Source organism: Salmo trutta, chromosome 30 (genome assembly GCF_901001165.1).
Source record: "Salmo trutta chromosome 30, fSalTru1.1, whole genome shotgun sequence".
Classification (NCBI taxonomy): domain Eukaryota; kingdom Metazoa; phylum Chordata; class Actinopteri; order Salmoniformes; family Salmonidae; genus Salmo; species Salmo trutta.
In genome coordinates, this window is record NC_042986.1 from 40,291,814 (window position 1) to 40,363,902 (window position 72,089).

A 72,089-nucleotide genomic window follows, 5' to 3' on the forward strand; every position below is an offset into this window, starting at 1 on the left:
TATCTGTGACTTTAAGAGGCTCCTGCTTTATTTCATTTCAGCTTTGTGACAACAGCAAAACAATCTGTTACCTACAGTTGAAGATTGAAGTTTACATACACTTACGTTGGAGTCGTAAAAACTTGTTTTTCAACCGCTCCACAAATGTCTTGTTAACAACCTATAGTTTTGGCAAGTCGGTAAGGGCATCTACTTTATGCATGACACAAGTCATTTTTCCAACAATTGTTTACAGACAGATTATTTCACTTATAATTAATTCACTGTATCACAATTCCAGTGGGTCAGAAGTTTACATACACTAAGTTGACTGTACCTATAAACAGCTTGGAAAATTCCAGAAATAAATGTCATAGCTTTAGAAGCTTCTGATAGGCTAATTGACATCATTTGAGTCAATTGGAGGTGTACTTGTGGATGTATTTCAAGGCCTACCTTCAAACTCAGTGTCTCTTTGCATGGCATCATGGGAAAATCAAAAGAAATAAGCCAAGACATCAGAAAAAAAATTGTAGACCTCCACAAGTCTGGTTCATCCTTGGGAGCAATTTCCAAATGACTGAAGGTACCACGTCCATCTGTACAACAATAGTAAGCAAGTATAAACACCATGGGACCACGCAGCCGTCATACCGCTCATGAAGGAGACGCGTTCTGTCTCCTAGAGATGAACGTACTTTGGTGCGAAAAGTGCAAATCAATCCCAGAACAACAGCAACCTTGTGAAGATGCAGGAGGAAACAGGTACAAAAGTATCTATATCCACAGTAAAACGAGTCCTATATTGACATAACTTGATAGGCAGCTCAGCAAGGAAGAAGCCACTGCTCCAAAACTGCCATAAAAAAGCCAGACTACAGTTTACAACTGCACATGGGGACAAAGATCGTACTTTTTGGAGAAATGCCCTCTGGTCTGATGAAACAAAAATACAACTGTTTGGCCATAATGACCATCGTTATGTTTGGAGGAAAAAGGAGGAGTCTTGCAAGCTGAAGAACACCATCCCAACTGTGAAGCACGGTGGTGGTAGCATCATATTGTGGGGTTGCTTTGCTGCAGGAGGGACTGGTGCACTTCACAAAATAGATGTCATCATAAGGAATGAAAATGATGTGGGTATATTGAAGCAACATCTCAAGACATCAGTCAGGGAGTTAAAGCTTGGTCACAAATGGGTCTTCCAAATGTCACGGGTGTCGTCGGTAATGGAGGACCAAAACACAGCAGGTATGTGTATGCTCATCTCAACGTTTTAATGAATACAAAAATGAACACCAAAATAACAAACAGAAATAACGATCGACCAAACAGTCTGGCAAAGCATAAGGCTTAAACACAGAACAATCTCCCACAATTAGACAAACAAACACACCCAACTAATATAGGACTTCCAATCAAAGGCAACACCAAACAGCTGCCTTCAATTGGAAGTCCACCCCAATTAACTCAACATAGAAACACACTCACTCGACTACACATAGAAATACATAAACATAGACCATCAACCAAAAACCCGGAAATACTAAATCAAACACCTTTTTAACAAACACACCACCCTGAACCACATAAAACAAATACCCTCTGCCACGTCCTGACCAAACTACAATACTAATTAACCCTTATACTGGCCAGGACGTGACAGTACCCCCCCCTTAAAGGTGCTAACCCCGGAAGCACCTTAAAAACAAAAAAACAAAAAAAACAACAACCCCAAACAACAAAACAAAAATTCCCCTCTACTAAAGGGAGGGAAGGGAGGGTGGCTGCCGTCAACGACGGCACTGTGCTACACCCCCCCTCCCCAACCCACCTATATCTGGAGGTGGCTCCGGTTCTGGCCGTTCCAGGCTGTCGGGCCACTCTGGCATCGCCGGGGGGCAGTCGGGCCAGTCTGGCAGCTCGGGGCAGTCTGGCCGCTCGGGGCAGTCTGGGCAGTCTGGCAGCTCGGGGCAGTCTGGCCGCTCTGGCAGCTCGGGGCAGTCTGGCAGCTCTGGCAGCTCGGGGCTGTCTGGCCGCTCTGGCAGCTCGGGGCAGTCTGGCAACTCTGGCAGCTCGGGGCAGTCTGGCCACTCTGGCAGCTCGGGGCAGTCTGGCCACTCTGGCAGCTCGGGGCAGTCTGGGCAGTCTGGCCAGTCTGGCAGCTCGGGACAGTCTGGCCACTCCGGCAGTTCAGGGCAGTCTGGCCACTCCGGCAGTTCAGGGCAGTCTGGCCACTCCGGCAGTTTAGGGCAGTCTGGCCACTCCGGCAGTTCAGGGCAGTCTGGCCACTCCGGCAGTTCAGGGTAGTCTGGCCACTCCGGCAGTTCAGGGCAGTCTGACCACTCCGGCAGTTCAGGGCAGTCTGGCCACTCCGGCAGTTCAGGGCAGTCTGGCCACTCCGGCAGTTCAGGGCAGTCTGGCCACTCCGGCAGTTCAGGGCAGTCTGGCCTCTCTGGCGCTCTCCACCCCATACGCTCCTCCATATAACCACGGGTAGCTGGTTTCCGGCTCTTCCTAGGCCTAGCCAAACTACCCGTGTGCCCCCCCCAAAAAAATTATTGGGGGTGCCTCTCGTGCTTCTCCCTCAGCGCTTCCAAGGCCTCGTACCTCCGCCTCTCTGCCTTGGCTGCCTCAATTTCCTCCCGTGGGCGACGGTACGCCCCAGCCTGGTGCCAAGGTCCAGCCCCGTCCAGAACTTCCTCCCAGGTCCATCTCTCCCGCCAGTCCAACTCGAACTCCCCTTTCCCCTGCTGCTTCTTCCTTAGTTGGTGGGAGATTCTGTCACGGGTGTCGTCGGTAATGGAGGACCAAAACGCAGCAGGTATGTGTATGCTCATCTCGACGTTTTAATGAATACAAAAATGAACACCAAAATAACAAACAGAAATAACGATCGACAAAACAGTCTGGCAAAGCATAAGGCTTAAACACAGAACAATCTCCCACAATTAGACAAACAAACACACCCAACTAATATAGGACTTCCAATCAAAGGCAACACCAAACAGCTGCCTTCAATTGGAAGTCCACCCCAATTAACTCAACATAGAAACACACTCACTCGACTACACATAGAAATACATAAACATAGACCATCAACCAAAAACCCGGAAATACTAAATCAAACACCTTTTTAACAAACACACCACCCTGAACCACATAAAACAAATACCCTCTGCCACGTCCTGACCAAACTACAATACTAATTAACCCTTATACTGGCCAGGACGTGACACCAAATGGACAATGACCCCAAGCATACTTCCAAAGTTGTGGAAAAATGGCTTAAGGACAACAAAGTCAAGGTATTGGAGTGGCCATCACAAAGCCATGACCTCTATCCCATAGAACATTTGTGGGCAGAACTGAAAAAGTGTGTGCGAGCAAGGAGGGCTACAAACCTGATTCATTTACACCAGCTCTGTCAGGAGGAATGGGCCAAATTCACCCAATTTATTGTGGGAAGCTTGTGGAAGGCTACCTGAAATGTTTGACCCAAGTTAAACAATTTAAAGGCAATGCTACCAAATACTAATTGAGTGTATGTAAACTTCTGACCCACTGTGAATGTGATGGGAAAAAAAGCTAAAATAAATCATTCTCTCTACTATTATTCTGACATTTCACATTCTTAAAATAAAGTGGTGATCCTAACTGACCTAAGACAGGGAATCTTACTAGGATTAAATGTCAGGAATTGTGAAAAACTGATTTTAAATGTATTTGGCTAAGGTGTATGGTAAACTTTCGACTTCAACTGTACCTTGTTGTGTTGAACAACATGCACCATCACAAATAGCAGCACCTCGACTGTTATTTTCTGACAGAAACATACCAGATGCTTTAAAATAGGTATATAAACATCTGCTGACGTAAGAAAGAGAGGATGACTCAAACCAGCGTCAGGCATCTTGATGGGGAGAAGAAAAAAACTTCACCATAGTGAACTCTAAATAGAGGGAGTTGTCCTACCAATATTAACCACGTGGAAAGAACCTTAACAGTCGTTTTCAGAAAGAATATAGACAATATCAGTGTTGGATTGATGAAGTAATACATTAAATTGACGTTAATGTGTGTAAAAGTGACCGTTATTGTCCGTTAAACTTGCCAATGAGAACCATTGGTGTCTGTCTCTGTCTGCGTCAGACTTTACGCGCATCGCCGCATGTCAATTTCCACCAAGGAACTCGCGGTGATTTTGCATCTCTGCGCGCAGAGAGATGCTGGGTTCGGAGGTTGTGCCTGAATGAAGATTTGCCTTACTAAATGTGTGAATTTTGAATTGTTTTTAGAACAAATACTTTTGCTGTTCTACTTTGAATAAGGTAAGGAGGGAATTTACTATTCTTAATCCTTTCTTTCCATCTAGCAACATATTAGGCTACTCGATTGCATCATGAAATATCTAGGCTAATAATAACATAATCGTTAAAGTCAATGGAAAATAAGTGTCATGTCTCACCTTTTCAAATCTGCATGATTGTTTCATAGGCTATTTCATACTGTAGCTTTGTCTATAGAACGCGTTCGTCTTTTTGTCCGTGCGATTTGAGGCTGAGCGCTCATTGTCGCGGTCACTCTAGGTTGCGGTGCTGTCCACAATATTTAGTTCGATTATAAAGCCTTATAATAAGCTTCCCCGTCGTTCATTTCAGGTATACCATTTATTGAGTGATCAGGTCACCTATAGAGGAAATAGGCTACCGTGCTCTGTCTTTGGATGCATGGACATCTTATTCGGGGGTATTCTTGCCTTGACCTTGGCGACGATTCATGAAATGTGTCCTCCAGCTGTGCACTGTTTGAAGCAATAATGTGTTTTTTTCACAAGGAGCCACACACGACACAGTGTACCTGTGGACATTAGGCCAATTGGCTATGACATGATGGTGTCTCTCAGTTGAGTTGGGCCTGGATGACGCACCCCTAAAGTGGGAAGATGCTAAATATCAAGATGCTATGGGATTTCAACTTATTTTTTAAAAAAGTCCCAAATCCTCTAAAAACCACATAGAATAGAATAGTTTCTATAGAATATAAGAATTTGTTGTCTTCAGAAAAGGCAATTATTTCCCCCAGTATACAACAATATACTATAGTTTTGAGTTTGACATGGGATGTACTGAAACTGTCTAAGAACAAGTGATTAGACTCAATATGGGTGGACCATGGCCTAGATATATTTCATTCATTCCTAGCCTCGATCCCGGTCGTGAATATGGTGTGATGTCTGGCAGCTTAAAGCTAGTTCACTTCTATTTTGTCACAGTAAATCTATGTGATTGGCAGCAGTCCTTCAAGAGATAACAGTGACAGTCTGTGAGATAGTGAGAGGAGGAGAGGTTGGGTATCACAGATGCTGCAGGGATGGAATATACATTTAACAGGAAGAACCATTGCCTAGCAACCCCATTTGGATAAAGTGGAGCATATCCTCTAGAAATGACTGTTATGATTTAATCAACAACTCTTCCCTAGAGAGATGGTGTTTAACTGGTGGTCTGATTGCAGGTTTCAGCTATCTACTACATCCAAATACCCTTCTTGACTTCATTTTGTGTTGTTTACACAGGGTTTGTTACGTAGCGTCACTACTCTCCACATGTATAAAGGATCCATCCAGTTATTTGGCCTACAGAAATGGCATGATTCATAGTTGATGAGCAGACACGACAACAGTCTGGTTGATAAAGTCAAGGCTAAAGTGACAGACAGTCAGACAGGTCTGAGGGCCCCAGGATACTGTAGCTCATCTCTCTCGCTCTCTCTCTCTCGCTCTTTCCCCTGTCTCCCTCTCTCTCTGTCCCTCTTTCTTTCTCTCATCTCTACACCCCCCCTCTCGCTCTCGCTCTCTCTCTCTCTCTCTCTCTCGCTCTCTTGCTCTCTCCCCTGTCTCTCTCTCTCTTTGTCCCTCTCTTTCCTTCTTTCTCTCTCTCTCTCTCTCTCTCTCTCTCTCTCTGACTTCCTACAGTGAGAAGTGAATCACTCAGTAGATTTTCATCTGATAAACTATCCCAACATCTACTAAACATAGTATGTAAGAACAGAGGTTTCCAACTTGATCATGATTTGCATACGCACCATAAATAGGAGGCCACTATAGGCCAGAAATAAATAATCTCTCGGCTATGTCACAAATACCACCCTATTCCCTATGTAGTGCACTACTTTTGATAGGGCTCTGGTCATTTAGGGCCAGTCATTTGCGTGAAGAGAAGGCGGAGAAAAAGGGTCCGGAGGTCGGGCTGCTTTCTGAGAATTCGTAGGCGATCGAATAAACCCCCACTGCCTTCCATTCTGCTAGCAAACGTGCAATCTTTTGAAAAAATGTAAATCGATGACCTACGCGGAAGATTATACTACCAACGGGACATTCAAAACTGTAATATCTTATGCTTCACAGAGTCGTGGCTGAACGACGACATTATCAACATACCGCTGGCTGGTTATACGCTGTATCGGCAGGACAGAGCAGCGGCGTCTGGTAAGACAAGGGGCGGCGGACTATGTATTTTTGTAAATAACAGCTGGTGCACGATATCGAAGTAAGTCTCAAGATTTTGCTCGCCTGAGGTAGAGTATCTCATGATAAGCTGTAGACCACACTATCAACCTAGAGAGTTTTCATCTGTATTTTTCCTTTGCTGTCTACATACACCACAGACTGATGCTAGCACTAAGATCGCACTCAATGAGCTATATTCCGGCAAAAGCAAACAGGAAAACGCTCACCCAGAGGCGGCGCTCCTAGTCGCCGGGGACTTTAATGCAGGGAAACTTAAATCGGTCTTACCAAATTTCTATCACCATGTTAATTTAATGTGCAACCAGATGGAAAAAAAAATTTGGACCACTTTTACTCCACACACAGAGATGCATACAAAGCTCCCACTCACCTTCCATTTGGCAAATCCTGGTTACAAGCAAAAATTAAAGCAGGAAGCACCAGTGACTCGATCAATAAAAAAGTGGTCAGATGAAGCAGATGCTAAGCTACAAGACTGTTTTGCTAGCTCAGACTGGAATATGTTCCGAGAAGCACACCCGAGAGCTACCCAGTGACACAAGCCTACCAGACGAGCTAAACTACGTCTATGCTCGCTTCGAGGCAAATAACACTGGAACATGCATGAGAGCACCAGCTGTTCCAGAAGACTGTGTGATCACGCTCTCCGCAGCCGATGTGAGTAAGACTTTTAAACAGGTCAGCATTCACAAGGCCGCAGGGCCAGACAGATTACCAGGACGTCTACTACGAGCATGCGCTGACCAACTGGCAAGTGTCTTCACTGACATTTTCAACCTCTCCCTCTCCCTGTCCAAGTCTGTAATACCAAAATGTTTTAAGCAGACCACCATAGTTCCTGTGCCCAAGAACACTAAGGTAACCTGCCTAAATGACTACCGACCCGTAGCACTCACGTCTGTAGCCATGAAGTTCTTTGAAAGGCTGATCATGGCTCACATCAACACCATTATCCCAGAAACCCTAGACCCACTCCAATTTACATACTGCCCTAACAGATCCACAGATGATGCAATCTCTATTGCACTCCACACTGCCCTTCCCACCCTGTACAAAAGGACCACCTATGTGATAATGCTATTCATTGACTACAGCTCAGCGTTCAACACCATAGTGCCCTCAAAGCTCATCAATAAGCTAAGGACCCTGGGACTAAACACCTCCCTCTGAAACTGGATCCTGGACTTCCTGACGGGCCGCTCCCCAGGTGGTAAGGGTAGGTAACAGCACATCCACCACGCTAATCCTCAACACAGGGACCTTTCTAGGGGTGTAGTCCCCTCCTGTACTCCCTGTTCACTCATGACTGCATGGCCAGACATGACTCCAACACCATCATTAAGTTTGCCGATGACACAACAGTGGTAGGCCTGATCACCGACAACGGCGAGACAGCCTATAGGGAGGAGGTCAGAGACCTGTCCGTGTGGTGCCAGGACAACAACCTCTCCCTCAATGTGATCAAGACAAAGGAGATGATTGTGGACTACAGGAAAAAGATGTCCGAGCATGCCCCCATTCTCATCAACGCGGCGGCTCTAGTGGAGCAGGTTGAGAGCTTCAAGTTCCTTTGTGTCCACATCACCAACAAACAAACATTGTCCAAGCTAGAGGTCGACCGATTATGATTTTTCAATCATATAAAACATTTTATACCTTTTTTTTTCATTTGTAATAATGACAATTACAACAATACTGAATGAACACATTTTAACTTAATATAATACATCAATAAAATCAATTTAGCCTCAAATAAATAATGAAACATGTTCAATTTGGTTTAAATACTGCAAAAACAATGTGTTGGAGAAGAAAGTAAAAGTGCAATATGTGCCATGTAAGAAAGCTAACATTTAAGTTCCTTGCTCAGAACATGAGAACAAATGAAAGCTGGTGGTTTCTTTTAACATGAGTCTTCAATATTCCCAGGTAAGAAGTTTTAGGTTGTAGTTATTATAGGAATTATAGGACTATTTCTCTCTATACGATTTGTATTTCATATACCTTTGACTATTGTATGTTCTTATAGGCACTTTAGTATTGCCAGTGTAACAGTATAGCTTCCGTCCCTCTCCTCGCTCCTACCTGGGCTCGAACCAGGAACACATCGACAACAGCCACCCTCGAAGCAGCGTTACCCATGTAGTGCAAGGGGAAAAACTACTCCAAGTCTCAGAGCGAGTGACGTTTGAAACACTATTAGCGCGCACCCGGCTAACTAGCTAGCCATTTCACATCGGTTACACCAGCCTAATCTTGGGAGTTGACAGGCTTGAATTCATAAACAGTGCAATGCATTGCAAAGGGCTGCCGGCAAACGCACGAAACTGCTGTTTGAATGAACACTTACGAGCCTGCTGCTGCCTACCATCGCTCAGTCAGACTGATCTATCTAATCATATACTTAATTATAACATAATAACACACAGAAATATGAGCCTTAGGTCATTAATATGGTCGAATCCGGAAACTATCATCTCGAAAACAAAATGTTTTTCCTGTCAGTGAAATACGGAACCGTTCCATATTTTATCTAACGGGTGGCATCCCTAGTCTAAATATTCCTGTTACACTGCACAACCTTCAATGTTATGTCATAATTACGTAAAATTCTGGCAAATTAGTTCGCAACGAGCCATGCGGCCCAAACTGTTGCATATACCCTGACTCTGTGTGCAATGAACGCAAAATGACACAATTTCACCTGGTTAATATTGCCTGCTAACCTGGATATCTTTTAGCTAAATATGCAGGTTTAAAAATATATATTTCTGTGTATTGATTTTAAGAAAGGCATTGATGTTTATGGTTAGGTACATTTGTGCAAAGATTGTGCTTTTTTCGCAAATGCGCTTTTGTTAAATCATCCCCCGTTTGGCTAAGTCGGCTGTCTTTGTTAGGAAGAAATAGTCTTCACAGTTCGCAACAAGCCAGGCAGCCCAAACTGCTGTATATACCCTGACTCTGTTTGCAAGAGAAGTGACACATTTTCCCTAGTTAAAATAAATTCATGTTAGCAGGCAATATTAACTAAATATGCAGGTTTAAAAATATATACTTGCGTATTGATTTTAAGAAAGGCATTGATGTTTATGGTTGGAGCAACGTGTACCTAAGCGATTATATGCAACGCAGGACAGGCTAGATAAACTAGTAATATCATCAACCATATGTAGTTAACTAGTGATTATGATTGATTGATTGTTTTTATAAGATAAGTTTCATGCTAGCTAGCAACTTACCTTGGCTTCTTACTGCATTTGCGTAACAGACAGGCTCCTCGTGGAGTGCAATGTAAAGCAGGTGGTTAGAGCGTTGGACTAGTTAACCATAAGGTTGCAAGATTGAATCCCCAAGCTGACAAGGTAAAATCTGTCGTTCTGCCCCTGAACAAGGCAGTTAACCCACCGTTCCTAGGCCGTCATTGAAAATAAGAATGTGTTCTTAACTGACTTGCCTAGTTAAATAAAGGTCTAAAAAAAAACGTCCAAATCGGCGTCCAAAAATACTGATTTCCGATAGTTATGAAAACTTGAAATCGGCCCTAATTAATCGGCCATTCCCATTAATCAGTCGACCTCTAGTCCAAGCACACCAAGACAGTCATGAAGAGGTCACGACAAAACCTATTCCCCCTCAGGAGACTGAAAAGATTTGTCATGGGTCCTCAGATCCTCTAAAGGTTCTACAGCTGCACCATTGAGAGCATCCTGACTGGTTGCATCACTGCCTGGTATGGCAATTGCTCGGCCTCCGAACGCAAGGCACTACAGAGGGTAGTGTGTACAGCCCAGTACATCACTGGGTCAAAGCTTCCTGCCATCCAGGACCTCTATACCAGGCGGTGTCAGAGGAAGGCCCTAAAATTTGTCAAAGACTCCGGCCACCCTATTCATAGACTGCTCTCTCAGCTACCGCACGGCAAGCGGTACCGGAGTGCCAATTCTAGGTCCAAGAGGCTTCTAAACAGCTTCTACCTCCAAGCCATAAGACTCCTGAACATCTAATCAAATGGCTACCCAGACTATTTGCATTGCCCCCCCCCCGCCCACACCTTTTACACAACTGCTACTCTCTGTTGTTATCATCTATGCATAGTCATTTTAATGACCTACATGTACATATTACCTCAATTACCTCGACTAACGGTGCCCCCGCACATTGACTCTGTACCGGTACTCCCCTGTATATAGTCTCACGATTGTTAATTTACTGTTGCTCTTTAATTACTTGTTACTTTTATTTCTTATTCTTATTTTATATCATTTTTTTTAACTGCATGGTTAGTTAAGGGCTCGTAAATATGCATTTCACCTGTTGTATTCGGCGCATGTGACTAATGAAAATGGATTTGAATTGATTTAAATAGGGAGCAGGGTACCATTTGGAATTCACAACACAGCTCCTGGAGTGTCTGGCACGTAGGCTGTAGTTTATTTACAAATGCAATACGCTCCAAAAATGTTCACTCCAACTACAATTTACTGTATACAGTGGTGGAAAATGTACCCAATTGTCGTACTTGAGTAAAAGTAAAGATACCTTAATAGAAAATGACTCAAGTAAAAGTGAAAGTCACCCAGTAAAATACTTAAGGTTTTAAATATACTTAAGTATTAAAAGTAATTCTCAAATTCCTTATATTAAGCAAACCAGACCTCACGATTTTTTTTTTTTAAATGTACGGCTAGCCAGGGGCACACTCCAATACTTATACATAATTTACAAACAAAGCATTTGTGTTTAGTGAGTCTGCCAGATCAGATGCAGTAGGGATGACCAAATAATTGGACAATTGGACAATTTTCCTGTACTGCTAAGCGTTCAAAATTTAACGTGTACTTTTGGGTGTCAGGGAAAATGTATTGAGTAGAAAGTTCATTATTTTCTTTAGGAATGTAGTGGAGTAAAAGTAAACGTTTTCTAAAATATAAATAGTAAAGTACAGAGACCCCAAAAAACGTCTTAAGTAGTACTTTAAAGTATTTTTACTTAAGTGCTTTACAGCACTGTCTGTATATACTGTAGGCTTCTACTGTAAGGCTGAGGCTGCAGTGATGACTCATTTTATTATGTGGTGAAGTGCTGCGGACTACAGAGATACGTGATGATGTATCTATAATCTGTGTCCCAAATGGCACCCTATTCCTTATGTAGTGCACTACTTTTATATGGGCCCTGGTCAAAAGTAGTGCACTATATAGAATAGGATTCCATTTGGGACAAAGCCTTTGATTTATCTCCAGTAGCTATGCGAAAGAAGTGGAAGAAATGGAAGAAATCATTGGTATTGACTACTACTGAGTGTAAGAGGTCATTGGTGTTGACTACTACTGAGTGTTAGAGGTCATTGGTGTTGACTACTACTGAGTGTTAGAGGTCATTGGTGTTGACTACTACTGAGTGGAAGAGGTCATTGGTGTTGAGTACTACTGAGTGGAAGAGGTCATTGGTGTTGACTACTACTGAGTGTAAGAGGTCATTGGTTTTGACTACTACTGAGTGTAAGAGGTCATTGGTGTTGACTACTACTGAGTGGAAGAGGTCATTGGTTTTGACTACTACTGAGTGGAAGAGGTCATTGGTGTTGAGTACTACTGAGTGGAAGAGGTCATTGGTGTTGACTACTACTGAGTGGAAGAGGTCATTGGTGTTGACTACTACTGAGTGGAAGAAATCATTGGTGTTGACTACTACTGAGTGGAAAAGGTCATTGGTGTTGAGTACTCTTTTCGGCTTGGCTAACTAGCTACCTAGCTAGTAGATGGCAAATTGTTTTTGTTCGAATGATGCATCTGGACACTGCCAGCTTTTTTTGTTTCACCTGGTTGCTAGTTCCTGATCTTTTGAAAATATCAATTGAAGTGTCAACTGAGAGGAATTGGAGATGCAGTAAAGGAATGCAGTGCTGAGGCAGAGGGAGGACGACTGGCTACTACTCTGAACTGTGTGTGGTGAGCTTTCTGGTGCCCAGAGCTGCTGAGGCAGAGGGATCCTCGTGAGGACAACTGGCTACTACTCTGAACTGTGTGTGGTGAGCTTCCTGGTGCCCAGAGCTGCTGAGGCAGAGGGATCCTCGTGAGGACGACTGGCTACTACTCTGAACTGTGTGTGGTGAGCTTTCTGGTGCCCAGAGCTGCTGAGGCAGAGGGATCCTCGTGAGGACGACTGGCTACTACTCTGAACTGTGTGTGGTTTTTGGTGCCCAGAGCTGCTGAGGTATCACCCAAATGGGTACTACACATTGTGAAGGAGAAGTGCAGTGGCTACACCACTCAAGCTGGTTCCCAGAGTAGCCCTGGACATGATCGTCACCAGACTCGTCATCAACCATCAACCAACCACCTTCCTCTGATCAAGCCGTGAGCTGTCCCTCTCCATCTTTGGAAGATGCATGCACTCAAAGACTTGGCCTCTATTGGTTGACTTAACTATAGCTAGGTATGCGATATTCTGGGAATTTTAGATAACGCTAATAACTGCTTGAAAAGCAAATTATTATCTGTTTTTTTTTACACAGATTTTCTCCTCTCCCCTGCTCCTGACTGTGTTTGCTGCCATATACTGTAAATATAATGAATATGAATGAATCATGAAGTGCTTTGAAAGGCTGTTCATGACACACATGAACTCCATCATCCCAGACACCCAGAACCCACTCCAGACACCATGGACCCTCTCCAGACACCCTGGACCCACTCCAGACACCCTGGACCCTCTCCAGACGCCATGGACCCTCTCCAGACACAGTGGACCCTCTCCAGACACCCCGGACCCTCTCCAGACACCCGGACCCACTCCAGACACCCCGGACCCACTCCAGACACCCCGGACCCACTCCAGACACCATGGACCCTCTCCAGACACCCTGGACCCACTCCAGACACCCTGGACCCTCTCCAGACGCCATGGACCCTCTCCAGACACAGTGGACCCTCTCCAGACACCCCGGACCCTCTCCAGACACCCGGACCCACTCCAGACACCCCGGACCCACTCCAGACACCCCGGACCCACTCCAGACACCCCGGACCCACTCCAGATACCCCGGACCCACTCCAGATACCCCGGACCCACTCCAGACACCCCGGACCCTCTCCAGACACCGTGGACCCTCTCCAGACACAATGGACCCTCTCCAGACACCATGGACCCTCTCCAGACACCCCAGAACCACTCCAGACACCCCGGACCCTCTCCAGGCACCCCGGACCCACTCCAGACACCCCGGACCCTCTCCAGACACCGTGGACCCTCTCCAGGCACAATGGACCCTCTCCAGACACCATGGACCCTCTCCAGACACCCCAGACCCACTCCAGACACCCCGGACCCACTCCAGACACCCCGGACCCACTCCAGACACCATGGACCCAGTTCATTGACTACAGCTCAGTGTTCATTGACTGAACCCCTCCCACTGCAACTGCATCCTGTAATTTCTGACAGGCCAACCCCAGGTGGTTAGAGTAGGCAACATCACCTCCGCCACGCTAACCCTCAACACGGGTGGCCCCACAGGGGTGTGTGCTTAACACCCTTCTGTACTCCCTGTTTACTCATGACTGTGTGGCCAGGCACGTCTCCAACTCAATCATCAAGTTTGCTGATGACACGACAGTGGTAGGCCTAAATCGTCAACGGTGATGAGCCATCCTACAGGGAGGAGGTCAGAGAACTGGAAGTGGGTGCCAGGACAACAACCTCTCCCTCAACTTCAGCAAGACCAAGGATCTGATCGTGGACTACAGGAAACAGTTGGGGTGCACACCCCCATCGACAGGTCAGCAGTGGAGAGGGTCAAGAGCTTCAAGTTCCTCGGTGTCCACATGGTTCCTCGGTTCTCACATGAACCTGTCACACCAGAACAGTCGTGAAGAATGCACGGCAATGCCTCTTCTCCCTCAGGAGACTGAAACGATTTGACATGGTCCCTCAGATCCTCAGGAACTTTTACAGATTCACCATTGAGGGCATCCTGACTGGTTGTATCAACATCTGGTATGGCAACTGCACCGCCCGCGACCGGATGGTCCTACAGAGGTGTGGATGGCCCAGCGCATCACTGGGAGCGAGCTCCCAGCCATACAGGACCTACATGCCAGGCGGTATCTGAGAAAGACCCGAAAAATTGCCAAAGCCTCCAGCCACCCGAGACATGGACTGTTCTCCATGCTCCCCATCCGGCAGGTGGTACCGGTGCATCAAGGCTCAGGCCAACAGACTCCTAAACAACTTCTATCCCCTGGCCATAAGACTGTTAAATGGCTAACAACTACTGCTCTCCCTCTCCCACAGACTATCCACACTGACTCTATGTCCATCCACAGGCCACTACCCACTCAGACACAACCTAAGCTGCTGCTAAAATGATTACTGATTAGCTGTATTACTCCATCATGCTGCTGTCCATTGATTATTGATTTCTATTACCATTAGTATTTATCTATTTATTCAGCTACTGGTCACTATTATTCCTCTTTGCATGTATATATTACCATTAGTATATTGAGGCTCCCGAGTGGCACAGCTGTCTAAGGCACTGCATCTCAGTGCAAGAGGCGTCACTACAGTCCCTGGTTTGAATCCAGGCTGAATAACATCTGGCCATGATTGGGAGTCCCATAGGGTGGTGCACAGTTGGCCCAGCGTCGTCCGGGTTTGGCCGGGGTAGGCCGATATTTTAAATGAGAATTTGTTCTTAACTGAATTGCCTAGTTAAATAAAGGATAAATAAAATACAAAATATTATGAGAAGTATTTATATATTCCTGCTATCAGACAATTTTCAGCCCTGTATATCCTACTACCAGTCGCTTTTTATGTATAAACCCACCTCAACCACTCCAGCACCCCTGCACATTGAATAAGGTACTGGTACTGACCTGTATATACAACCACTCCAGTACCCCTGCATGTTGAATAAGGTCCTGGTACTGACCTGTATATACAACCACTCCAGTACCCCTGCATGTTGAATAAGGTACTGGTACTGACCTGTATATACAACCACTCCAGTACCCCTGCATGTTGAATAAGGTACTGGTACTGACCTGTATATACAACCACTCCAGTACCCCTGCATGTTGAATAAGGTACTGGTACTGACCTGTATATACAACCACTCCAGTACCCCTGCATGTTGAATAAGGTACTGACCTGTATATACAACCACTCCAGTACACCTGCATGTTGAATAAGGTACTGGTACTGACCTGTATATACAACCACTCCAGTACCCCTGCATGTTGAATAAGGTACTGACCTGTATATACAACCACTCCAGTACCCCTGCATGTTGAATAAGGTACTGACCTGTATATACAACCACTCCAGTACACCTGCATGTTGAATAAGGTACTGGTACTGACCTGTATATACAACCACTCCAGTACCCCTGCATGTTGAATAAGGTACTGAGACTGACCTGTATATATAACCACTCTAGTACCCCTGCATGTTGAATAAGGTACTGACCTGTATATACAACCACTCCAGTACCCCTGCATGTTGAATAAGGTACTGACCTGTATATACAACCACTCCAGTACCCCTGCATGTTGAATAAGGTACTGGTACTGACCTGTATATATAACCACTCCAGTACCCCTGCATGTTGAATAAGGTACTGGTACTGACCTGTATATACAACCACTCCAGTACCCCTGCATGTTGAATAAGGTACTGGTACTGACCTGTATATACAACCACTCCAGTACCCCTGCATGTTGAATAAGGTACTGAGACTGACCTGTATATACAACCACTCCAGTACCCCTGCATGTTGAATAAGGTACTGAGACTGACCTGTATATACTTTTATTCTCGTGTTTCTTTAACTCATCGTAGTTCTTGTGTGGTTTTTATTCTTACTTTAATAATTTTTCTACATTCTATTACTATCTATATTGGTATCAGTGTATTGTTGGGAAACAGCTCTGAATGTAACAATTTCACTGTACTGTTTTACACCTGTTGTATCCTGTGTACGTGGCGAATAAACATTGTAACTTGAATAGAATGGGCGTCCCCATTCAAGTCAATGATGGCATAATGGATGGACTTATGGACATTGCTAAAATATGTGCTACAATCTGTTGATTCAACTCAACTGACATCGCAAAAAAATCCATTCCATTGCATGAGCCGCATCAGTTAGTATAATTTGAATGAACATTCTACATTACCATGGAAATGATTGCATACCATTGCCATACCAGGCAGCCATTGTGAGTGTACCCATGAGTTTACCAGTCAAATTGCCAGGGTTAGAGGTTATAATCGAGCCTGTTTCATTCATTCTCTTTCTATGTGTGCTGCAGCTGCATTGTGGTCATTAAGTCAGCTGTTCGTTCAACCGCAAAAAAATGTAATAATAATAATAATAATAGTTTATACAGTTATGACAGTCTTCATTCATAACCATTGGTTACACGGTTATACTGTAATTGTGCCAGCCCTACCTACAGTTGAAGTCGGAAGTTTACATACACCTTAGACAAATACATTTAAAATCAGTTTTTCATAATTCCTGATATTTAATCCTAGTAAAAATTCCCTTTCTTAGGTCAGTTAGGATCACCAGTTTATTTTAAGAATGTGAAATGTCAGAATATAAGTAGAGATAATTATTTATTTCAGCTTTTATTTCTTTCATCACATTCCCAGTGGGTCAGAAGTTTACATACACTCAATTAGTACTTGGTAGCATTGCCTTTAAATTGTTTAACTTGGGTCAAATGTTTCGGGTAGCCTTCCACAACCTTCCCACAATAACTTGGGTGAATTTTGGCCCATTCCTCCTGATAGGAGTTCTGCCCACAAATGTTCTATGGGATTGAGGTCAGGGCTTTGTGATGACCACTCCAATACCTTGTCTTTGTTGTCCATAAGCCATTTTGCCACAACTTTGGATGTATGCTTGGGGTCATTGTCCATTTAGAAGACCCATTTGTGACCAAGCTTTAACTTCCTGACTGATGTCTTGAGATGTTGCTTCAATATACCCACATAATTTTCATCCCTCATGATGCCATCTATTTTGTGAAGTACACCAGTCCCTCCAGCAGCAAAGCAACCCCACAACATGATGCTGCCACCCCTGTGCTTCACGATTGGGATGGTATTCTTCGGCTTGCAAGCATCCCCCTTTTTCCTTCAAACATAATGATGGTCATTATGGCCAAACAGTTCTATTTTTGTTTCATCAGACCAGAGGACATTTCTCCAAAAAGTACGACCTTGGTCCCCATGTGCAGTTGCAAACCGTAGTCTGGCATTTTTATGGCAGTTTTGGAGCAGTGGCTTCTTCCTTGCTGAGCGGCCTATCAGTTTATGTCGATATAAATCAAATCAAACGTTATTGGTCCCATACACATGGTTAGCAGATGTTAATGCGAGTGTAGCGAAATGCTTGAGCTTCTATTTCTGACCGTGCAGTAATATCTAACAAGTAATCTAACAATTTCACAACAACTACCTTATACACGCAAGTGTAAAGGAATGAATAAGAATATGTACATATACATATACATATATGGATAAGCGATGGCCGAGCGGCATAGGCAAGATGCAGTAGATGGTATAGAGTACAGTATATACATATGAGATGAGTAATGTAGTGTATGTAAACATTATATAAAGTAGCATTGTTTAAAGTGACTAGAGATACGTTTATTACCTCCAATTGTTTTATTACTAAAGTGGCTAGAGATTTGAGTCAGTATGTTGGCAGCAGCCACTCAATGTTAGTGATGGCTGTTTAACAGTCTGATGGCCTTGAGATAGAAACTGTTTTTCAGTCTCTCAGTCTCAGCTTTGATGCACCTGTACTGACCTCGCCTTCTGGATGGTAGCGGGGTGAACAGGCAGTGGCTCGGGTGGTTGTTGTCCTTGATGATCTTTTTGGCCTTCCTGTGACATCGGGTGGTGTAGGTGTACTGGAGGGCAGGTAGTTTGCCCCCGGTGATGCGTTGTGCAGACCGCACTACCCTCTGGAGAGCCTTACGGTTGTGGGCGGAGCAGTTGCCGTACCAGGCGGTGATACAGCCCGACAGGATGCTCTCAATTGTGCATCTGTAAAAGTTTGAGTGTTCTTGGTGACAAGCCAAATTTCTTCAGCGCCTGTCGGACTGCGCCTTCTTCACCACGCTGTCTGTGTGGGTGGACCATTTCAGTTTGTCCATGATGTGTACGCCGAGGAACTTAAAACTTTCCACCTTCTCCACTACTGTCCCGTCAATGTGGATAGGGGGGCGCTCCCTCTGCTGTTTCCTGAAGTCCACGATCATCTCCTTTCTTTTGTTGACGTTGAGTGTGAGGTTATTTTCCTGACACCACACTCCGAGGGCCCTCACCTCCTCCCTATAGGCCATCTCGTCGTTGTTGGTAATCAAACATACCACTGTAGTGTTGTCTGCAAACTTGATGATTGAGTTGGAGCGTGCATGGACACGCAGTCATGGATGAACAGGGAGTACAGGAGAGGGCAGAGAAAGCACCCTTGTGGGGCCCCAGTGTTGAGGATCAACAGGGTGGAGATGTTGTTTCCTACCCCCACCACCTGGGGGCGACCCTTCAGAAAGTCCAGGACCCAGTTGCACAGGACGGGGTTGAGACCCAGGGTCTCGAGCTTAATGACTAGTTTGGAGGGTACTAGGGTGTTAAATGCTTAGCTGTAATCGATGAACAGCATTCTTAAATAGGTATTCCTCTTGTCCAGATGGGTTAGGGCAGTGTGCAGTGTGATTGCGATTGCGTCGTCTGTGGACCTATTGGGGCAGTAAGCAAATTGGAGTGGGTCTAGGGTGTCAAGTAGGGTGGAGGTGATATGATTCTCGACTACTCTCAAAGCACTTCATGATGACAGAAGTGAGTGCTACGGGGCGATAGTTGTTTAGCTCAGTTACCTTAGCTTTCTTGGGAACAGGAACAATGGTGGCCCTCTTGAAGCATGTGGGAACAGCAGAATGGGATAGGAATTGATTATATATGTCCTTAAACACACCAGCCAGCTGGTCTGCGCATGCTCTGAGGACACGGCTACGGATGCCATCTGGGCCGGCAGCCTTGCGAGGGTTAACACGTTTAAATGTTTTACTCACGTTGGCCGCGATGAAGGAGAGCCTGCAGGTTTTGGTAGCTGGCCATGTCAGTGGCACTGTATTGTCCTCAAAGCGAGCAAAGAAGTTGATTAATTTGTCTGGGAGCAAGACGTTGGTGTCCGCGATGGGGCTGGTTTTCTTTTTGTAATTCGGGATTATCTGTAGACCCTGCCACTACGTCTCGTGTCTGGGCCGTTGAATTGCGACTCTACTTTGTCTCTATACTGTGATGTATAGAGACAAAGTATTAGCTTTGTATTAGCTTGTTTGATTGCCTTGCAAAGGGAATAGCTACACTGTTTGTATTGTCATGTTTCTGGTCGCCTTGCCATGATTAAAAGCAGTGGTTCGCGCGTTCAGTTTTGCGTGAGTGCTGCCATCAAGCCACGGTTTCTGGTTGGGGAAGGTTTTAATAGTCACCCATGGGTACAACATCACCGATGCATTTGCTAATAAACTCGCTCACCGAATCAGCGTATACATCAATGTTGTTGTTAGAGGCTATCCGGAACATATCCCAGTCCACGTGATCAAAGCAACCTTGAAACGTGGAATCCGATTGGCCGGACCAGCATTGAACAGACCTCAGCACAGGCGTTTCCTGTTTTAGTTTCTGTCTATAGGCTGGGAGCAACAAAATGGAGTCGTGGTCAGATTTGCCAAAAGGGACTATAGGACTCGTTTTACTGTGTATATAGATACTTTTATACCTGTTTCCTCCAGCATCTTCACAAGGTCCATTGCTGTTGTTCTGGGATTGATTTGCACTTTTCGCACCAAAGTACATTCATCTCTAGGAGACAGAACGCGTCTCCTTCCTGAGCGGTATGACGGCTGCATGGTCCCATGGTGTTTATACTTGCGTACTATTGTTTGTACAAATGAACGTGGTACCTTCAGGCGTTTGGAAATTGCTCCCAAGGATGAACCAGACTTGTGGATGTCTACAATTTTTTTTCTGAGGTCTTGCCTGATTTCTTTTGATTTTCCCATGATGTCAATCAGAGGCACTGAGTTTGAAGGTAGGCCTTGAAATACATCCACAGGTACACCTCCAATTGACTCAAATGATGTCAATTAGCCTATCAGAAGCTTCTAAAGCCATTACATTATTTTCTGGAATTTTCCAAGCTGTTTAAGGGCACAGTCAACTTAGTGTTTGTAAACTTCTGACCCACTGGAATTGTGATACAGTGAATTATAAGTGAAATAATCTATCTGTAAACAATTGTTGGAAAAATTACTTGTGTCACGCAGAAAGTAGATGTCCTAACCGACATTCCAAAACTTTAGTTTGTTAACAAGAAATTTGTGGAGTGGTTGAAAAAATAGTTTTAATGACTCCAACCTAAGTGTATGTAAACTTCCGACTTCAACTGTATAGACCAGACTCCCCCCCCCCCCCCCCCATCAGATGTACTGGCTAAACCAGCAACATAGCATCCCTCTGAGGGAGGGACAGGGAAGGGGCTACTGACTAGTCAAGCAGCCAGTCAGCCCACAGTCCCTAGCAGCCAGTCAGCCGACCACCCCAAGCAGCCAACCAACCAGGGATTAGAGGGTTTTACACAGAGTCTCCCTCCACAAAGTTACATTCAATTGCACAATGATGTGAACTCAGGTGATTTCCATTCAGACTCAATTTCTAGACAAATCTCCTTTAGTTATTACCATAGACTTGGCATAATTAATGGGACTGCCATAATACAGCTGAATCATGCTGAAATGTTAGGTTCTTTGATCAAAACTACTGGGGTTTTAAAGAGACCATACAGGAGGGGAGAGGAGACTGCTGGGGATGGAGTGTCTGCATTTGTCTAGTCGCATAAGAAATATAGACATTGAGCTTTGTCGCTGTAAATTATCTGTGTTTTATGGCATATACAGAAGTTGTATTTCCAAATCTGATTGTTTAGGACATGGACAGATTTCTCTAACCAACTCGTAACTTGTCTCTTCACAGGTTCAAGACAATAAAACACCCCACATCTTTACGCCTCTCCCTGTGGAATCTACCTTTTGACCATCTCTGACCCCTTCTGACATCTAACCCCTGACCCTAGACCCCCCTCACCATCAACCGCCACCATGCCTAAAAACAGCAAGGTGACCCTGGGACTCCCTCACAGTGATCCCGTCACTGAGTCAGTGGCGGACCTCCTGACCCTGGCCGAGCCCCTGGACTATAAGAGCAGCCGGATGAGTATGGGTCTCAGCCCCGGGGCCCAGCCAGCCATGGGCAAGGGCCTGCTACCTTCTCCAGGAGACGAGGAGGGGAGGCCGGCCTGGAACAGCAAGCTGCAGTACATCCTGGCCCAGGTTGGGTTCTCTGTGGGGCTGGGCAATGTCTGGAGGTTCCCCTACCTGTGTCAGAAGAACGGAGGAGGTGGGTAGCGCTGTGGAATCTGGGTATTGTACTTAGTTACTGGTGGGGATTCTGCATAGTGTAGTCACAGGGGGGATATGGGTACTTTACTCTTTGTCGGGATTATCTGTGGGTCTGGGAAACATTTGGAGGTTCCCCTACCTGTGTCACAAGAATGGGGGAGGTGGGTTCTGGGTATTATAGTCACTCTTGGAGTGGGGGATATGGATACTGTTGTCACTAGTGGGGATTATGGATACTGTATTTTCGGTGGGGGTGGGCTTCCCTATAGGCATCGGCATCGTATTGAGGTTCCTCTACCTAGGCCGGAAGAATGGAGGAGCTGGGTATTGTAGTCACCGGGGATTCTGGGTACTGTAGTCAATCTGCATACTGTAATTACTAGTGGGAATTTAGGGAACTCCGGGAAGCAGCTACTGTGTTATAATAATGATGATGATAATGACGATCATGAAGACCCATGCTGTGTTTACTATGTATGTATGAGAACACGCTCATCCGTTACAGCTTTACAAGGCTTGAGAATGTGCAGTTTGTTTTGATGTCACCAGTCACCCCAGGCTGGTGGATAAATGGTGGGGGGTATTGGGGTAAGAGCATCACATCTCTCGACTAGACAGTGTCATTGTTCTGGCAGACTGGACAGGTGTGAAATAACAGCGAGTTGTAGCTGTCACTATTCACATTTTCTATGGTGGAGTAACAGGCTGAGTCAGGGAACATCCAATAGGTGACCCTGAGCATCTTGTTGACTTGTTGCAACAAGGATAAACATGGTGAAGTACTATTATACATTTGCCTTCACTGATATACTGCCCTTGGCAGTACTAGTACTATAATACCCAGGTATAGTACAGTGTTTCCCAAAACGGGAGGGGATGGAAGGGGGGTGCGGGTCCCCCCTCCCCCTTAAAATAAATGAATAAATATATATATATATACTTATTAGGGTTACATACAGTATATGCATGCAGTAGCAGTCAAAGGTTTGGACACACCTACTCATTCAAGGGGTTTTCTTTATTTGTATTATTTTCTACATTGTAGAATAATAGTGAAGACATCAAAACTATGAAATAACACATATGGAATCATGTAGCAACCAAAAAAGTGTTACAAAAATCTAAATATATTTTATCTTTGAGATTCTTCAAAGTAGCCACCCTTTGCCTTAATGACAGCTTTGCACACTCTTGGCATTCTCTCAACCAGCTTCACCTGGAATGCTTTTCCCACAGTCTTGAAGGAGTTCCCACACATGCTGAGCACTTGTTGGCTGCGGTCCAATCCCAAACCATCTCATTGTGTTGAGGTCGGGTGATTGTGGAGGCCAGGTCATCTGATGCAGCACTCTATCACTCTCCTTCTTGGTCAAATAGCCCTTACACAGCCTGGAGGTGTGTTGGGTCATTGTCCTGTTGAAAAACAGATGATAATCCCACTAAGCGCAAACCAGATGGGATGGCGTATCGCTGCATAATGCTGTGGTATCCATGCTGTTTAAGTGTGCCTTGAATTCTAAATACATCAAGACAGTGTCACCAGCAAAGCACCCCCACACCATCACACCTCCTCCTCAATGCTTCATGGTGGGAACAATACATGCGTAGATCATCCGTTCACCTACTCTGCGTCTCACAAAGACACAGCGGTTGGAACTAAAAATCTCGAATTTGGACACATTAGACAAAAGGACAGATTTCCACCGGTCTAATGTCCGTTTTTCATGTTTCTTGGTCAAAACAAGTCTGTTCTTCTTATTGGTGTCCTTTAGTAGTGGTTTCTTTGCAGCAATTCGACCATGAAGACCTGATTCACGCAGTATCCTCTGAACAGTTGTTGAGATGTGTTTTTTATTTGTGAAGCATTTATTTGGGCTCCAATTTGAGGTGCAGTTAACTCTAATTAACTTATCCTCTGCAGCAGATGTAACTCTGGGTCTTCCTTTCCTGTGGGGTCCTCATGAGAGCCAGTTTCATTATAGCGCTTGATTGTTTTTGCGACTGCACTTGAAGAAACTTTGAAAAATCTTGAAATGTTCTGGATTGACTGACCATGTCTTAAAGTAATGATGGACTGTTGTTTCTCTTATTTTATTTGAGCTGTTCTTGCCAGAATATGGACTTGGTCTTTTACCAAATAAGGCTATATTCTGTATACCACCCCAACCTTGTCACAACGCTCAATGCAGCTTAAAATACATTCACTTTTTTGGGATAGGGGGCAGCATTTGGAATTTTGGATGAAAAGCGTGCCCAAAGTAAGCTGCCTGCTACTCAGGCCCAGAAGCTAGGATATGCATATAATTGGTAGATTTGGATAGAAAACACTCTAAAGTTTCCAAAACTGTTAAAATAATGTCTGTGTGTATAACAGAACTGATATGGCAGGCAAAAACCTGAAGAAAATACATCCAGGAAATGCTATTATTTTGAAATGGCTGTTTTTCCATTGAATATACAAAGATTTATGACCCAGTTCACGATTCCTATGGCTTCCACTACATGTGACCAGTCTTTAGGCATTGTTTCAGGCTTTTACTCTGAAAAATGATGGAGAAACACCACTTTCAATGAGAGGACAGTGGAAATTTCCAGACATGAGTCCTGTGCGTGACCGGGAGCATGCCTTTCTTGTTTTCTATTGACGAAGCTATTGTCCGGTTGAAATATGATCAATTATTTATGACAAAAACAACCTGAGGATTGATTATAAACATTGTTTGACATGTTTCTACGAACTTTTATGGTACTTTTTTGATTTTTCATCTGCCTACTGTGACCGTGCTTTGTTCCAATGGATTACTGAACAAAACGGAGGTTTTTGGACGTAAAGAGTGACTTTATCGAACAAAACAAACATTTATTGTGTAACATGGAGTCTTGGGAGTGCAACCATATGAAGATCATCAAAGGTAAGTGATTAATTCTATCGCTATTTCTGACTTGTGTTACTCCTTTGCTGGGCTGGTTACTGTTTGTAATGTTTTGTGTGCTGAGGGCTGTCCTCAGATAATCGCATGGTATGCTTTCGCTGTAAAGCCTTTTTGAAATCTGACACCTTGGCTGGATTAACAACAAGATAAGCTTTATTTTGATGTATTGCACTTGTGATTTTATGAAAGTTAAATATTTATAGTAATTTAAATTGAATTTGGCCCTCTGCAATTTCACCGGATGTTGTCGAGGTGGGACGCTAGCGTTCCACTGTTCCATAAGTTAAGAAGGAAAGAAATTCCTGTTATTTGAAATGCATTCCAGGTGACTACATCATTATGCTGGTTGAGACAATGCCAAGAGTGTGCAAAGCTGTCATCAAGGAAAAGGGTGGCTACTTTGAATAATCTCAAATATAGAATATATACACTGCTCAAAAAAATAAAGGGAACACTTAAACAACACAATGTAACTCCAAGTTAATCACACTTCTGTGAAATCAAACTGTCCACTTAGGAAGCAACACTGATTGACAATACATTTCACATGCTGTTGTGCAAATGGAATAGACAACAGGTGGAAATTATAGGCAATTAGCAAGACACCCCCAATAAAGGAGTGGTTCAGCAGGTGGTGACCACAGACCACTTCTCAGTTCCTATGCTTCCTGGTTGATGTTTTGGTCACTTTTGAATGCTGGCGGTGCTTTCACTCTAGTGGTAGCATGAGATGGAGTCTACAACCCACACAAGTGGCTCAGGTAGTGCAGCTCATCCAGGATGGCACATCAATGCGAGCTGTGGCAAGAAGGTTTGCTGTGTCTGTCAGCGTAGTGTCCAGAGCATGGAGGCGCACCAGGAGACAGGCCAGTACATCAGGAGACGTGGAGGAGGCCGTAGGAGGGCAACAACCCAGCAGCAGGACCGCTACCTCCACCTTTGTGCAAGGAGGAGCAGGAGGAGCACTGCCAGAGCCCTGCAAAATGACCTCCAGCAGGCCACAAATGTGCATGTGTCTGCTCAAACGGTCAGAAACAGACTCCATGAGAGTGGTATGAGGGCTTGACGTCCACAGGTGGGGGTTGTGCTTACAGCCCAACACCATGCAGGACATTTGGCATTTGCCAGAGAACACCAAGTTTGGCAAATTCGCCACTGGCGCCCTGTGCTCTTCACAGATGAAAGCAGGTTCACACTGAGCACATGTGACAGACGTGACAGAGTCTGGAGACGCCGTGGAGAACGTTCTGCTGCCTGCAACATCCTCCAACATGACCGGTTTGGCGGTGAGTCAGTCATGGTGTCGGGTGGCATTTCTTTAGGGGGCCGCACAGCCCTCCATGTGCTCGCCAGAGGTAGCCTGACTGCCATTAGGTACCGAGATGAGATCCTCAGACCCCTTGTGAGACCATATGCTGGTGCGGTTGGCCCTGGGTTCCTCCTAATGCAAGACAATGCTAGACCTCATGTGGCTGGAGTGTGTCAGCAGTTCCTGCAAGAGGAAGGCATTGATGCTACGGACTGGCCTGCCCGTTCCCCAGACCTGAATCCAATTGAGCACATCTGGGACATCATGTTTCACTCCATCCACCAACGCCACGTTGCACCACAGACTGTCCAGGAGTTGGCAGATGCTTTAGTCCAGGTCTGGGAGGAGATCCCTCAGGAGACCAGCCGCCACCTCATCAGGAGCATGCCCAGGCGTTGTAGGGAGGTCATATAGGCACGTGGAGGCCACACACACTACTGAGCCTCATTTTACTTGTTTTAAGGACATTACATCAAAGTTGGATCAGCCTGTAGTGTGGTTTTCCACTTTAATTTTGAGTGTGACTCCAAATCCAGACCTCCATGGGTTGATAAATTGGATTTCCATTGATTATTTTTGTGTGATTTTGTTGTCAGCACATTCAACTATGCAAAGAAAAAGTATTTAATAAGATTATTTCTTTCATTCAGATCTAGGATGTGTTGTTTAAGTGTTCCCTTTATTTTTTTGAGCAGTATATTTTGATTTGTTTAACACTCTTTTGGTTACTACATGATTCCATATGTGTTATTTCATAGTTTTGATGTCTTCACTATTATTCTACAATGTAGAAAATAGTAAAAATAAAGAAAAACCCTTAAATGAGAAGGTGTTCTAAATCTTTTGACCGGTAGTGTATATATATTTTAAAGGAACTCATTCTGGCTTTCAATTTACTCTTGAAAGTCTTAATAGTAGAATGCCATTTCTAAACTGTTGTGTCCCAGTGAAACCTGACACCGTGGTAGCCTGTAACCTCAAGTCCAGGCTTGTCCTAGTGATGATTGATTCTGATACTCCTTGACAACCCATTTGTGTGTCTCCTCTTCTCTCCTCTCCTCTCCTCTCTCTCTCTCACTCTTTCTCACTCTCTATTTCTCTCCCCTATATCTCCCTCTCTCTCACTCTCTTCCTCCTTTCTCTCCTCCTTCATGTTCTCTCTATTCTATTTCCTTTTGATGAAAGGCCAGTGGAAATGACATTGAACAAAGGCTACAGTATTACAGTGCTCTATTACAGCAGCAAAAAGCACCACTATATTATAAGCCCTCCATCAAAATAATTGTGTTCCAAAGAGAAAAGAGCATTATAAACCTGAAGGGCTTTCTCTCTGCTGTGTTTGGATCCGCACAACCAGTCCAGGCCTCCTAGTCCCAGGTGTGTTATTACTGGGATTTGCTATCTGGTCTCCTGGAATAGCAGCAGCAAGTGAGAGTTGGCTGGCAGCCAAGGTTGTGTTGATTAGGGTATTCATTAGGGTGCAAATGTGTTGTTTGTGAGTGCATGATGATGCTCTGTGTGCTCAGTGGAGCTAAAAGAGGGAGAGTAGAGAGGTACAGTTTAGTGCAAGACAGAAGGAGACAGGAAGTGGTGAGGCTGCAGAAGCACGAGAGAGACAGGAAGTGATGAGGCTGCAGAAGACAGAGAGAGACAGGAAGTGGTGAGGCTGCAGAAGACCGAGAGAGCCAGGAGGTGGTGAGGCTGCAGAAGACAGAGAGAGACAGGAAGTGGTGAGGCTGCAGAAGACAGAGAGAGACAGGAAGTGGTGAGGCTGCAGAAGACAGAGAGAGATGGGAAGTGGTGAGGCTGCAGAAGACAGAGAGAGACAGGAAGTGGTGAGGCTGCAGAAGACAGAGAGAGATGGGAAGTGGTGAGGCTGCAGAAGACTGAGAGAGACAGGAAGTGGTGAGGCTACAGAAGACAGAGAGAGATGGGAAGTGGTGAGGCTGCAGAAGACTGAGAGAGACAGGAAGTGGTGAGGCTGCAGAAGACTGAGAGAGACAGGAAGTGGTGAGGCTGCAGAAGACAGAGAGAGATGGGAAGTGGTGAGGCTGCAGAAGACTGAGAGAGACAGGAAGTGGTGAGGCTGCAGAGGTAGGATAATAGAAGACATGACCATGACAAACCAGTCTGTCTTTCTTTGGTTTGCTTGAGACATTTCTGTCAATATGAAATATAGTGTGGTAGCCTTTTCCTTCCATCCAGAAGGCTGTTTCAATTTGACCTTTACTGACTTGTAACTAACCTTCTCCCTCTCCCTCTCCTTCCTCTTTCTTCCACTTCTTCTTCCCTTTCGCTCTTCCCATCCCCCTCCTCTCTCAGGTGCGTACCTGGTCCCGTACTTCATCCTCCTCATCCTCATTGGGATCCCTCTGTTCTTCCTGGAGCTGGCGGTGGGACAGAGGATTAGGAGAGGCAGCATCGGGGTGTGGAACTACGTTTACCCTCAGCTAGGAGGCATCGGGGTCTCCAGTCTAATGGTGAGAGGCTTGCACACACACTAAAGGACTGTGGCGGTCATGACATTTTGTCAGCCGGTGAATGTCATGTAAATAACTGCTGGTCTCATGGTAGTTGACCGTTAGTTAACATAAACCCATTTAGCATCTCTAGGCTTTGAGCCACTGATGTGGACCTTTGGAACATCTACATTTTAAAAAGTAATACATCCATTTGAATATAGCCTACACCATCACACAATAGATCCATTATTTATTTTAGGCAGGTTTAAAGAAATTTTATGATATGAAGAAAATGTTACCTATTTCAGAAGAACAGAATAGCATATTCTGAGACGACCTTATGTTAGGCCCTGATCTATGGCTACGCCATAGGCTGTGGGCTACTTTAGTTAATTTAGCAGACAAGATTTGCTTATAATTCCTGTGGTACTATTTTATAATAAGAAGAATACAATTGAACATAGCTGAATAAAATATAAATTATATTTTTCCCAAATGATTCCCGAGGGAATGCACACATGCATTGGGCGGCAGGTAGCCTAGTGGTTAGAGTGTTGGACTAGTAACTGAAAGGTTACCAGATCAAATCCCCGAGCTGACAAGGTAAAATATCTGTTGTTCTGCCCCTGAACAAGGCAGTTAACCCACTGTTTCTAGGCTGTCATTGTAAATAAGAATTTGTTCTTAACTGACTTGCCTAGTTAAATCAAGGTAAAATAAATGTGGCTATTCTGTGTTGAACAAAGAAACTGGTCCTGCTATATGCTTAATTTGAAGTTATTTATGCAATATGTTTTGACTTCTAGTACATTCTAAGGCTGCATGATGCGATTCTAATGATGATTTGAAAAAAGTCGCATGAAAGGCCTGTTTATTGAGCAGGCTGCACACACAGTCTCTCAATCACAATTTGACAAGCACTTGATAATATTCTCACCCATCAGACTATTCTCAATTTATTCTGGACTTTAATATAGCCTACTAATATACAGTACCAGTCAAAAGTTTGGACACAGCTACTCATTCAAGGGTTTCTTTATTTTTACTATTTTCTACATTGTAGAATTATCATGGCACAAGGAGAGACCCAGATGAAGACACAGGAGGCAGATGGTTGGAGTCTTACAATGTTTATTAATCCAAAAGGGCTAGGCAAGAGAGTGGTCGTGGACAGGCAAAAGGACAAAACCAGATCAGAGTCCAAGAGGTACAGAGTGGCAGACAGGCTCATGGTCAAGGCAGGCAGAATGGTCAGGCAGGCGGGTACAAAGTTCAGAAACAGGCAAGGGTCAAATCTGGGAGGATTAGAAAAAGGAGAAATGCAAAAAGCAGGAGAATGGGAAAACCGCTGGTTGACTTGGAAACATACAAGACGAACTGGCACAGAGAGACAGGAAACACAGGGATAAATACACTGGGAAAAATCAGCAACACCTGGAGGGGGTGGAGAGAATCACAAGGACAGGTGAAACAGATCAGGGCGTAACAAGAATCATAGGGAAGACATCACAACTATGAAATAACATATATGGAAGCATGTAGTAACCAAAAAAGTGTTAAACAAATCAAAGTATATTTTATATTTTAGATTCTTCAAAGTAGCCACCAACCTGGATGCCTTGATAAAAGTTTTGCACACTCTTGGCAAAAAAGCAAACTCAGCTCCATCCTTCATTGAGGCAGATGGCTTATTCCTAACAAAACCCTTTGATATTGCCAACCACTTTAATTTTGTTGACAATATTAGCAAACTTAGGCCTGACATGTAAACAACAAATGCTAAACCTTCATATTCATACATAATGGCTCAAATAATGAAGACAAGCACTGTAGTTTTGAGTTCTACAAAGTGGGTATGGAAGAGGTGAAACAATTGTAGCTGTCTATAAATGAGGACAAACCACCTGGTACCGACAACCTGGATGGTAAATTGCTGAGGTTGGTATCGGAATACATAGTGACTCCTGTTTGCCACATCTTCACTTTAAGCCTACATGTAGAACGGTGTGTGCTCTCAGACATGGAGGGAGGCAAAGGTCATTCTACTACCCAAGAATAGCAAAGCACCATTTAATGGTTCAAACAGTCAACCAATCAGCTTGTTACAAGTGCTTAGCAAACTTTTGGAAAAAATTGTGTTTGATCAAATACAAAGTTATTTTACAGAAAACAAATTAACAACAGACTTTCAGCATGCTTATAGGGAAGGGCACTCAACATGCTCGGCACTGACACAAATGACTGATGATTGGCTGAAAGACATTAGTAGCTTTTTTGTTAGACTTCTGTGCAGCTTTTGATGTTATTGATCATAACCTATTGCTGAAAAAACATAGGTGTTATGGTTTTGCATCCTCTGCCTTATTAGGGATTGAGAGTTATCTATCTAATAGAACACAGAGGGGTTTGTTAATGGAAGCCTCTCTCATGCAAATTTAGTTGAGTGTGGTGTACCGCAGGGCAGCCGGGCTAGAGACGCTATTGTTTTCTGTTTTTACTAATGACCTTTCACTGACCTTGAATATAGCCTGTGTCTATGTACGCTGACAACTCAACAGAATACACGTCGGCAACGACAGTAAAATAAATAACTGACATCCTTAACATAGAGCTCCAGTCAGTTTTAGAATGGGTAACTGGCAAATAGGCTGATGCTAAATATTGAAAAAACGAAAAGCAGCATTTTTTGGGACAAATCACTCACTTAACCCTAAACCTCATTTAGATCTATTATTGAACAATGTGGCGATTGAGCAAATTGAGGAGACTAAACTGCTGGGTGTAACCCTAGATAACAAGCTGTCATGGTCAAAACATATAGACTCAATGGTTGCTCTGCCTTCTTGACATCTCAGTCGACCAGACAGGTCCTACAGGCCCTAGTTTTGTCACACCTGGACTACTGCCCAGCTGTGTGGTCATGTGAGAGAAAAAGGAACATAGGTAAATTGCAGTTGGTCCAAAACACAACAGCACGTATTGCATTTAGATGTACATGGAGGGCAAGTGTCAGTAACATGCATGTCAAATCTCTCCTGGCTCAAAGTTGAGGAGAGATTGACTGCATCACTAGTGGTCTTTATGCGAGGTATTGATGTGTTGAAGGTACCGAATTGTCTGTTAAAGCAGTTGGCACACAGTTCAGACACTCATCGGTACAAGACATATAACCAGAGGTCTCTTCATAGTTCCCAGGTTCAGAACAGAGGCTGAGAATCACACGTTATTTATGCCATCGCAGGTAACTCAAGCTAGCGATAAAACCAGATTAAAAAAAACAGATAAAATAACATTTTACTGCACAAAGGGGACTGTGAAGAGACACTGCCATTTTATATATATTTTATTATAATTTGCCCTGTATTATGTATGTATTAGACCTAGATATTGTGTGTATTAAATGTATGTATTTCAGTCCTTGACTAATAGTGTTCTGTACTCTGTATTATATCATGTTTCATGTGGACCCCAAGAAGAGTACGGCTAATGGGGATCCTAATAAGCACAAAATGCCAAATATGCCTTCTGGCAACACAAGAATAGAATAGTTTATTGTTCTCCAATGAGCAGCCAAGTCTGTCCCAAACATCAACTATTCACCAGGACATGAAACAGCAGTTGTGATGTGATTGTCTCCGTTTACCTGACAGACGTGTGGTCTGATGAAACATTTTTTGCACAGCGTCCCTCAGACGGCCTACCCACATTAGTGTCTCTAGAGAGTTCAAAGTAGACTGACATACAGACGTCAGCACTACCAGTCGCTTTCATCTGTCAAATGTCACACTCCTCCATCCTCAGTACTCTCAGGCAGAGGCTTCTGTCCAGGAGAAGATGCATGCGGTGGATGTCTATGTTGCTACGTGGCTAACTGAAGGACCAAGAGGCTAGCCAGTCTGTCGAATACAGTTGACTTTAGATATCAGGTCACTCACCACAATCACATCTGCTATGTCTACAGTCAGCCAGCCAGCCAGTCAGTCAGTGAGTCAGTCAGCCAAACAGTCAGTGAGTCAGTCAGCCAAACAGTTAGTGAGTCGGCCAGTGAGTCAGTCAGTCAGTGAGTCAGTCAGCCAGTCAGTCTGTAATCAGCCAGTCAGTCAGTGACTCAGCCAATTAGTCAGTCAGTCAGTGAGTCAGCCAAACAGTCAGGCAGCCAGTGAGTCAATCAGCCAGTGAGTCAGTCAGTGAGTCAATCAGTCAGTCAGTCAGACTTTAGATCTCAGGGCACTCACCACACTCACATCTGCTACATCCAGCCAGTCATTCAGTCAGTGAGTCACTCAGTGAGTCAGTCAGTATGTCAGTCAGTAAGTCAGTGAGTCTTGTGTCAATCAGTCAGTGAGTCAGTCTGTGAGTCAGTCAGCCAGTCAGTCAGACTTTAGATCTCAGGGCACTCACCACGCTCACATCTGCTACAGCCAGCCAGTCAGTCAATCGGTGAGTCAGCCAGTGAGCCAGTCAGCGAGTCAGTCTGTCAGCCAGTCAGTCAGTCAGTGAGTCAGCCAATCAGTCAATGAGTCAGTCAGTGAGTCAGTCAGCAAGATTGTTAGCCAACCAGTCAATCAGTGAGTCAGTCAGTCAGTGACACAGTTAGTCAGTCAGTCTGTAGTCAGTCAGTCAGTCAGTCAGTGAGTGCATCAGTCAGTCAGTCTGTAGTCAGCCAGGCCCATGCAGCCCTGGTCCAGTGAGGTGTGAGGCTGGCTGTGAAGTAGTAGACTCATATGCTAGCATGGACAAATTTAACATAGGCCAACAGTTAGTCAGTCAGTCAGTGAATCAGTCAGCCAGTTAGTAAGTAAGTCAGTCAGCCAGTGAGTAAGTCAGTCACTCAGTGACTCAGTCAGTGAGTCAATCAGCCAATCAGTCAGCCAGCCAGTCAGTGAGTTAGCCAATCAGTCAATCAGTCAGTGAGTCAGCGAGTCAGTCAGTCAGTGAGTCAGTCAGTGAGTCAGCAATACTTTAGATCTCAGGGCACTCACCACACTCACAGCCAGCCAGTCAGTCAGTGAGTAAGTCAGTCAGCCAATTAATCAGTCAGTGAGTCAATCAGCCATTCAGTGAGTCAGTCAGCCAGTCAGTCAGCCAATCAGTCAGTGAGTCAATCAGCCATTCAGTGAGTCAGTCAGTCAGCCAATCAGTCAGTGAGTCAGCCAATCAGTCAATTAGTCAGTCAGTCAGCCAGTGGGTCAGTCAGTGAGTAAGTCAGTCACTCAGTGAGTCAGTCAGTAAGTTAATCAGCCAGTCAGTCAGACTTTAGATCTCAGGCTACTCACCACGCTCACATCTGCTACAGCCAGCCAGCCAGTCAGTCAGTGACTAAGTCAGTCAGTCAGCGAGTCAGTCTTTCAGTCAGTCAGTGAGTCAGTCGGTCAGTGGCACAGTCAGTCTGTAGTCAGCCAGCCAACCAGTCAGTCAGTCAGTCAGTCAGTCAGTCAGTCAGTCAGTCAGTCAGTCAGTCAGTCAGTCAGTGACACAGTCAGTCAGTCAGTCTGTAGTCAGTCAGTATCTAATAGCTAGCATACCAATGAAGCATTGTATTGGGCATACATCTTAGAATGAAGCATTGTATTGGGCATACATCTTAGAATGAAGCAATGTATTGGGCATACATCTTAGAATGAAGCATTGTATTTGGCATGCATTCTAAGTAGTATTCTACTATAGCTATTGGAAATTGCAGACAGTGCAGGAGGCCCTATATAGCACTATGCAGTGCTGAGGCAGTGTGGGTTGAGGCGGGATGGCATGAGGCATTGAGGCTTGAGACAGTGAGGTGTGAGGCGTGAGGCGTGAGGTTTGAGGCGTGAGGCATGAGGCAGTGAGGTGTGAGGGTTGAGGTGTGAGGGTTGAGGCGTGAGGGTTTCAGGCATGAAGGTTGAGGTTTGAGGCGTGAGGGTTGAGGCGTGATGGTTGAGGCGGGATGGTTGAGGTGTGATGGTTGAGGCATTAGAGTTGAGGCGTGAGGGTTGAGGCGTGATGGTTGAGGCGTGAGGGTTGAGGCGTGAGGGTTGAGGCGTGAGGGTTAAGGCGTGAGGGTTGAGGCGTGAGGGTTTCAGGCATGAAGGTTGAGAGTTGAGGCGTGAGGGTTGAGGCGTGAGGCGTGAGGGTTGAGGCGGTGAGGCGTGAGGGTTGAGGCGTGAGGGTTGAGGCGTGAGGGTTGAGGCGTGATGGTTGAGGCGTGAGGCAGTGAGGGTTGAGGCGGTGAGGCGTGAGGGTTTCAGGCATGAAGGTTGAGGGTTGAGGGGTGAGGTTTGAGACGTGAGGGTTTCAGGCATGAAGGTTGAGGGTTAATGCGTGAGGTTTGAGGCGTGAGGTTTGAGGCGTGAGGGTTTCAGGCATGAAGGTTGAGGCGTGACGGTTGAGGCAGGCTGGATAGATCTGGATGTTTATGTACCCACACTAGCATACCACTTAGAAAGAAGCAATGTATTGAGCATGCATTCTAAACAATATGCTATGCCATTATGTATACTGTAGTCAGTTTGTCTGACTCTGAGATGGTGAGGCGTTAGGCAGACTGGATGGCTCTGTAACAGTATTCATACTAGCCTACAACTTAGAATGACGCCATTATACTCCTATTGATATTAGAGTGTAACCACTGCAGTCGATAAATCAGTCCAGCAGGCCCTGCTGCAGAGACAGATAGACAGTCAGCCAGGCCCTGCTTCAGAGGCGGATAGACAGTCAGTCAGGCTCTGCTGCAGAGACAGATAGACAGTCAGCCAGGCTCTGCTTCAGAGGCGGATAGACAGTCAGCCAGGCCCTGCTTCAGAGGCGGATAGACAGTCAGCCAGGCTCTGCTTCAGAGGCGGATAGACAGTCAGCCAGGCCCTGCTTCAGAGGCGGATAGACAGTCAGCCAGGCCCTGCTGCAGAGGCAGATAGAGAGTCAGTCAGGCTCTGCTTCAGAGGCAGATAGACAGTCAGTCAGGCCCTGCTTCAGAGGCGGATAGACAGTCAGTCAGGCTCTGCTTCAGAGGCGGATAGACAGTCAGTCAGGCCCTGCTTCAGAGGCGGATAGACAGTCAGTCAGGCTCTGCTTCAGAGGCAGATAGACAGTCAGCCAGGCCCTGCTGCAGAGGCAGATAGACAGTCAGCCAGGCCCTGCTGCAGAGGCAGATAGACAGTCAGCCAGGCTCTGCTTCAGAGGCAGATAGACAGTCAGCCAGGCCCTGCTTCAGAGGCAGATAGACAGTCAGTCAGGCTCTGCTTCAGAGGCGGATAGACAGTCAGGCCCATGTAGCCTGGGGCATTGAGCTTTGAGGCAGGCTGGATGTGGCCTGGGGCAGTAAGTTTGAGGCAGGCTGGATGTAACCTGGGGCATTGAGCTTTGAGGCAGGCTGGATGTGACCTGGGGCAGTAAGTTTGAGGCAGGCTGGAAGTAACCTGGGACAGTGAGGAATGAGGCAGGCTGGATGTAACCTGGGACAGTGAGAGTTGAGGCAGGCTGGAAGTAACCTGGGACAGTGAGGGTTGAGGCAGGCTGGAAGTAACCTGTGACAGTGAGAGTTGAGGCAGGCTGGAAGTAACCTGGGACAGTGAGAGTTGAGGCAGGCTGGAAGTAACCTGGGACAGTGAGAGTTGAGGCAGGCTGGATGTAACCTGGGACAGTGAGGATTGAGGCAGGCTGGATGTAACCTGGGACAGTGAGGATTGAGGCAGGCTGGAAGTAACCTGGGACAGTGAGGGTTGAGGTAGGCTGGATGTAACCTGGGACAGTGAGGATTGAGGCAGGCTGGAAGTAACCTGGGACAGTGAGGGTTGAGGTAGGCTGGAAGTAACCTGGGACAGTGAGGATTGAGGCAGGCTGGATGTGGCACCAGGAGCTCCGCTCTGCTCTGGAGCTATAAATACATAGAGGGCTAGAACACACAGATGACTTCAATTATTCAGAGAAACTTCATCTGTGGGCTGCCTGAGTGTCTGAGAGTGAATCACGATTCATATGATAGCATTTCCTGTGTAGCTTTCTGTTGGTCTTTGCGTGTCGGCCAGGAAAGCCATATATGTATGTGTATCCAGCTAGACTACACCACCGTTTGGTTGATGGAAACTCTGAAATGCTATGGGTTTCCCAAAACAAAGCCCTATCACATAAAAATACACCACAAAAAAAAAAACTATTGTAGGTTGAGCAATGACATTTCTTGGAAGAACTAAGGATATGTTTTAACCTTTCTCTCTGTCTCTCTCCAGGTGTGTGGCTTCGTGGGCCTTTACTACAACGTGATCATCGGCTGGAGTATCTTCTACTTCTTCCAGTCATTCCAGTACCCACTGCCCTGGGCAGAGTGCCCAATCAGAGTGGTCAACGGGAGCCAAGCCAGTAAGTTCACACAAGCAGCACAGTTTAGAACAGTACAGCAAAGGAGAACACAGCAAGACACAATACAGCATTCTGTAGTACAACACAGTACAGCATCCTCTAGTACAACACAGAAAATCATCAGGTTAGTACAACACAGTACAGGATCATGTAGTACAACACAGAAAATCATCAGGGTAGTACAACACAGTACAGCATCATGTAGTACAACACAGTACAGGATCATGTAGTACAACACAGTACAGCATCATGTAGTATAACACAGCATAGCATCCTGTAGTACAACACAGTACAGAATCATGTAGTACAACACAGTACAGCATCATGTAGTACAAAACAGTACAGGATCATGTAGTACAACACAGTACAGCATCATGTAGTACAACACAGTACAGCATCCTGTAGTACAACACAGTACAGCATCCTGTAGTACAACACAGCATAGCATCATGTAGTACAACACAGTACAGCATCCTGTAGTACAACACATCACGTCATATGACATCACATCATTTAACATCACAGCACGTCATATGACATCACAGTACAGCACGACATGTAACGTCACAGCACATCATTTAACACCACAGCACAGAACATCATATGACATCACATCACGTCATATAACATCACATCACGTCATATAATATCATAGCACGTCATATAACATCATGGTACATAAATGTCAAACACTGTGCAGTACAGCGTGGCTGAGATCTTGGGTACAGCTGAATACACCACACTACGTTACATTTTGCTACATAGGCCTACTGTAGTTTTCCATTCTCATTGCCTGCTCAGTACTGTAGAATCAACAATACATTACATCAAATAATACGATGTTTTACTGTCACATGTAGTGAAAAGCTGGTAATCTGCTGGTTGAGCAGAGAGAGGATGAGGTGGGATGCAGTCAGAACAGAGCTGGGATGGCCCTATACTTAATCTGATCTAAGAGGGTAGGTGTGATGCTGCGTACTGTCAGGAGGTATGGCCCAGTCTCTGAGTGCCCAGCATGCCCTGCGATGACGGCAGGCAGCACATAGTGATCCAGACAGAGTCAGGGACCTTACGTCATCATTAGCTCGCATTTGCTCCTCCACTCACCTTATGTTAGCACGCTAGTCTTAGGTCCCACGCTGACCTTATGTTAGCATTATGTTAGCATGCTAGTCTTAGCTCCCACAGTGACCTCTATGCTGATATTAACCATTGGCCACTATGTATACTTCACAGCTGTATATTTCTTACTTTCTCCCCCCTCTTTGCACACTCCCATATCTCCCTCTCCTATCTTCTCCCTTCTCACCTCCCTCCCTCCGTCCCTCCCTCTAGTCATCGAGCCGGAGTGTGAAAAGTCTTCTGCCACCACCTACTTCTGGTACCGGCAGACCCTGAACATCACCAGCACCATCGAGGACAGCGGAGGCCTCAACTGGAAAATGACCCTGTCCCTTTTCGCCGCCTGGCTCATCGTCTGTCTGGCAGTGATCAAGGGTATCCAGTCATCTGGGAAGGTAACAGGCCGAGAACTATTATATAGATCTGTGTGTGTCTGTGTGTGTGTATACACGTGTATATATGTACTGTATATATACTATCTGAAGGTACTGTATACAGGGCATTCGGAAAGTATTGACTTCTTCACGTTACAGCCTTATTCTAAAATCGATTAAATGTCTTCATCAATCTACACACAATACCCAATAATGAAAAAGCGAAAATAGGTTTTTAGACATTTTCGAAAATGTATATATAAAATAAAAACTGAAATATCACATTTATATAGTAAATATTCAGACCCTTTACTCAGTACTTTGTTGAAGCACCTTTGGCAGCGATTACAGCCTCGAGTCTTGGGTATGACTCTACAAGCTTGGCACACCTGTATTTGGGAAGTTTCTCCCATTCTTCTCTGCAGATCCTCTCAACCTCTGTTAGGTTGGATGGGGAGCGTCGCTGCACAGCTATTTTCAGGTCTCTCCAAAGATGTTCGATCGGGTTCAAGTCTGGGCCCTGGCTGGGCCACTCAAGGACATTCAGAGACTTGTCCCGAAACCACTCCTAATTTGTCTTGGCTGTGTACTTAGGGTCATTGTCCTGTTGGAAGGTGAACCTTCACCCCAGTCTGAGGTCCTGAGCGCTCTGAAGCAGATGTTCATCAAGGATCTCTCTGTACTTTGCTCCGTTCATTGTTCCCTCAATCCTGACTAGTCTCCCAGTCCCTGCCGCTGAAAAACATTCCCACAGCATGATTCTGCCAACACCATGCTTCACCGTAGGGAAGGTCCCAGGTTTCCTCCAGACCTGAGGCTTGGCATTCAGGCCAAAGAGTTCAATCTTGGTTTCATCAGACCAGAGAATGTTGTTTCCCATTGTCTGAGAGTCTTTAGGTGCCTTTTGGCAAACTCCAAGCGTGCTGTCATGTGCTTTTTAGTGAGGAGTGGCTTCCGTCTCGCCACTCTACCATAAAGGCCTGATTGGTGGAGTGCTTCAGAGATGGTTGTCCTTATGGAAGGTTCTCCCATCTCCACAGAGGAACTCTGGTGCTTTCAGAGTGACCATTGGGGTCTTGGTCACCTCCATGACCAAGGCCCTTCTCCACTGATTGCTCAGTTTGGCTGGGCGGCCAGCTCTAGGAAGAGTCTTGGTGTTTCCAAACTTCTTCCATTTAAAGAATTATTGAGACCATTGTGTTCTTGGGGACCTTCAATGCTGCAGAAATGTTTTGGTACCCTTCCCCAGATCTGTGTCATGACACAATCCTGTCTCGGGGCTCTACGGATCACTCCTTCGACCTCATGGCTTGGTTTTTGCTCTGACATGCACTGTCAACTGTGGGACCTTATATAGACAGGTGTGTGGCTTACCAAATCATGTCCAATCAATTGAATTTACCACAGGTAGACTCCAATCAAGTTGTAGAAACATCTCAAGGATGATCAATGGAAACGGAATGTAACTGAGCTCATTTTCGAGTCTTATAGCAAAGGGTCTGATTACTGATTTTTATTTTTTTATAAATTTGCACAAAAAAAAGCTGTTTTTGCTGTCATTATGGGGTATTGTGTGTAGATTGATGAGGATTGTTTTATTTACTTCATCAATTTTAGAATAAGGCTGTAAACATAACAAAATGTGGAAAAAGGACAAGGAGTCTGAATACTTTCCAAGGCACCACTGTATGACTTGGAAAGGTACAGGGCCGGGGGCATTGTCTTCCCGGCAGCTACTGTTTGCTGTTGTAACATGAGTCTATCTGTGGTAAGACGGTGGGGGAGGGGTTACATGAAAAAGGAAACTGGTGTTGTTGGAATTGTTCTCGAAGGCTCAAGAGATCCATTCAGTTGTTATTACAGAATATTAAGCGTGCTGGAGTTTCACTTTTTCAAATAAAGATGTTTTCCTATGGACTTTCTATGTGTACTGTATAGTAGGAAGACATTCACATACTGGTCGTGTATAAGTATATTCATTTTGATGAGCATTTTTATACTGGCTGAACTGTGACATAGCCTATGGTGAGAAAGGCTAAAATGTTAAAGCACAAAATACTATCTTTGTATTATCGTGTGTTAAACAATACTATCTTTGTATTATCGTGTGTTAAACAATTCTATCTTTGTATTATCTTGTGTTATGGGAAGGAAGCATGCAAAATGAATGAGCTTAGTCTGAAGAGTCTAGGAGGCACAGTGTGGTTCGATAACATGTTGGTTGGCCAGCAACTCCATTTTGCATCCGAAATGGTGACCTATTCCCTCTATACTGCACTACTTAGGGTGCCATTTGGGATTCAGCCTAACAAGGTGCTTTCATCTCAGTCCAAACAATGAGTCATGATCACAACACAACACAACAATCCAACACACATTTTGGAATAGAGAAATATATATATATATAACAAGATCTGACACAGTTTGTCTGGATTCCAATTAGCACCTTATTCCCTGTACACTGAGTATGCCAAACATTATTAACACCCATGTTGACTCCAATGCTTCCCACAGTTGTGTCCAGTTGGCTGGATGTCCTTTGGGTGGTGGACTATTCTTGATACACAGGAAACTGTTGAGCGTGAAAAACCCAGCAGCGTTGCAGTTCTTGACACAAACCGGTGCACCTGTCACCTACTACCATACCCCGTTCAAAGCCGCTTAAATCTTTTGTCTTGCCCATTCACCCTCTGAATGGCACACATACACAATCCATGTCTCAATTGTCTCAAGGCTTAAAACCCTTCTTTAACCTGTCTCCTCCCCCTTCATCTACACTGATTGAAGTGGATTTAACAGGTGACATCAATAAGGGATCATAGCTTTCACCTGGATTCACCTGGTCAGTCTATGTCATGGAAAGAGCAGGGGCCATGGTCTAAAGTAATGCCCTGTATAGGGATACAACCTTTTAACATGGGGCTATTATTCAACTATAAATTACCAAAGTTATGATAGATTGACATAGAGTTTATGTTAATTACCCAAATTAATGAAGATTTCCGGTAACTTTAGTAAACTTTAGTAAACTATGTGAGTGTGTGTGAGTCTGTGCGTGTGTGTGTGTGTGTGTGTTCATGCCTCTGTATGCACGTGTGTATGCATGTGTCTGTCTCAGTGTCTCTGTCTGTTCGAAGCATCACAATATGGTCCCTCTTCACTGTGAGGCCAGACTAATTTGAGGCAGTGTGGTAGTGTCCATGGTAACGGTATGGTGGTTTCCGTGGTAACAGTGTGGTTGTGTCCATGGTAACAGTGTGTTGGTGTCCATGGTAAAAGTGTGTTGGTGTCCATGGTAACAGTGTGACGTGTGTACAGTCCTCTGTCTGTCGCCCCTCTCAGGTGATATACTTTATGACGGTGTGTGTGTGTGTGTGTGTGTGTGTGTGTGGTGTATTTTTTCTCCTATCAGGTGATGTACTTCAGCTCTCTCTTCCCCTATGTGGTGTTGATCTGTTTCCTTGTCAGAGGCCTGATGCTCAAAGGATCTGTTGACGGCATCGCTCACATGTTCACCCCAAAGGTACACACACACACACACACACACACACACACACACACACACAGACAGACAGACAGACAGACAGACAGACAGACAGACAGACAGACAGACAGACAGACAGACAGACAGACAGACAGACAGACAGACAGACAGACAGACAGACAGACAGACAGACAGACAGACAGACAGACAGACAGACAGACAGACAGACAGACAGACAGACAGACAGACAGACAGACACAGACACCAATGGTAAACACACACACCTTCCTTTATCTGTGGTGCTGAGAATTACAGCGCCACAGATTCAACTCACCTGCATGTTGTGTATCCGAAGGTAGAACACAGCCATCCGATATCCAACACAGCCATCCGATATCCAACACAGCCATCCAACATCCAACACAGCCACCAAACATCCAACACAGCGATCCAACACAGCCATCCAACATCCAACACAGCCATCCAACATCCAACACAGCCATCCAACATCCAACACAGCCATCCAACATCCAACACAGCCATCCAACATCCAACAGCCATCCAACATCCAACACAGTATCCAACACAGCCATCCGACATCCAGCACAGCCATCCAACACTATCTCCGACTCCCTCTGAAACACAGGGCTATGGCTGTCATCACACTCAGACTAGAGAGTGGCTGTCATCACACTCAGACTAGAGAGCATTGGTGCAGAGCATCACATTCTGAGAGGAGAGAAAGGTTTCCTGATATGATTTCTGTTTGTCTGTCTGGACTCAATTCTATTTAGGGAAACTCTAGTCTCAGGGCAGTGTCTGTTTGTCTGTCTGGACTGGATTCTATGTAGGGAAACTCTAGTCCCAGGGCCGTGTTTGTCCTGCAGTCTTTTGTTCCTCATTCTTGCATCCCATTCTTTGCAGGGATATTAACATTGATCCTCACCCTTAGATAGTTAGATAGAGGAGTGTTTTAGTGAAACATTTTCTTTAAAGGACACTCAACCATAATTCATGTATTCAATGCCTCTGTTCTGGATGTCTGGATCCTTAGAGTGATGTCAGACTGAAAGTGTGAAATTGTGGTTGTTGTCTCCCTCCAATGGCTGACCTAGGTACTAGATAATGTCTTTCTCCTCTTGGTAAGTGCAAAAGGATAGGCCATGATTGTGTGGAACATTACATAGTAGCCCCTAACCTCTGACCTCTAACCCCAGTTGGAGAAGATGCTGGAGCCCCAGGTATGGAGGGAGGCAGCCACCCAGGTGTTCTTCGCTCTGGGCCTTGGGTTCGGAGGGGTCATAGCCTTCTCCAGCTACAACAAGCGGGACAACAACTGCCACTTTGACGCAGCGCTGGTCTCTATCATCAACTTCATCACCTCCATCCTGGCTACGCTGGTGGTGTTCGCCGTGCTGGGGTTCAAGGCCAACATCATGAACGAGAAATGTGTTGTGGAGTGAGTATATCTTATCTCAGCCAGTGAAAAATGCTCTCTTGCGACAGCTGCATAGTGCAGATCCCAGCCTGTGGGATAAAAGTGGGGCTTTTATTGCTCAATCTAATTCATCCTGATAAAAAGGCCTAATGGACACATGCTCAAACTTGTACACTTTTGATAAACTTTAATTATATATATATATATAATTTATAAGTCCAAAAATGGATGTAGCAACTACAGATTGCCCCTTTATAAATATACAGTTGAAGTCGGAAGTTTACATACACCTTAGCCAAATACATTTAAAGTCAGTTTTTCACAATTCCTGACATTTAAACCTAGTAAAATCCCCTGTCTTAGGTCAGTTAGGATCACCACTTTATTTTAAGAATGTGAAATATCAGAATAATAGTTGAGAGTGATTTATTTCAGCTTTTTTTTCATCACATTCCCAGTGGGTCAGAAGTTTACATACACTCAATTAGTATTTGGTAGCATTGCCTTTAAATTGTTTAACTTGGATCAAATGTTTCGGGTAGCCTTCCACAAGCTTCCCACAATAAGTTGGGTGAATTTTGGCCCATTCCTCCTGACAGAGCTGGTGTAACTGAGTCAGGTTTGTAGGCCTCCTTGCTCGCACACACTTTTTCAGTTCTGCCCACAGATTTTCTATAGGATTGAGGTCAGGGCTTTGTGATGGCCACTCCAATACCTTGACTTTGTTGTCAACTTTGGATGTATGCTTGGGGTCATTGTCCATTTGGAAGACCCATTTGCGACCAAGCTTTAACTTCCTGACTGATGTCTTGAGATGTTGCTTCAATATATCCACATAATTTTCATCCCTCATGATGCCATCTATTTTGTGAAGTGCACCTGTCCCTCCTGCAGCAAAGCACCCCCACAACATGATGCTGCCACCCCTGTGCTGCATGGCTGGGATGGTGTTCTTCGCCTTGCAAGCATCCCCCTTTTTCTTCCAAACATAACGATGGTCATTATGGCCAAACAGTTTTTTGTGTTTTGTTTCATCAGACCAGAGGACATTTCTCCAAAAAGTACGATCTTTGTCACCATGTGCAGTTGCAAACCGTAGTGTGGCTTTTTTATAGCGGTTTTGGAGCAGAGGCTTCCTTGCTGAGCAGCCTTTCAGGTTATGTCGATATAGGACTCGTTTTACTGTGGATATAGATACTTTTGTACCTGTTTCCTCCAGCATCTTCACAAGGTCTGTTGCTGTTGTTCAGGGATTGATTTGCACTTTTCGCACCAAAGTACATTCATCTCTAGGAGACAGAACGCGTCTCCTTCCTGAGTGGTATGACGGCTGCGTGGTCCCATGGTGTTTATACTTGCGTACTATTGTTTGTACAGCTGAACGTGGTACCTTCAGGCATTTGGAAATTGCTCCCAAGGATGAACCAGACTTGTGTAGGTCTACAATTATTTTATGAGGTCTTGGCTGGTTTATTTTGATTTTCCCATGATGTCAAGCAAAGAGGCACTGAGGTTGAAGGTAGGCCTTGAAATAAATCCACAGGTACACCTCCAATTGATTCAAATTATGTAAATTAGCCTATCAGAAGCTTCTAAAGCCATAACATTATTATCTGGAATTTCCAAGCTGTTTAAAGGCACAGTCAACTTAGTGTATGTAAACTTCTGACCCACTGGAATTGTGATACAGTGAATTATAAGTGAAGTAATCTGTCTTTTAGCAATTGCTGGTAAAATTACTTGTGTCATGCACGAAGTAGATGTCCTAACCGACTTGCCAAAACTATAGTTTGTTAACAAGAAATTTGTGGAGTGGTTGAAAAATGAGTTTTAATGACTCCAACCTAAGTGTATGTAAACTTCCGACTTCAACTGTATATATATATACACTACCGGTCAAAAGTTTTAGAACACCTACTCATTCAAGGGTTTTTTATTTATTTCTACATTGTAGAATAATAGTGAAGACTTCAAAACTATGAATAAAACATATGGAATCATGTAGTAACCAAGAAATTGTTAAACAAATCAAAATATATTTTAGATTTTAGATTCTTCAAAGTAGCCATCTTTTTCCTTGATGCTTTGCACACTCTTGGCATTCTCTCAACCAGCTTCATGAAGTAGTCACCTGAAATGCATTTCAATTAACAGGTGTGCCTTGTTAACTGTTAATTTGTGGAATTTCTTCTTTTTCCTTCTTAATGTGTTTGAGCAAATCAGTTGTGTTGTGACAAGGTAGGGTTGGTATACAGAAGACAGCTCTATTTGGTGAAAGACAAGTCCATATTATGGCAAGAACAGCTCAAATAAGCAGAGAAAAGACAGTCCATCATTACTTTAAGACATGAAGGTCAGTCAATACAGAACATTTCAAGAACTTTTAATGTTCCTTCAAGTGCAGTCGCAAAAACCATCAAGCGCCAAACTCGAATAATTTTGTCAAGCTCACATAGCTTAACCAACCGCATATTGTCATTGTAAAATAGAGTCAATCTCTTTCAGCATTATCCCACTCTGTCTTTCCTACCTGTTACTATGAATGCAGCTAGATGAAATCTCTATCTCACAATTAACACTAACCCTTTCCTCCTCTCCTCTCTCCTCCTTTCTACAGGAATGCTGAGAAGATCCTAGGTTACCTGAACACAGGTGTGTTGAGCCATGATCTGATCCCTCCCCACGTCAACTTCTCTCACCTGTCAGCTGTGGACTATCAGGAGATGTATGGAGTGATCAAGACTGTCAAGGAGGACAGCTTCAGTCAGCTTGGACTGGACCCCTGTATACTGGAGGATGAACTCAACAAGGTATGTTGGGTCTGGACCCCTGTATACTGGAGGACAAACTCAACAAGGCATGTTGGGTCTGGACCCCTGTATACTGGAGGATGAACTCAACAAGGTATGTTGGGACTGGACCCCTGTACTGGAGGTCAAACTCAACAAGGCATGTTGGGTCTGGACCCCTGTATACTGGAGGTAAAACTCAACAAGGTATGTTGGGACTGGACCCCTGTACTGGAGGTCAAACTCAACAAGGTATGTTGGGTCTGGACCCCTGTATACTGGAGGTAAAACTCAACACGGCATGTTGGGACTGGACCCCTGTATACTGGACGACGAAATCAACAAGGCATGTTGGTCTGATTTGGTTTAGAGGTGAAAGTCTTTTTTTTAATACATTTTCACACCAAAAAAAAAACATATATTTGTGGCCTTTCATGTTAATCCATAGTCCTGATTTTTCCAGTACTGCTTTCGGTCTCTGAAACTAGCCTATAAAGTAGAGATTTCATACTCTTATCAACACCCAAAGCACTTCCAACATCATCTATAACCACTTTTAGATGGAAAACAGTCATCTCATTATGTGAAGTGAAATATAGTGAAGACACATGGATTAAACATCTCTCTTTCCTCATCTCTTTCCCTCCCTCTCTCTTTCTCTAGGCAGTGCAGGGAACAGGCCTGGCCTTCATCGCCTTCACTGAGGCCATGACCCACTTCCCTGCCTCTCCCTTCTGGTCTGTCATGTTCTTCTTCATGCTGATTAACCTGGGGCTGGGGTCCATGATCGGCACCATGACAGGGATCACCACACCTGTACTGGACGCCTTTCCCAAGATCCGCAAGGAGTTCCTCTGTGGTAAGTCTGCTATTGTTTGGTTGGTTGATTGGTTGGTTGATTTATTCTTTATCAGTCAGAAGTCAAAGGTTAGCCAATGGCTGTTGAAAGAGACTATATGTTGTATGCCTTACTTTGAATTGGTAAGCATCAGAAATGTAGTCATATAATCAGCCTGACATCTTTCTTCTCTAGTCCTCCTCTCTCAGTAGGCAGTTGCATCGTAGTCTTCTTCTGTGGTCTGTATGTATGATTATTAATGTTTCCCCCTCCTCTTCCTCCTCTTCCTCTCTTCCTCCTCTTCCTCGTCCTTCCTTCTCAGTTGGTTGTTGCATTGTGGCGTTCTTCTGTGGCCTGCTGTTCGTCCAGCGCTCCGGGAACTACTTTGTGACCATGTTTGATGACTACTCAGCTGGCCTGCCTCTCACTGTGGTGGTTATACTTGAGAATATATCTGTGGCCTGGATCTACGGCACCAAGAGGTACTGGATGCATAACATGACACAAGGAACGTACATATTACTTTACAGCAGTGCCTAGGAGAAATGGCTTTGTAAATTTGATTGTGTTCAAAATTCGCTTTTGTTCATCCCCACCTTAATCTCCTTCCTTCCGTCCTTCCTTCCTTCTGTCCTTCCTTCCTTCCCTCTCTCTCTCTCTCTCTCTCTCTCTCTCTCTCTCTCCCTCCCTCCCTCCTTCTCTCTCTCTCTCTCTCCCTCCCTCCCTCCCTCCCTCCCTCCCTCCCTCCCTCTCTCTCTCTCTCTCTCTCTCTCTCCCTCCCTCCTTCTCTATCTCTCTCTCTCTCTCTTTCTCTCTCTCTCTCTCTCTCTCTCTCTCTCTCTCTCTCTCTCTCTCTCTCTCCCTCCCTCCCTCCCTCCCTCCCTCTCTCTCTCTCTCTCTCTCTCTCTCTCTCTCAGGTTCATGCAGGATCTAGAGGACATGTTGGGTTTCAGACCCTACTCTTTCTATTTCTATATGTGGAAGTACGTGTCTCCTGCCTGTCTCACCGTGCTCATCGTTGCCACTGTGATAGAGATGGCCATCAGTCCTGCTGGGTACAATGCCTGGGTGGAGGAACTGGTCAGTGAATCTTTACCTCTGTTACACCAGTTTAGCTCAAACACATTTGTACTAATCCATCCATTTCACCTAACTGGTACCTCACTCTTAGTCCAATGACTACAATCTTTTTCATGGTCCTTCTTTGTATTCACACATGCATTTACTTTCCCTTTAAAATGATCTCCTCTTGGTCAATGGTTGACTCACCCTCATCTTCCTCATCACGGACTGCTTCACTTTATATACAGTGTCTTCAGAAGTATTCACACCCTTTTAATTCGCTTTGTAAAATTGTTTCAAAATTAATTTAAAAAATGAAAAGCTGAAATGTCTTGAGTCAATAAGTATTCTACCCCTTTGTTATGGCAAGCCTAAATAAGTTCAGAATTAAAAATGTGCTTAATAAGTTGTAAAATCACATAATAATTTGCATTCTGTGTTCAATAATAGTGGTTAACGTGATGTTTAATCACTACCCCATTTCTATACCCCAAACATACAATTATTCTGTAAGGTCCCTCAATCGAGTAGTGAATATCAAGCACAGATTCAACCAATGCCTCGCAAAGAATGGCACCCGATTGGTAGATGTGTAACAACAACAACAACAAAAAAGTGTATACTGGATATCCTTTTGAGGTAAAGTTATTAATTAGGCTTTTGATGGTGTATCAACACACCCTGGCACTTTCTAACTCAGTTGCCAGAGAGTAAGAATAATAATATTCCAAAACATACATCCTGTTTGCAACAAGGCACACAAATAAATATTGCAAAGAAAATTAACTTTTTAGTCCTGAATACAATGTGTTATGTTTGGGGCAAATCCAACACAACACATCACTGAGTACCACTCATTCATATTTTCAAGCATGGTGGTGGCTGCATCATGTTATGGGTATGCTTGTCATCAGCAAGGACTAGGGAGTAAAATTCCAAAATAAAAATTCCAGAATAAAGCTAAGCACAGGCAAAATCCTAGAGGAAAACCTGATTCGGTATGCTTTCAAATTCACCTTTCAACCTAAAACACAATGCCAAATCTACACTGGAGTTGGTTACCAAGATGACATTCAAATCAAATCAAATTTTATTGGTCGCATACACATGGTTAGCAGCTGTTAATGCGAGTGTGGTGAAATGCTTCTGCTTCTAGTTCCGACCGTGCAGTAATATCTAACAAGTAATCTAACATTGAATGTTCCTGAGTGGCCTAGTTACTATTTTGACTTAAATCGTCTTTAAAATCTATGCCAAGTCTTGAAAAAGGCTTTCTAGCAATGATGAACAACCAACTGGACAGAGCTTGAAGATTTTTATAAAGAATAATGGACAAATGTTCAATCCAGGTGTGAAGGGCTCTTAGAGACTTACCCAGAACGACTCACAGCTCTAATCGCTGCCAAAGGGGATTCTAACATGTATTGATTCAGTGGGGTGAATACTTACTTTAACATTGCAGAGTATTTTGTGTAGATTTTTGACCAAAAATTACAATGAAATCCATTTGATTCCCACTTTATAACACATCAAAATGTGGAAAACGTCAAGGGGTGTGAATAATTTCTGAAGGAACTGTATATTCCATCTATGTTTGTATTTACTGTGCAATCAGTTTATCATGTGTTTGTACCTCATTTACACTTCTTTCTTGTGTTTTATGCAGTCGCAAACCCAATTTCCCAATATTGGTACATTAAAAGCTTTTCTGAATCTGTATCTCAATGTTTCTTCACTCTCCTCCTCCACCCTCTTCTTCGTCCTCCCTCTCCTCTCTCCTCCCTCTCGTTCTCCCTCTGCTAGGCATCGGAGAAGTTCCTCTCCTACCCTCCGTGGGCTCTGGGTGTGGCCTACTCCCTCATCATCGCCGCCATGCTACCTCTCCCCTGCGTCTTCATCGCCCGCCACTTCAACCTACTCTCTGACGGCTCCAACAAGCTGTCTGTCTCCTACCGTAAAGGCATGACCAAGGACCTCTCTGGCCTAGAGGAGGAGAATGAGTCCCGCTTCATCCTCAGTAAAGGCACCCCCAGCCCCAGCCCCTCGCCCATGCCTTCTCACCGCCCCTACCTGGGGCCTGGCGGAGCCCAGGAGATGACCAACACGGCTGGATATGGTACCGGGACACCGACCAAGACGGGTTATCAGAATATTCATTCGCCAGAGTCCGAACTATGATCGATATGACTGACTGAAGCACAAGAAACCCTATCTATCAAACCCAACACAACACAACCCCTCCAGAGAGAGAGAGAAAGAAAGAGCACTCTCTCTGCTGTTCACATATCTGTAAAGCACAGCCCCCCTCTCTCTGCTGTTCACATATCTGTAAAGCACAGCCCCCCCCCCTCTACTGTTCACCTATCTGTAAAGCACAGCCCCCCCCTCTCTACTGTTCACCTAGCTGTAAATCACAGCCCCCCCTCTCTCTACTGTTCACCTAGCTGTAAAGCACAGCCCCCCCTCTCTACTGTTCACCTAGCTGTAAAGCACAGCCCCCCTCTCTCTCTACTGTTCACCTAGCTGTAAAGCACAGTGCCCCTCTCTCTCTCTACTGTTCACCTAGCTGTAAAGCACAGCCCCCCTCTCTCTCTCTACTGTTCACCTAGCTGTAAAGCACAGTGCCCCTCTCTCTCTCTACTGTTCACCTAGCTGTAAAACACAGCCCCCCTCTCTCTCTCTACTGTTCACCTAGCTGTAAAGCACAGTGCCCCTCTCTCTAATGTTCACCTAGCTGTAAATCACAGCCCCCCCCTCTCTACTGTTCACCTATCTGTAAAGCACAGCCCCCCCCTCTCTACTGTTCACCTAGCTGTAAATCACAGCCCCCCCCCCTCTCTGCTGTTCACCTAGCTGTAAAGCACAGTGCCCCCCCTATCTACTGTTCACCTAGCTGTAAATCACAGCCCCCCCCCCTCTCTACTGTTCACCTAGCTGTAAAGCACAGCCCCCCCTATCTACTGTTCACCTAGCTGTAAAGCACAGCCCCCCCTCTCTACTGTTCACCTAGCTGTAAAGCACAGCCCCCCCTCTCTACTGTTCACCTAGCTGTAAAGCACAGCCCCCCCCTCTCTACTGTTCACCTAGCTGTAAAGCACAGCCCCCCCCCCCCTCTCTACTGTTCACCTAGCTGTAAATCACAGCCCCCCCCTCTCTGCTGTTCACCTAGCTGTAAAGCACAGCGCCCCCCCTATCTACTGTTCACCTAGCTGTAAAGCACAGCCCCCCCTCTCTACTGTTCACCTAGCTGTAAAGCACAGCCCCCCCCTCTCTACTGTTCACCTAGCTGTAAATCACAGCCCCCCCCCTCTCTACTGTTCACCTAGCAGTAAAGCACCCCCCCCCTACTGTTCACCTAGCTGTAAATCACAGCCCCCCCTCTCTACTGTTCACCTAGCTGTAAAGCACCCCCCCCCCTCTACTGTTCACCAAGCTGTAAAGCAAAGCCCCCCCCCTCTACTGTTCACCTATCTGTAAAGCACAGCCCCCCCCCCGTCTGCTGTTCACCTAGCTGTAAAGCAAAGTCCCCCCTCTCTCTACTGCTCACCTAGCTGTAAAGCACAGCCCCCCCTCTCTCTACTGTTCACCTAGCTGTAAAGCACAGCCCCCCCCTCTCTCTACTGTTCACCTAGCTGTAAAGCACAGCCCCCCCTCTCTCTACTGTTCACCTAGCTGTAAAGCAAAGCCCCCCCCCTCTCTCTACTGTTCACCTAGCTGTAAAGCACAGCCCCCCCCTCTACTGTTCACATAGCTGTAAAGCACAGCCCCCCCTCTCTCTAATGTTCACCTAGCTGTAAAGCACAGCCCCCCCTCTCTCTAATGTTCACCTAGCTGTAAAGCACAGCCCCCCCCTCTACTGTTCACCTAGCTGTAAAGCACAGCCCCCCCCTCTCTCTACTGTTAACCTAGCTGTAAAGCACAGCCCCCCCCTCTCTCTACTGTTCACCTAGCTGTAAAGCACAGCCCCCCCCCTCTCTCTACTGTTCACCTAGCTGTAAAGCACAGCCCCTCCCTCTCTCTACTGTTCACCTAGCTGTAAAGCACAGCCCCCCCCTCTCTACTGTTCACCTAGCTGTAAAGCACAGGCCCCCCTCTCTCTACTGTTCACCTAGCTGTAAAGCACAGGCCCCCCTCTCTCTACTGTTCACCTAGCTGTAAAGCACAGGCCCCCCTCTCTCTACTGTTCACCTAGCTGTAAAGCACAGCCCCCCCCCCCCCTCTCTCTACTGTTCACCTAGCTGTAAAGCACAGGCCCCCTCGCTCTACTGTTCACCTAGCTGTAAAGCACAGCCCCCCCCCTCTCTCTACTGTTCACCTAGCTGTAAAGCACAGGCCCCCCTCTCTCTACTGTTCACCTAGCTGTAAAGCACAGGCCCCCCTCTCTCTACTGTTCACCTAGCTGTAAAGCACAGCCCCCCCCTCTCTCTACTGTTCACCTAGCTGTAAAGCACAGGCCCCCCTCTCTCTACTGTTCACCTAGCTGTAAAGCACAGCCCCCCCCTCTCTCTACTGTTCACCTAGCTGTAAAGCACAGGCCCCCCTCTCTCTACTGTTCACCTAGCTGTAAAGCACAGCCCCCCCCCCTCTCTCTACTGTTCACCTAGCTGTAAAGCACAGGCCCCCTCTCTCTACTGTTCACCTAGCTGTAAAGCACAGGCCCCCCTCTCTCTACTGTTCACCTAGCTGTAAAGCACAGGCCCCCCTCTCTCTACTGTTCACCTAGCTGTAAAGCACAGCCCCCCCCCCCCTCTCTCTACTGTTCACCTAGCTGTAAAGCACAGGCCCCCTCTCTCTACTGTTCACCTAGCTGTAAAGCACAGGCCCCCCTCTCTCTACTGTTCACCTAGCTGTAAAGCACAGGGCCCCCTCTCTCTACTGTTCACCTAGCTGTAAAGCACAGCCCCCCCCCTCTACTGTTCACCTAGCTGTAAAGCACAGGCCCCCCTCTCTCTACTGTTCACCTAGCTGTAAAGCACAGGCCCCCCACTCCCCATAACATAGAACATCTCTGAGCCATAACACACTTTCATTCTGTTCTAAAACAACCTTCCCCACATCGCCTCTAATCCAAACAAACCCATGGCCCTAAGCAGAGCCGCTACAAATATTGATGTCAGTCCTCGTCCTACATCACTCAGAGACACAAACGAAGAAGGAGGGCCCCCATTTGAATTCAGCCTTAGAAGGTAGGCAGGGGGTGATTCATCTGAACGCAGATAAGCCAAGCATTTAGCGTTTGATCATCAGGCAGCATGTGTGTCTGTGTGTGTGTGTGTGTGTGTGTGTGTGTGTGTGTGTGTGTGTGTGTGTGTGTGTGTGTGTGTGTGTGTGTGTGTGTGTGTGTGTGTGTGTGTGTGTCTGTGTGTGTCTGTGTGTGTGTGTGTCGTAGTGCTCCCCAGCCAGTCCAGGTGACCCCTAGTGTTATAAATAGAACTGTGATACCCACGTTGGCAACCGGCCCCGGCAACACAGTGCCATGGTGATGAATCCTCTTGTGATGTCATGGAGGAAGGCACACACACACACACACACACACACAAGAGGGCACGTTGTTGCGCTTTGTCAACCAGCTGTTACCAAGCCGGGTTGTATTCATTCGGGAGGAAAACGTTTAGAAGCAGAGTGAAACCAACTGTTAAAAAAACAATTGAAACAGGGAGGTACAGGGAGGTATGTGTTCTAAGGTACTACCTGAAAATTTGAGCACAGATTGTAGTTTTCCGTTGCAAAATGTTTTGCTACGGTGTGACCTTTTGAACACTACCCAGGTGTGCCGCAAGCCATTATATATGTTGATTTCTGTTGACCGTTGTTCAGAAATGGATCAATGGGAAATGTAGGGTTAATTGTTATTGTACATTCCTCTAATCTTGTTCTTCGATAAGCACTCTGATCAATCAAAGGCACTAATAATAGATTTATTTATGTGAATTGTCAAGTTAAAAAAAAGCCTTTTTATTTAAATGGTTGAGATATTTGTATGATAGTGTGTAATAATAATTATGTGGATAATGTAGTCTATAATACTGTAGTGTACAAAACTTGTTTTTTGTTGTTGCAATAGAAGACTTGAACCACAGGGTGGCGCTGTTGGCCACCAGAGGAGTACCTGACATTATCTGTGTGTTTCCTGCCTCTCCATGAAGACAGTGATGACACACACAGAGCACACTGTGGCTCTTTCTAAAAATCCATCCTCTCCTTCATCGCACTGATCTGCAAGAACTGACCAGGTTAAGTTAAATATTTTCCAAACAGTGCAGATGAGGGGGGGGGGGGAATTATGAGAGGAAGGATTTTTAAGAGATTGAGAATAAGATACATCCAAGCTGTTACTGGCAGCCAGCCCAGAGATTCTTTGATTCTAATGTTGATACAGCCTATGGTCAACCTGTTGATGGTGCCTGAACAGCATATCTGTGTCTGTCTGCTATATTCTATAGTGTTGTTATGTAGTCTGTAGTCCCAGCCACGTCAGCACTTTATAGCAGGTAGAGACCCTGGAGTTGAACATCAAGGACTTTATAGCAGGTAGAGACCCTGGAGTTGAACATCAAAGACTTTATAGCAGGTAGAGACCCTGGAGTTGAACATCAGTGATTTTATAGCAGGTAGAGACCCTGGAGTTGAACATCAGTGATTTTATAGCAGGTAGAGACCCTGGAGTTGAACATCAGTGATTTTATAGCAGATAGAGACCCTGGAGTTGAACATCAGTGATTTTATAGCAGGTAGAGACCCTGGAGTTGAACATCAAACACTGATTGAACAGAAAACCACCGACAGAGCATGTCTTGTCTGTCTGCAGCAGTAGTCACAATAGGACTGTCATTAACTGTGCTTTTTATTTATTTGATACTATTAGAAGTGATAGACCGGTAATGATGGCCGCAGAATACAGAATACCCAGCACACAAATAGCACAGGATCTAAAGTGCAGGTACAAACATAGAAGCCCTCTAGATTGTGGGTCACAGCCACATGTTGCTCGGGACTGCTTGTGGATCACAGCCACAGGATGCTAGGGACCGCTTGTAGATCACAGCCACAGGATGCTAGGGACTGCTTGTGGATCACAGCCACATGTTGCTCGGGACTGCTTGTGGATCACAGCCACAGGATGCTAGGGACCGCTTGTAGATCACAGCCACAGGTAAATTATGGATTACCAATTAGAGAGCTAGAATCACTTGAACTATTATTGATGGAGGGAGAGGTGGAGGGAGGTGGAGGGGGAGAGAGAGAGAGAAAATAGTAACCATCATAGAGTACTCAAATCAAATCACATTTGATTAGTCACATACGTTTAATACAACAGGTGTAGACCTTACAGTGAAATGCTTACTTACGAGGCCCCTAACCAACAATGCAGTTAAAAAAAAAACAGAATAAGAATAAGAAATAAAAGTAACAAGCAATTAAAGAGCAGCAGTAAAATAACAATAGCGAGACTATATACAGGGGGGTACCGGTACAGAGTCAATGTGTGGGGGCACCGGTTAGTCGAGGTAATTGAGGTAATATGTACATGTAGGTAGAGTTATTAAAGTGACTATGCTTAGATGATAACAACAGAGAATAGCAGCGGTGTAAAAGGGGGGGAGGGCAGCAAAGCAAATAGTCTGGGTAGCCATTTGATTAGATGTTCAGGAGTCTTATGGCTTAGGAGTAGAAGCTGTTTAGAAGCCTCTTGGACTCCAACTTTAATGTCATCCAGGCAGCTTCTGCCAAAGTGTGGTCTCTGTCTGGTTTGACACTACCCAGGAAGAGCTGTCTGTCTGGTCTGACACTACCCAGGAAGAGCTGTCTGTCTGGTCTGACACTACCCAGGAAGAGCTGTCTGTCTGGTCTGACACTACCCAGGAGGAGCTGTCTGTCTCTGTCTGGTTTGACACTACCCTAGGAAGAGCTGTCTGTCTGGTCTGACACTACCCAGGAAGAGCTGTCTGTCTGGTCTGACACTACCCAGGAAGAGCTGTCTGTCTGGTCTGACACTACCCAGGAAGAGCTGTCTGTCTGGTCTGACACTACCCAGGAGGAGCTGTCTGTCTCTGTCTGGTTTGACACTACCCTAGGAAGAGCTGTCTGTCTGGTCTGACACTACCCAGGAAGAGCTGTCTGTCTGGTCTGACACTACCCAGGAGGAGCTGTCTGTCTCTGTCTGGTTTGACACTACCCAGGAAGAGCTGTCTGTCTGGTCTGACACTACCCAGGAAGAGCTGTCTGTCTGGTCTGACACTACCCAGGAAGAGCTGTCTGTCTGGTCTGACACTACCCAGGAAGAGCTGTCTGTCTGGTCTGACACTACCCAGGAGGAGCTGTCTGTCTCTGTCTGGTTTGACACTACCCAGGAAGAGCTGTCTGTCTGGTCTGACACTACCCAGGAAGAGCTGTCTGTCTGGTCTGACACTACCCAGGAGGAGCTGTCTGTCTCTGTCTGGTTTGACACTACCCAGGAAGAGCTGTCTGTCTGGTCTGACACTACCCAGGAAGAGCTGTCTGTCTGGTCTGACACTACCCAGGAAGAGCTGTCTGTCTGGTCTGACACTACCCAGGAAGAGCTGTCTGTCTGGTCTGACACTACCCAGGAGGAGCTGTCTGTCTCTGTCTGGTTTGACACTACCCAGGAAGAGCTGTCTGTCTGGTCTGACACTACCCAGGAAGAGCTGTCTGTCTGGTCTGACACTACCCAGGAAGAGCTGTCTGTCTGGTCTGACACTACCCAGGAAGAGCTGTCTGTCTGTCTGGTTTGACACTACCCAGGAGGAGCTGTCTGTCTCTGTCTGGTTTGACACTACCCGGGAAGAGCTGTCTGTCTCTGTCTGGTCTGACACTACCCAGGAGGAACTGTCTGTCTGGTCTGACACTACCCAGGAGGAGCTGTCTGTCTCTGTCTGGTCTGACACTACCCAGGAGGAGCTGTCTGTCTGGTCTGACACTACCCAGGAGGAACTGTCTGTCTAGTCTGACACTACCCAGGAGGAACTGTCTGTCTAGTCTGACACTACCCAGGAGGAGCTGTCTGTCTCTGTCTGGTCTGACACTACCCAGGAAGAGCTGTCTGTCTGGTCTGACACTACCCAGGAAGAGCTGTCTGTCTGGTCTGACACTACCCAGGAAGAGTGAGACAAGAAGGTGTTTATGCACAAGGGTCCGATTCCGACTTAGGAATTTATTCCTTTCCTACACACACCTTTCCTACGCACTTCTCAGAAGTTGGTATTCAGACTTACCTTATGCAGATGCATAACTGGCTTTGCAGGCGTGGTTCCCTTGCGAGCGTTGAATAAATGTAATTCAACCACTTACACTTGCTGGCCAACAGATTTTCTTGTGGAGTATTCAATCAATAGAGTTTTCAGTACATTTATCTAAAGCCATCCCTTTATGGTGTACCTTTAATTAGATCGACAGACCAGAATACATGAGAGTATTAGGGATCAATTTAAAAAAGCAGTCTAAATATCTGCATATTTGTCTCCGTTTCAACACCAACTGGTAAATAAAAAAAAATACTCTCATTATTTAGGCACATTTTAGGGTTAGGAAGGTATGTATTAATCATGAAAAAAAACAGGTTTGGAGATCTCTAAGCGCTAAATATATTGATAAATCAGAAATACAGTGATTTGATTCATTCTGAAAATTGGTCACATTCAGTTCTTCAACTCATGATAACGTTGGAAGATTAGTGTACATAGAATTATAATAGGTAGAATAGTGTACAATATAATTATAATAGGTACAATAGTGTACAATATAATTATAATAGGTAGAATAGTGTACAATATAATTATAATAGGTAGAATAGTGTACAATAGAATTATAATAGGTAGAATAGTGTACAATATAATTATAATAGGTAGAATAGTGAAAAATATAATTATAATAGGTAGAATAGTGTACAATAGTATTATAATAGGTAGATTAGTGTACAATAGTATTATAATAGGTAGATTAGTGTACATAGAATTATAATAGGTAGAATAGTGTACAATATAATTATAATAGGTAGAATAGTGTACAATATAATTATAATAGGTAGATTAGTGTACAATATAATTATAACAGGTAGAATAGTGCACAATATAATTATAATAGGTAGAATAGTGTACAATAGAATTATAATAGGTAGAATAGTGTACAATAGTAGGCTATATCCTCCTCTATTATCTGCACTAACCATAGAACTGTGTGATGACACAGCCAAGTATTGCACTGTGTCAGGGTCAAATTGCTCCATAACGTTTTAATTAGCCTACATGTCTTTATATTTATTTATTTATTTATATATATATATATATATAAATAATATATATATTACTAATGATATTCAGCAACAACGACGTGGTCGTGACGCCGTTTACAGAGGACGAAACTGAAGGTAAATGAAACAATGTAATTCAATGGAATGATAATGTAGGCTACACCAACTGAAGGGAACTAACCGTTTAAATTGGCAGTTGAATATGTGTGGTTATTAGGCCAACTGACGGTCAATACTGATAGTGGTGTTTAACATGATAGAAACGAGGAGACAGAGAAAGTCCTGGGTAGCGTTCCAGAGTGCCCATACCTGCAAGTTAAAAGGATGTACAATTTCAAACCTGCATAAAATGTATTTTTTTTATTTAACGAGGCAAGTCAGTTAAGAACAAATTCTTATTTTCAATGACGGCCTACCGGGGAACAGTGGGTTAACTGCCTTGTTCAGGGGTAGAACAACAGATTTCTTTCCTTGTCAGCTCGGGGATTCAATCTTGCAACCTTCCGGTTACTAGTCCAACAGCTCTAACCACTAGGCTACCTGCTGGTTACTAGTCCAACAGCTCTAACCACTAGGCTACCTGCTGGTTACTAGTCCAACAGCTCTAACCACTAGGCTACCTGCTGGTTACTAGTCCAACAGCTCTAACCACTAGGCTACCTGCTGGTTACTAGTCCAACAGCTCTAACCACTAGGCTACCTGCTGGTTACTAGTCCAACAGCTCTAACCACTAGGCTACCTGCTGGTTACTAGTCCAACAGCTCTAACCACTAGGCTACCTGCTGGTTACTAGTCCAACGCTCTAACCCCTAGGCTACCTGCCACCCCAACAGATTACTTGTGGGAAAGTTGATATGCTTCATTTTTTGCTGCCATATGACTGGTTTCACATTTGTCTCCAGCGATTATATGGTTCAATAGATCTAAAACAAGCGTAAATTTATATTTACATTTCCCTTATCCATAACGGTTTACTTAAATACCTAACTCTTGTCGATAGCTCTTATCAAGTTGGTGTTATTTCAATCTGGAAAAAAAATAAATTAGATACTTTTTCCACCTTTTATTAATGGTTTCCTTTCACATAAAGGTGGAAGAGTTACCATGTATCTGTAGAAGCACCTTCATGTATTCAATCTCCACCCAAAGCGAGTAGTGTGTGAATAGCACAGATGTGAATTGAAATAGGGGCCATGGCTTTTACTAGACAATTTGCCTAAAAGGACGTTCAATTCCCTAAATCACTTATTGAGGTGATGTAACGTCAACTCCAGATGGCCTGTATGTATTATCACTGTCTCATTACTGCCTTGTACAAGTACAATAAATTAATCATGTGTAGACTAACTCGATTTCTCTCAAAATAACAGTGATAGTGTATTTATTTACTTAATAGTGATAATATGCTTTATTCTGTGATTGATCAATAACTAAACTACAGTACTTACAGGGGAAGCTCAGGAATGTACCATTTGATGTTAGAGGATTCCTCACCCTGGAATGAGTCTTTATGCCCCATTCACTTCCATTGAGTGTTATAGCTAGTAGTAGCTGTAGTTAGCTGCAGTTTGTATTAGCTGTTTGAAGAAAACCGATCCGTGGATAACAGTTTCTCCTGGCCCATAGACTACTTTCAGGGTGAGGAACCATGGAACATCAAGTTGTAGAATTCTGAACCTCCCCCTTTTATTCTGTATATTTACTCTGTAGGCATTGATGTACATTCTGTCAATTCACAATGAAGATATCTATAGTGTAAGTGACAAGGTGAAAACTTGAGCTGTATATAATAATTGTATATTTTGAGATATTTCAGATTTTTGTATGTAATGTACCCTTATTGTGTCTGTAGATTTATGATGTAAAGATATTAGTGTGAAATTGTTGTTTTCAATCCAAATAACTGGAGAGATTGTACTTTGGTGTGTGTCTGTGTGCGTGCCCTTGTGTGTGAGTGAGTATGTGGTGTGCTTACGTGTGTGTGTATGTCTGGTGTGAATGAGTGTTTGATTCTGTGTTCATGTAGATGTCATTGTTAAAACTGGTTGTGTGTTTCTTGATTTCCACCTTCAGTGTTGTGTGAGCTTTACTGACTGTAATCAAGTAGATATGACTCACTTGTAATGACTTGGGACCACTGACTTCTTTAAGCAATCTGTAAGTGTTCTGTGTCTCTTCAGCTGCTCTTTGGGACAACTCTCTGTTCTCCACAGAAATTACAACTTGAACATGGAATAAAATAGTGTGAGAATTCACGAGCATCAATACTGTAACAACCGATGTTTTTTGTCTTAGACAAAACATTGAGGGAAAATGAAATAAAAGTTAGCTCTTTTATGAACCACGTTATACAGTGTGTGGGTAGTGTCATTTATTTTAATACATTTTATTTTATTTCATTAGAATGGGAGTGTCACGTGTGCTCCCTCTCCGGCCTCTAGGTCACCAGGCTGCTCGTTATGGCGCTCGCCTGTCACCATCGTTACGTGCACCTGGGCGTCATCAGACTCACCTGGACTCCATCACTTCCCTGATTACCTTCCCTATATATGTCACTCCCTTTGGTTCCTTCCCCAGGCGTTATTGTTTGTGTTTCTGTTTCTTGTCTGTGTGTTGTTTGTGTTTCTTGTTTTGTATTTAGTTGCATTTATTTATTTATTAAAACACTCCCTGAACTTGCTTCCTGACTCTCAGCACAATAACAGTGAGTCGTTACAGTGAGTCTTACCCTGAATGTTGATCGCTTCAAGAAAAGTGTTGTAGAAATCACATTTTCTGTTTATCTTTTCAGCAGAGAGATGGTTTTGAGTCTAACACTGTTATCTGTCTGTCAACAAGCAACTTGGAGTCTAACACCTTGTCAGTTTTAACTAGCAGAAACTGAAGCTACAGTAGCTTCTTGGGGGTCTGCTATTGGTCTGCTATTCCCTTGCCGAGGCTACAGTAGGGAGAGATATTCCCTTTGGACATTGACCGCTTTATTGACTGATGTCAAAGATGCCTGGATTCCCAGAAGTGGATACAACAGTGATGCTTGGACGTGGAAATATAACTCAACAAATTCCATCACCATCTGAGACAGATGTCACACCCTTTCAGCTCACTATATATCAGATTCTGGTCCTGTGTGTCTCAGTTGCTAGAGCACGGCATTTCCAATCCCAGGATCGTGGGTTTGATTCCCGCTGGGGCCACCTGTACCAATACTATGTGTGCGTGCATGACGGTAAGGATGAAAACGTCTGCTGAATTGTCACAAAAGGTGCCGTGTTGAAGGGAAGACCAAAATGCAGCGGGTATGTGGATACTCATTCTTTTAATGAAAAAAACACAAAGCATCCACAGGAAAAACCAAACAATAAACGATACTCACGACCAAACAGTGTGGCAGGCTAAACAAGCAGTGCTCACAAACAATTACCCACAAACACACAAACACACCCTACTAATATAGGACTCCCAATCGAAGGCAACTCAACACACCTGCCTTCAATTGGGAGTCCAATCCCAATTAACTCTACATAGAAAACAAACCTAGAACCTATACCCACAACTAACTAACTAAACCTAGAAATACATAAACACAGAGCAGTGCCCGAAACCCCCGGAATACATAAATAAAGCAACCTACACCACCACCCCAAACCATATAAAACAAATACCCTCTGCCACATCCTGACCAAACTCCAACAACAAATAACCCTTAACTGGTCAGGACGTGACATGAATGGCATATGTTGTAGTATTATAAGGATTAGTTGGTCGATAAAATCAGAATGTTGTTTGTTCAGAAACCCCATCATTTCGCTATTACTTGATCGCTAATTGTTACACCTCTCTGGTCAGGTCTGGTCTGCCACAAATTGGCCCAGATCTGACCCACATCCTGCCCTAATGACGACACTCTTCTCTGGACCCTCTGGGGTACACAGACCCACCACCCTCTTCTCTGGACCATACAGAGAACCATAATCCCTATCCTCTCAGCTGACTGGGGGTTAAAGGTCACTGACAAGCCCACCAGAAAGACACAGCAGCCATATAGAGGGCTTTGGGACACACGCACATGTAAATACCCATGTATGCAGTCACACACGTGTTCACACAAAATCCTCAAGAGAATTGGGACAGGGCCAAGGTGTGTGTGCATGGTATTAAATATTTACACCCTTTGAAAGAAACACTGGAGAGGTACCTTGTCTGACTGGCGTTACCCTTGTCTGACTGGTGTAGACCTCGTCTGACTGGTGTTGACCTCGTCTGACTGGCGTTGACCTCGTCTGACTGGAGTTGACCTCGTCTGACTGGCGTTGACCTCGTCTGACTGGCGTTGACCTCGTCTGACTGGAGTTGACCTCGTCTGACTGGCGTTGACCTCGTCTGACTGGAGTTGACCTCGTCTGACTGGTGTTAACAACATGCACTGATGGTTTTAATCACAAAACCACAAAATGTTGAGTACCTATGTTTTGTATTAGAATGGATAGGTTGCTGGATTGTTTGACCCACTCATCACCGGGCGATTGGTCCAGGTCCTCTAGAGGTTTCCTACCATCCTACAGAAAAGGGTCATGCATATCACTGATTGAAAAAACTGATTGTAGGATAGCAGCCGGATGAGATTGAGGGATAGCAGCCGGAGAAGATTGAGGGATAGCAGCCGGATCTCCTTTCCTATTCTACTGTACCTGTAGTTCACCCTATGTCTCTCAATCTTCACATACAGTGCTTTCAGAAAGTATTCAGACCTCTTGACTTTTTCCACATTTTGTTAGGTTACAGCCTTGTTCTAAAATGGATTAAATAAATAAAAAATTCTCATCAATCTACACATAATACCCAAATACAGGTGTGCCAAGCTTGTAGCGTCATACCCAAGATGACTCAAGACTGTAATTGCTGCCAAAAGTGCTTCGACAAAGTACTGAATAAATGGTCTGAATACTTATGAAATGTGATATTTCAGTTGTTGTTTTTATATACATTTGCAAAATAAAAAAATAAAAATAAAACGTTTTTGCTTTGTCATTATGGGGTATTGTGTGTAGTTTCATGAATACTTTCCGAATGCACTGTATCTCTGTAACTGAGGTTGTTCACTGATGACGATGACATAATGAGAAACCTTGCCTGAGACCTGAAAACTTGCTTTAGCTCCTTCTGCTAATACCCAGGCTTTAGCTCCTCTTGCTAATACCTAGGCTTTAGCTCCTTCTGCTAATACCCAGGCTTTAGCTCCTTCTGCTAATACCCAGGCTTTAGCTCCTCCTGCTAATACCTAGGCTTTAGCTCCTTCTGCTAATTCCCAGGCTTTAGCTCCTTCTGCTAATACCCAGGCTTTAGCTCCTTCTGCTAAAACCCAGGCTTTAGCTCCTTCTGCTAAAACCCAGGCTTTAACTCATTCTGCTGTTGCCCAGGCTTTAGCTCCTTCTGCTAATACCTAGGCTTTAACTCCTTCTGCTAATGCCCAGGCTTTAGCTCCTTCTGCTAACACCCAGGCTTTAACTCCTTCTGCTAATGCCCAGGCTTTAGCTCCTCTTGCTAATACCTAGGCTTTAGCTCCTTCTGCTAATTCCCAGGCTTTAGCTCCTTCTGCTAATACCCAGGCTTTAGCTCCTTCTGCTAATACCCAGGCCTTAGCTCCTTCTGCTAATGCCCAGGCTTTAGCTCCTTCTGCTAATACCTAGGCTTTAACTCCTTCTGCTAATGCCCAGGCTTTAGCTCCTCCTGCTAATACCAAGGCTTTAGCTCCTCCTGCTTATACCTAGGCTTTAGCTCCTCCTGCTAATACCAAGGCTTTAGCTCCTCTTGCTAATACCTAGGCTTTAGCTCCTCCTGCTAATACCTAGGCTTTAGCTCCTTCTGCTAATTCCCAGGCTTTAGCTCCTTCTGCTAATTCCCAGGCTTTAGCTCCTCCTGCTAATACCCAGGCTTTAGCTCCTTCTGCTAATACCTAGGCTTTAGCCCTGAGGATTTTCAAAAAATCTTTCATGCGTAAGCTTATTCAATGTTATAGAAAATAACCTCATCTAAAATCCTACAATGGGATTTCTATTCAAAGTGAGGTGTGGGAAATGAGAGATGGCAGTACTTCCCTGTAACACTCTGCTGCCGACAGCAGCATCACTATGCCTTGGAGGCCATCTGGGCCCTTGGTCTGGAAGCTAGCTGACATTGGAACAACAACAGACGTGAGAATATGACTGATAGCTTTCCGCCCCCACATCCACTGTCTCATTGTCCTTCCTAACAGGAAGTGGGGCTAAGAGTGTAACAAAAATGTTTGTAACTACCAAGAGCCTCTTCCTAGATTCTAGGTCAGGTGGACGGACATTGGGAAAATGGGAAGTGGGCTCTTGGCTTGGTGTTCCGGGCACACACACACACACACACACACACACACACACACACACACACACACACACACACACACACACACACACACACACACATACACACACACACACACACACACACACACACACACACACACACACACACACACACTAATTATGTTGTCTTGGTGCTCTGACCAGATAAAGATCTGGACTGGAACCTGCAGGACGGCACATCGTCCTCCATCATTAACTATAAAGATGGGAATCCCATTAGTGTGTGTGTGCCTGCCTGCGTATATATGTATACGTTGGTGTGTGTATGTGCATGTATGTGTCAGTAATGGTAAGGTCAGTATTTCTGTTGACATGGATACCCCAGAAGAGGCATACTGCCGTTCTGCTGTTCAAAGGCCACAGGAACACAGAGGTTAAGAATGGAAGAGTGTGACGCAGCGATGAGGGACAATACTGTTGACATTTACACACACAACCTGTCTGCCAAGTCAACAGTGTCAGAAGCACTTCCTGCTCCGGCAGGAACTCTACATACATCTACACAATAACAGAAAACACACACACACACACACACACACTGTTGACTCATCTCTTGCTAGGTGGCAATTGAGTAGGTTAGGTTTTGATTAAATTCATAACTCAAAGTGCCAACAGGAAACATGAGGCACAGACTTATTCCAACCTGACAGATTCTGTCCTCACAAATACTTGATATTGTTTGTTGTACTCTGCTGTTAGTTTACATATCATATTGAGATCGAGATCGGGACCAGGTCATTTAAGTGTGTGTGTGTGTGTATATAATGTACATATATGTGTGTGTGCGTGTGTGTGCGCGTGTGTGTGTGTGTGTGTGTGTGTGTGTGTGTGTGTGTGAATGCGCGTGTGTGTGTATGTGTGTGCATGTGCACGTGTATGTGTGTGCGCGTATGCATATATGTGTGTGTGTGTGTGTGTGTCTGTGTGTGTGTGTGTGTGTGCATGCGCGCGTGTATGTGTGTGCAGCAGCCACTTACTACAAGTGAGTAGGCAGCAGGAGATTGGATGGCTGCTGACGCCGTCCAACAACACCACATAATAACACAGCTCTGCTCTACAATGGATGGATGCAGGACTGTATGTGGTGAGTGTGTGTTTTTTGTTTTTTATTGTCCTTGTGGGGACCAGAAGTCCTCACAAGCATAGTAAAACAAGGAAAATTTGGACAAGTGGGGACATTTCGCCAGTCCCAAGAAGGACCATTTTTATTTTAAGCTAAGGGCTTAGGTTTAGGGTTAGGGTTACAATTAGGGTTAAGGAAAATAGGATTTTGAATGGGAATCTGCTGAGGCTAAATTAGCCTGTAAGTGACAATAACTGCTTCCAAAACAGCCATTATTAAATTGCCTCGTCCATTTCCAGAGAACACACAACGGGTCATGTTTTTGGTTGAATTTAGAAGTGGGGTTTAACATTAGAACCGCCATTGGCCAACCGCCACTTACGGTTGATTTTCGAAATGAAAATAATCCTGCTCCTTCCCTGACTCTTCCTAAATGTTTGTATTTTCCACTGCTCATTTATCAGAATTTAGAAATCACAAACAGAAAAGTATTTAGAGCGTTTATAGCAGTTTTTTTTACACCTATCCCTGACTTAACCCACCAAGACAATGTGCTGTAGGACGTTGGTACCTAATGTGCTGTAGGACGTTGATACCCAGAGAGGCGTTAATACGTCTCTCTCTTCTCACTGAATGAATGACAAATGGATGAACGGGAGGTAATTGTGCACCTTACTTCACAATTTAATTTACATTAGGCCCAACTAAATGAAGAGGTTGATTTTAATTTAGACAGACAATAGTGTAATGATAAGTTTGTGTTACGCTTATTTATCAGCGGAACGGGGGCATTGTCATGCTGAAACAGGAAAGGGCCTTCCCCAAATTGTTGCCACAAATTCGGAAGCAGATAACTGTCTAGAATGTCATTATATGCTGTAGCGTTAAGATTTCCCTTCAATGGAACTAAGGTGCCTAACCCAAACCATTATAAACAGCCCCAAACCATTATTCCTCCTCCACCAAACTTTACAGTTGGCACTATGCATTAGGGCAGATAGCGTTCTCCTGGCATCCACCAAACCCAGATTCGTCCATTGGACTGCCAAATGGTGAAGCATGATTCATCCCTTCAGAGAACGCATTTCAACTGCTCCCATGGTGCCGAGCTTTACACCACTCAAGCCAACACTTTGGCATTGTGCATGGTGATCTTAGGCTTGTGTGCAGCTGCTCTACCATGGAAACCCATTTCATGAAGCTCCTGACGAACAGTTCATATGCTCACGTTGCTTTCAGAGGCAGTTTGGAACACTGAAGTCAGTGTTTTTATATATTTTTTTATATATATAGTGTGTCGGGCAATTAAAGTAATCCTCCTCTACCCTCCGTTCTATTGGCAAACCTACAATCACTGGAAAACAAACTGGATGAGCTCCATTCGATACTATCCTATCAACAGGACCTGAAGAACTGTAATATTCTATTTCTCGGAGCTGTTGCTGAACAAGGACATGGATAATACACATCTAGATGTTTTTTTCTATGCATCGTCAAGTGTCGGGTAAGGCTAGGGGGGAGGGGCGTGTCCCTTTGTTAGCAATCTGTAATATTAAGGAAATCTTCTCGCCTGAGTTAAAATATCTAATTATAAGCCTTAGGCCATACTATTTAGCGGATATATTTTTTGTAACGGTCTATTTACAGCCACAAACCAATGCTGGCACTAAGACCGCACTCAACAAGCTGTATTGGGCCATAAGCAAACAAGAAAATGCTTATCCAGAAGCGGCGCTCCTAGTGGTCGGTGAATTTAAGGTAGAGAAACTGAAATCCATTTGACCTAATTTCTACCAGCACATCACCTGGGCAACTAGAGGAGACAACTTTAGATCACCTATACTCCACACACAGAGATGCATTCAAAGCTCTCCCTCACCCTCCATTTGGCAAATCTGACCATAACTATCCTGATTACAAGCAAAAACACAAACAAGAAGTACCAGTGACGCGCTCAATACGAAAGTGGTCAGATGAAGCGGATGCATTTCGCTAGCAAAGACTGGAAAATGTTCCGGTATTCATCCTATGGCATTGAGAATTTTATCACATTAGTGACCGGCTTCATTAATAAGTACATCGATGACGTCGTCCCCACAGTAACCGTACATACGTATCCCAACCAGAAGCCATGGATTACAGGAAACATCCTCACTGAGCTAAAGGCTAGAGCTGTCGCTTTCAAGGAGCGGGACAATAATATAAGAAATCACACTACGACCTCCGAAGAATCACCAAACAGGCAAAGCGTCAATACAGGACTAAGATCAAATTATACTACGCCGGCTCTGACGCTCGTCAGATGTGGCAGGGCTTGCAAACTATAATGGATTACAAAGGGAAACCCAGCAAAGAGCTGTCCAGTGACGGTAGCCTACCAGACGAACTAAATGCCTTCTATGCACGCTTCGAGGAAAGCTACACTGAACCATGCACGAGAGCACCGGCTATTCTGGACGACTGTGTGATCACGCTCTCCGTAGCCGATATGAGTTATACCTTTAAACAACTTAACATTCATAAGGCCGCAGGGCCAGACGGATTACCAGAACGCATATTCAAAGCATGCTCTGACCAGCTGGCAAGTGTCTTTTTATTTGTATTTATTATGTATCCCAATAAATATACCTTAAATCTGATTTTACTGCTTGCATGAATTATTTAATTTGGAATAGAGTTCCATATAGTCATGGCTCTATGTAGTATTGTGCGCCTCCCATAGTCTGTTCTGGACTTGGGGATTGTGAAGAGACCTTTGGTGGCATATCTTGTGGGGTATGCATGGGTGTCTGACCTGTGTGCTAATAGTTTAAAACAGACAGCTCAGTGCATTCAACATGTCAATACTTCTCACAAATATAAGTAGTGATGATGTCAATCTCTCCTCTACTTTGAGCCAGGAGAGATGCATATTATGTTAGCTCACCGTGTACATTTAAGGGCCAGCCGTGCCACCCTGTTCTAGGCCAATTGTAATTGTCCCTCTTTGTGTCACCTGACCAAACGACTGAACAGTAGTCCAGGTGCTACAACGCTAGGGCCTGTAGGACCTGCTTTGTTGATAGTGTTGTTAAGAAGGCAGAGCAGCGCTTTATTATGGACAGAACTCTCCCCATCTTAGCTACTGTTGTATCAATATATTTTGACCATGACAGTTTACAATCCAGGGTGACTCCAAGCAGTTCAGTCTCCTCAACTTGCAAAATGTTCACATTATTCATTACAAGATTGTAACGGTCGTCGTGGTGGATGGACCAAGGCGCAGTGGGTTGAGTGCTCATATTCACTTCATTTGAACACTATTGAACAAAACAAGAAAAACGAACGAACGAACGAACGAACGAACGAACGAACGAACGAACGAACGAACGAACGAACGAACGAACGAACGAACGAACGAACGAACGAACGAACGAACGAACGAACGAACGAACGAACGAACGAACGAACGAACGAACAGCCTTGCATGCAACACACAGCTATGCAACGAACCACCTCCCACAATACCCTAACGAACACATACCTATTTATAGGACCCTCAATCAGAGGCAACGAGAAAACACCTGCCTCCAATTGAAGGTCCAACCCCCAATTAACTAACCATAGAAATAGACTAGACTAGACAGAACATAGAAATACACTAACATAGAACAGTGCCCAAAAACCCCGGAATACATAAATCAAACACCCGTTTACATAGACACACACCCCGAACCACATAAACCAAATACCCCCTGCAACGTCCTGACCAAACTACAATAACAAATAACCCCTATACTGGTCAGGACGTGACAAAGATTTAGTTGAGGTTTAGGGTTTGGTGAATGATTTGTCCCAAATACAATGCTTTCATTTTTTTAAATATTTAGGACTAACTTGTTTTTTGCCAACAATTCTGAAACTGATTGCAGCTCTTTGTTAAATGTTGCAGTGATTTCACTTGCTGTGGTAGCTGATGTGTTGAGTCATCTGCATTCATAGACACATACTGTAGACTTTACTCAGAGCCAGTGGCAGCTCATTAGTAAAGATCGAAAAAGTAAGAGGCCTAGACATCTGCCCTGGGGAATGCCTGACTCTTGAAAAGTTAAAGGAGAGCCGCTCACTTCCAGGAACTCAGAGGTGATAATTTAATAATCAACGTTTCGATAGACAAACTGTCCTCATCAAGGTAATTATTAAATTATTGCATCTGAGCTCCTAGAGTGTACAGCTCTCCTTTAATTTTTCAGGAGTCAGGCATTCTCCAGGGCAGATGTCTACTCCGCTAGCCAGCGCCTCGCCTAAATTGGTGTGTGTTTCTTTCGCCTCTAGAATGCCTGACTCTACCTGGATTATGTTGGAGAGGCTTCCATTAAAGAACACCCTTTGTGTTCTGTTAGACAAGTAACTCTTGAGCCACAATATAGCAGAGGATGTAAAGCCATAACACATACTTTTTTTCCAGCAGCAGATTATGATCGATAATGTCAAACGCTGTACTGAAGTCTTATAAAACAGCCACCATCGTTTTTTTATTATCAGTTTCTCTCAGCCAATCATCAGTCATTTGTGTACGTGCCATACATGTTGAATGCCCTTCCCAAAAAGTGTGCTTAAAATCTGTTGTTCATTTGTTTACTGTGAAAAACATTGTATCTGGTCAAATACCATTTTTTCCAAAAGTTTAGTAAGGGTTGGTAACAGGCTGATTGGTCGGCTGTTTGAGCTAGTAGAGGGTGCTTTGCTATTCTTGTGTAGCGGAATGACTTTTGCTTCCCTCCAGGCCTGAGGGAACACACTTTCCTTTAGGCTTGAAGAGATGGCAAATAGGAGTGGCGATATCGTCCGATATCATCCTCAGTAATTTTCCATCGAAATTGTCAAACCCAGGTGACTTGTCATTGTTAATAAACAACAATAATTTTTTCACCTCTTCAACACCCACTTTACAGAAGTCAAAATTACAATATTTTTCTTTCAGAATTTGGTCAGTTATGCATGGATGTGTAGGTTCAGAATTTGTTGTTGGCACGTCATGCCTAAGTTTGCTAATCTCGCTAACGAAAAAATCATTAGTTGGCAATATCAGTGGAATTTGTGATGAATAAAGCCATCTGATTGGCCAGAATGTCATTTAAGGTGCTCCAAAGCGATTTACTATCATTCTTTATGCCATTTATTTGTTTCATAGTACAGTTTCTTCTTCTTTTGTTCAGTTTAGTTTCATGATTTCTCAATTTATAGTTTGTTTGTCAATCGGCTGTGCAGCCAGACTTATGTGCCAGTCCTTTTGCCTCATTCCTCTCAAACATACCATTTTTAATCAAACCACAGGGATTTAACAGTTTTTGTTAATGCGTGCATGCTTATTAGTAACTGGAATAAGCAATTTCATAAATGTGTCAAGTGCAGTGTCTGCTTGCTCCGCTTTACACACCACAGACCAGCAAATATTATTTACATCTTCAACATAGTAATCACTACTAAATGTATTGTATGACCTCTTACACACTATATTAGGCCCAGCCTTTGGAACTTTGGTTTTCCGAGATATGGCTACTATATTGTGATCACTACATCCGTTGAATCTGGATACTGCTTTAGAGCAGATTTCTGCAGCATTAGTAAAGATGTGATCAATACATGTTGATGATTTCATTCCTGTACTGTTTGTAACTACCCTGGTAGGTTGACTGATAACCTGAACCAGGTTGCAGGCACTAGTAACAGTTTGAAGCTTTTACTTGAGTGAGCAGCTGGATGGAATCCAGTCAATATATAGGTCAGCCAGAAAATATACCTCTCTGTTGGTTTCACATACATTATCAAGCATTTCACACATACTGTCCAGATACTGACTGTTAGCACTTGGTCTATAGCAACTTCCCACAAGAACAGTCTTTATGTGAGGCAGGTGAACCTGTAGCCATATTACTTCAACAGCATTTGACATGATATTCTCCCTAAGCTTTACATAAATATGACTCTGAGTATAAACAGCAACCCACTGTAACGTCGACGCAGGGAGTCAGGAAGCAGATGCCCAGTTAGTGAGTTTAATATGAATGAACATAGAACGATACAAAACAAGAGAAACATCTGATGGGGAATCAGAACCAATACTAACTGATAACAGAAGAGTACTATATAAAGGGTAAGTAATCAGGGAGTAATGAAGTCCAGGTGTGACTGATGATGAGACGCAGCTGTGCGTAAAGATGGGTTGCCAGGACCGGTGGT

The 72,089-nt window shown here is 44.5% G+C and overlaps 2 protein-coding genes across 2 annotated transcripts; both read left to right on the plus strand.

Annotated features, from left to right (window-relative positions):
* The first annotated feature begins 4,011 nt into the window (after window positions 1–4,011).
* On the plus strand, window positions 4,012–50,387 carry slc6a17 (solute carrier family 6 member 17). Its single transcript, XM_029724161.1, has 12 exons — window positions 4,012–4,310; window positions 21,578–22,000; window positions 28,567–28,724; window positions 36,908–37,037; window positions 38,373–38,554; window positions 41,946–42,056; window positions 43,235–43,476; window positions 46,073–46,265; window positions 46,908–47,103; window positions 47,405–47,564; window positions 48,000–48,162; window positions 49,948–50,387. Exons 2-12 carry the CDS (start codon window positions 21,703–21,705, stop codon window positions 50,320–50,322), a joined length of 2,208 nt encoding a protein of 735 aa, XP_029580021.1. The 5' UTR covers window positions 4,012–4,310; window positions 21,578–21,702; the 3' UTR covers window positions 50,323–50,387.
* LOC115168773 (extensin-like) lies at window positions 13,181–13,921 on the plus strand. Its single transcript, XM_029724332.1, has one exon. It carries the CDS (start codon window positions 13,181–13,183, stop codon window positions 13,919–13,921), a length of 741 nt encoding a protein of 246 aa, XP_029580192.1.
* Window positions 50,388–72,089: the final 21,702 nt, after the last annotated feature.

Excerpts from the sequence above, each read along its gene's own strand:
- slc6a17 (XM_029724161.1), top strand. The coding sequence starts at position 21,703 with ATGCCTAAAAACAGCAAGGTGACCCTGGGACTCCCTCACAGTGATCCC. Across the intron at positions 28,725-36,907 it reads TCGGGGTCTCCAGTCTAATG|GTGTGTGGCTTCGTGGGCCT; the intron begins GTGAGAGGCTTG and ends GTCTCTCTCCAG. Across the intron at positions 38,555-41,945 it reads GTATCCAGTCATCTGGGAAG|GTGATGTACTTCAGCTCTCT; the intron begins GTAACAGGCCGA and ends TTCTCCTATCAG.
- LOC115168773 (XM_029724332.1), top strand. The coding sequence starts at position 13,181 with ATGGACCCTCTCCAGACACCCTGGACCCACTCCAGACACCCTGGACCC.